We start from the raw sequence: 72,089 nt of genomic DNA, 5'->3' as shown, positions 1-72,089 counted from the left end.
AAGAAGGCTCACTTCCTTGAATTTGATCTTGACAAGTCATATAATATAATTAAGTGAGGATTTATTGTAAGTATGCCACATGGGTTAGATTTTGTTTAGCAAAGCAATCAACACCCTTTTCTTTGATTTTTGGTAGACTACTCCCTTTGGCCCGAAAGCCAACCCCTATTACATTGAAAATGATCAACTTTACAGAGAAATAAAGCTACTAGCTTTAAGGAATGAAATCCAAACAATAAACTAAAAATAAAACAATCTCTGGCATGTTACAGGAAACCTGGAAATGATGAAATGGAATGCTTCAAATTTGAATTAGATCCACAGTTGATTGCTGACCCAATGCCTTGAAATCTGATATATACTCCACAGTTGCTGATTCTTCTCCATAAAATCTGAGACATGAAGCTGTTCCCTGAAAATCTGTCAGATATCCTTTAAACAACGCAAATTTTGCCACCTATCTGTTGTCACACAACACTTTTTTCTTTTACCAGGAGGAGTATTCTCCCTTGAGGAAGAGTAACTCAAATTAAATCTCGAGCATTTTGCTTGTTTAAAGCATCGGGTGGTTTTGAAACATGAACTACAAAATGAGTGCCCAAAGGAGCAGATTCAAAATACATAGAGGCGCCACTGGTTTGTGTGTCTAGCTTTCGACGGCTCCCCTCTGGCTCACATAGCTTTGCTTTTCACTTAATACATTCCAAAACACCGTTGGTTCATCCGCAGACTTTATCAAATCCTTTGACAGTCTATTACCCATTACAACACTGTTTGTTCCTCTGAAGATTCATTTGCAGATTTCAAGAATCTGTTCACTTCCATTCCTGCCCTTCCAGAGATGTAGTGTATAGATACAAAAGGAAGTTACAAATTTACAACATACACTTTTTAAGCTTGAAATGAAGCCATAGAAAATGGATGCACCGTTAGAATTATTATTCAAAATTTCTCATTTTGTGACCAAATCACTCTCTTTGTTTAATGCTTTACAAAAGCAAATAACTGTATTCTATTACCGTGCCACAACTAAATGATATACAGACAAAATCAATAAGAGCCATGCTAAATATGAGGTATAACTCATTCATATAGTTGAATTACCAATGTCAAGCCATTCATAGGCAAATATAAAAGAGATCAATGCTGGTCCATAAGGCAAAGTAGAAAAGAAAAGAAAAGGTACCTTAGATCACTAATTCACTCACTGAATGCTAAAAGGGACTAAAACAAGTATATAAGCAATGGGTGAAACTGTACACAGAATTGAACATCTTCATTTAATCTCAATCTAGTTCTCACATTTAGGTTTCTAAAATATGTGAACATGTCTTTGATCAACCAGAGTTTGTTCATGGAGAGGCAAATCACTTCAACAATTTCATAAAGGTGACTTAGACACTATAACCTTGATATGAGATTCAATCAATATTTAACAAAATATATTTTCTATATTTCCCAATCATTTGTGTCATGAGATGATATAAAACTATGATGATGTCAACATTGTAGTATGTTACTATGCCAAGAAATTTGAGGCTGGAGGCCTATAACCCTCCTCAATGTCTCCCACAAGGTTATTACAAACATTTTAAGAAAATGATTCAAGTCGCAAGCTTCCAAAATCATAAGAAATAATATTATCACATTGCAGAGCATCAAATCGGCCAGGGAGATGAGTAAGAAGGCTCACTTCCTTGAATTTGATCTTGACAAGTCATATAATATAATTGAGGATTTATATAAGCATGCTACATGGGTTAGATATTGTTTAGCAAAGCAATCAACACCCTTTTCTTTGATTTTTGGTAGACTACTCCCTTTGGCCCGAAAGCCAACCCCTATTACATTGAAAATGATCAACTTTACAGAGAAATAAAGCTACTAGCTTTAAGGAATGAAATCCTAACAATAAACTAAAATAAAACAATCTTTGGCATGTTACAGGAAATCTGGAAATGATGAAATGGAATGCTTCAAATTTGAATTAGATCCATGGTTGATTGCTGACCCAATGCCTTGAAATCTGATATATACTCCACAGTTGCTAATTCTTCTCCATAAAATCTGAGACATGAAGCTGTTCCCTGAAAATCTGTCAGATATCCTTTAAACAACGCAAATTTTGCCACCTATCTGTTGTCACACAACACTTTTTTCTTTTACCAGGAGGAGTATTCTCCCTTGAGGAAGAGTAACTCAAATTAAATCTCGAGCATTTTGCTTGTTTAAAGCATCAGGTGGTTTTGAAACATGAACTACAAAATGAGTGCCCAAAGGAGCAGATTCAAAATACATAGAGGCGCCACTGGTTTGTGTGTCTAGCTTTCGACGGCTCCCCTCTGGCTCACATAGCTTTGCTTTTCACTTAATACATTCCAAAACACCGTTGGTTCATCCGCAGACTTTATCAAATCCTTTAACAATCTATTACCCACTACAACATTGTTTGTTCCTCTGAAGATTCATTTGCAGATTTCAAGAATCTGTTCACTTCCATTCCTGCCCTTCCATACTGTATACACTGTCAATTGTTTGCTTAACCCATCCCCACAACCTAATCTGGCTTTGAATGCTCTTCTTAGTTGCTTGGTATGTCTCGTTAACCTTTCAAGGATTTATACTCACTGCAGACTACTTTTATTTACAAATCGGTTTTTGTTAAGTTGTCACCAGATTTCAGATCATTGAATGATTGCCCACAAGGATACTTCTGCAACCGTATATACATAGAGCTCGGTATCTTCGAATTTTGCTTTGGTTATGCATGCTGGAATTGTGATTTTTCCTACAGACTCTATATCAGTTCATTGCCACGCATGGTATCACTGAAATATACTCCAATTCGATTTTCTGAGTGTATTAAACCCCAGTTATGTTCAACCATAGCTCCATCCTTTTTACCCCTTATCAAGTAACATGAATAGTTTCTTGAACTCGAGATAGATTTACAGACATCTTAAAACATCTACTAGATCAGTGTAACGTTATGATTAAAGCATGGATCACAGTGCATCATATATACCTTTTATTTATCCCCAAGACTATGATATGATATGACTGAGAAAATAGATTTACAGACATCTTAAAACATCTACTAGATCAGTGTAACGTTATGATTAAAGCATGGATCACAGTGCATCATATATACCTTTTATTTATCCCCAAGACTATGATATGATATGACTGAGAAAATAGAATAGAAACTATTTGTTTTTTATTATTAGAACTTACAGCAAAATTTTTCTTCCCTAAAATTGTTTTTTGTCATTTGTTTGTAGCATAAGTTATAAAGCCACTAATGCCCTAAACTCTGCATATACAGTGCTTGTATACATCAATTCCTCATTTTCCGAAGAAGTTAGATAAAAATGTCATAGTGCACAATGAAGCAGTGTCAAGTTAATGGTTCAAGTCATTAATTGACAAGAGGATGGATCATCTACAGCACAAATGACAGGAGGAATGCATCGAAAGCATGGACATCACCATGATTTCTTATGATTTCTTATGATTTTACTTCAATTTCTTTATTAGCCCAAGGAAATAATGTTGAGGATTGCTTGAAACATTGGATGGAAGACAAGTCTGTTAGGGCACCACCTTGTGTGGTCTCTTGGGCCAAATGGCTAGCTAGGAATGCTATGCTATTGCAAAACAAATGAGTCCCAACTTTTCAGGTGACCCACTAAATCAGGTACACATAATAATAATAATCTATTTTTAAAGTCACAACCTAAACTGTCACCAAATTGATATGGAGGGTTGTGATCAGCTGGTCAGAGAAGAAAAGAAAAACAAACACCAAAAAAGCAACCTAGAATAATGGCAGAAGTAAAAATTAACAAATTCAAAGATGGGTGGTTTTCGTGGGGCCTGTCAAGGAAAACTTGGAGTATGTGGGAGCAGGAGGCATACTATTTATTCAGGAAAACCATATAGATTGATTTGAAGACTGCACTGGGTGAAGGTACCATTAACTGTGGAGAGATGAACTGTCTATGGTTCTTGTTAAGGGTTGCTATTGAAAGAGGGGTAACACAATTGCAGATTTCTTAAGAGCTGCAAAACATCACATTTTTGTACCAGGTAAAAGAAGATAGATAAGGTTCACACTTCTTTCACTAATGCTAGCAAGAGACCACAATCTCTAAAAATTCCAAATTTCAATGGAATTCTTTTTATTTGTGGGTTTCTTATTTAGTTTTCTTCTGTTGTGTATTTAGCTTTTATCATCACTGCCATAAGCAGTTTTCAGAACTTGGATTTGCTTTGCTACTTTGTCTCATGATGCTGCCTTCCTTGTGTGATTTAATTTATAAAGTTTTTCCATGCATTTTTCCACAATTTGTTCTTCTAGAATTAGGAGTGTAAGATTCTGTCCCACTACAATTTTCCCCTGTTGATGAGCAGCATAATTATAATTGCTCAATCTGGCCGACTCTGAACAAAGAGCAGCATTATCATTTTTCATTCTTGTCGGCAAATATCACAAGGCTTTTCAATGCCTTAGTTACATGACTTGGACTTTGGAATGACTTGACAAAGGCAAAGAGTAAGAGGCTCTAGAAAATTTCAGGGAAAACACCACATATGACTCCAGTTATAAAAAGACAAAATAATACTAGTCTTATCTATCAAAATGATAAACGTGGTCAAACTCGTTGAGTAATTCTGTCAAGCTTGATCAAATTCATGGAGTCCTGGTCAGAGTCTCCAAGCCTAGGTCAAATTTTCTCAGTGTTGGCAAGTTTGATCAGGTTTAACCAAGTTTGGAGCAGACTCAGGTTTATACCACTGTCTTGATCTATCTTTGTTCTTGGCTTTTACCTTTTCTATTGTTTTCCATCAGCGAGAATATTTTGTAAGACCAATTTGGACTGAACTGTTGCATCAATTGAAATGGTGACATGCATAGCTTTCATAAGAACACTGATGCATGAGTTATGACATTTCCAGTTAAATTTTTATTTGTTATTATCTCTATACATCAATGGTAGCCATATCAATGTGGAATGAAATCCTCAATGAAGGAATATGCCACTGGGATTCATTAACCTTCTTGCATTTAAGACGGCATCATAAAAACAACCACCACAGGCAAGGGGAGTCCACATGACACTCGGGCAATGTTCCACCAAGACTCTGGTAAATGTAGTAGGACTTTTATTGTAATTTATCTTGAATATGTATATGTAGGGCTTAAATCGATGAACAATTATTTTTTAGGGTGGATACATTGGAGATCCATAGTTGGTTTGACGTTAGACTTAGACATAGTGCAGATGTTGAGTGCTGCCATACACATGCTTATGTGTATTTTCATTTTTCCTTGAAACAGAACTGATTGAATTTCTAGGTTTTCATACATGGTGTCATTATACCAAGGTATCCTTTTTTGGCCTCTAAATCAGACCTTGTATGCTTGAGGTATATTCCAAATTGCAGAATCTATAACCTTCTTCGAATAATCCAGAATTTTTACCCTCTTTGAATAATCAGGTCGTACGTTAATTTACTTTTAATTAAAAGCAGATGTCTATGACAAAACCCTTGTGTTGATGGAATCAATGTAATTGATTGTGCCATGAATCATGACTAATAGTAATGGGAAATAGATAATCGACAACTGATATTTGACAAAACTCAGGGATATAAGTTGGAGGATCTGTTTTGAAAATTACTTTTTACTTTTAGGTGATCAAAGCTTTTGTTAGGTTCTTTTGCATTTCAATGAATGAAATGCACAAGTCTAGGTGCACACACTTGAACACACACATCATGTTGTGCTCTTGTTATTATGTCACGGCTCATAATGCTTCTAATTTTTTTACTTTAACAAACTGAAAATCCTGCATTGCTAACAAAGTTAAATGCCCAGCATACTATTGACTTTGAGCTGTTATAGTTGATCTCCACTTTATTTCACTTTATATTTCCTTCTATCTTCTATTTTTTCCTGGTAGGGGAAAATTGGAAATGCTTCCCTGCATTAACATGGGCATAGTACACTGTCAATGGCCCTAATAGACGCACTCTGAGTAAAACTGAAGATGAAAGTTGAGTCGGAAACCATGGACAACACCATGATTTCTTATGTAAAGGAGACAAATGTGTTGGTTGGTATGGACATATTTTTTATTTGTGTACTTTATAAAACTACAAACTTGTATTTATGTAAGCATTGAAGGTTATAGAGTATGGACAGGATGTAACCTCTGCTCACTATTTTTCTAAAGGCATATGAGGTTGCTTGTGCTTGTGTGATGCATTACCCTTCTGGTTACTTGCTTATGGTGGCCAGCAACTCTTTTCTATGTTCAGGTCTAGTTTCAAGACTTCACTGATTTGAGTGCTATGAAAACCAAGGCCAGTTCTCGACAATGGAGCACCCCACTCATCAAAACAGTTCTAAGCATATCCAGTTCTGTTTCTAGTGGTTCAATTTGTTGGCTTTGAGATGCCAAGACAATGCTCTGTACATGAATGGCTACAACCAGCCTCTGTAGGTGATGTCCACTAGCAACAAATCTACAACCTGGTCAATGCCCCTGGATTCCTTGCATGTGTTCAAGCCCAGTGGGAACAATGCACCAGTTTAAACAATTTCCGAGTTGGGAAACAAGGCATGAAGGTGAGAATGTTCACATTCTGAATTGAGGGACCCAATGATCATCAATATTCAAAGTCGGTTACCTCCCAAATCTTAAACCTCTCCCACAACAGCCCAGCATGCATCTTACTATCTTGGATGGAAAGACACTTTAAAGCCAATTCTCTGTCACCCAACAATATTAAATGAATCCGCAAAGGATGATTCCCAACATTCAAGAAAACATTCAGTGCTTCTTGTATAAGATCCTCTAGTTTATTCACAAAAGGTTACTTGTCAAACTGATAGGTGTACAATCCAAATGTATAAAACTTAGAAGCAGTCTTCTAGAATCAATATGACTCGTGTTCATTAACTGACGATGTTCAACAAACAATGAACATGTGAAACAAATTCATCAGATAGGTTCAACATCGCAGATAGCACCATCCTTTGAAATATAGCTGTCGAGCTTCAATGTTTTTTGAAAATGCTTGCTAGAAGAACAGAGTCCTGAAATTCCACACAAGAATAAATCCCCCCAAATGTGAACCATTAGCGCACATATTTCCCTTGACCCAGCCCAGGTGATGATAGAAATTCACTCAGGCAATGAAACGACCGGACAGCAAGGAAATCGACAAGGGAAAAATAGAAGTTGTTTCAGGAACGCAACCAGGCCGGGATGTCCTCGGATTTTGCACAGAATAAAGAAAACACGAGACCTACTTGCAGGATCAAAGGCAAACAGGCTTTTCAGTCTGATAGCGAAGGGTACCTGCGAGCTGAAGAGTACCTGGCCTCCAAGCTGCAGAGCGGTAAGCCAGCACAGCAGAATCGCAGAGCAGAGTGGGAAGTGAGCTGCAGAGCGGAATCGCGCGCGGGTGACCATTTCGAACCGGCCATAATACTCCCCCACATGAATTCCAGCTCGTCCCCGATCGGTCAGGGGATGTCAGGCGCTCTAACTGCATTTGGATTTTTTTGGCAGGGAATGGCAGGGAATGTCAGGACTGTCAGGGAGGGTGGCGGAGCTAGGAGATGGTGGCGGAGGATGGAGAGATTACTAGTAGCCGGAGCCGGACGATTTTCCGGTTGGTGCCAGAAAACGGGCCATTCTACAGCGTAGGTAGACTACTCCGATTAATATAGAAAACCGGGCACAATTTTCAAAACACAATTATAAATTTTCATTTACCCGTGCGAATCATTTATTCTTCTCTTCACTGCTCATAAATGATAACATTGGTTGATTTTTTATGGAGTAGGTTATATAGTAGATATTTGTAAAATAAAGTAATCTTTTATGTTTTATTTTATTATATTTAAATAAAAAATTGCCGTAAAAAATTTAACAACTTTTTTTAAATTTTATTTTAAGCAAGTATAAATTTATGAATTAAATTTTATTTTAAACAAGTATAAATTTATGAATTAAATTTTATTTTAAACCAGTATAAATTTATGAATTAAATTTTATTTTAAGCAAGTATAAATTTATAAATTTTAACCTAGGTTATTATATAGAATAATAGATGCGGTTTTTTTATCTAGAGTTTGGCTTTTTTTGTTTATAAGTAATTAGAAATTGGTATAATATATGAATTTATTTCGAATATAAAATGTTGTTAAGGTGGAATTTATATAGAAATTTTGTTTATATTGAATATCATATAATTTATGGTGTAGTTGGGTATATGGATGAATACAAAAATTGTCACAATCTTCTATTCTAAATGTAAAACTACATGCTTTGGTCCAATATAATTGTATTTGTAACATTTATAATTAAAAACAATTTTAAAAGAGTTTTTGGAGTTTTCAATGTTATTTTTTTCCAAGGAAAAATTCAAAGTTTCTATTAAAACAATAAAAAATTACATTTGTAGACGCATTTAAGGATTCATAATACTTTATGTGCACAAAATAAACATAGATTAAGTCATCTCTGGGTGGTAACGTAAATCTGTGTACTACTCAAACACACAAAAAAAAAAAAACCAGAAAAAACGAGCCAAGTCCAGTTCCCGAACCTCCTCTTTATTGAGGAAAACGACCCAAACAAGAACATAGTAACTGTGCATAAATACAAAAATTTAATGTTTCAAAATATAATATGTTCTTATCCCTTGTAAAAACAAACAGTATCAAAAAAGAGACCAAGAGACCATAGCTTTTGCAGAGAAGAAAAAACATTTTGAAATAGGCCTTCCCCGAGACCAAGAGACCATAGCTTTTGCAGAGAAGAAAAAACATCTTGAAATAGGCCTTCCCCTCTGGATAAGGAGGTGAAAGGTTGTTGATCCGACACACATATCCAATCCTTATCAACTTTTGTTATGCGCCAGTTTCCCATAGCCAGTTGCAAAACCTCCTTAGAAAGGAGGCAAGTGGCTGAGTTTCACTCCCTGTAAATATGACAAACAGTTATAAAGTTAAAATTTTGTTTTAGATGTAAGGCTTCTTCTAGTAACGGAATCAAAATATAATTTTGACATCTTTGTTCTCCATTGAACCATTTAACAACATTCTGTGAGTCTCCAAAAATCTAGACCGATCGCATCCTCATGTGAGTAAGCCAACATAGTAAAAGTTTTAGGGATTGAAATTATGCATAATTATTTGTTCTCGTGCCAAGGCCCACCGAAGCTTTTAAACTTTTTTGGTTGTTGATGTGAATGACAAGGCCCACACCACAGATGTCATGTGGATCAGACACACCATCAAAATAGGTCCATGGTGTATCACCCCTAATTTGTTCTTCTCTTGGTCACCTAGAGATTTTTACAAGATTTGGTAAGGGGATAAGAGCATAGATTGAGGCACTTTCTACAACAATACGAACGTGAGCAGGGACCAAATCCTTAAAGATGCTCCTATTCTGAGCCAGCCAAATGCCCCATGAAATTATTAAAGGGACATTTGTCATATTTTCCTCCTGAACTTCATCCCACCATCTTTGCCAGGCATCACACATGTTTTCCACATTCCAAGTCTAAGTCTTCCCCAATAATCTCAAAGTTTCTTCCCATGTTCTAATACTGAAAGGGCACTTTAAAAAAAGGTGTTGTACGGGTTCCTCCTTACTTTTGTAGAGGGTGCACCAACCTAGACCTTCTTTGTTTCTTTTCTATAGGTTATCCCATGTAGGGATTTTGTTCCCGAAGATACACCAGAGAAAAAAGAAAAAGTGTTTTAATTTTATGGGACATTTTAATTTCCATAGAGGTTTAAACCACCATTTCAATGCTCCCCATGCCCTTCTTACCATTAGGTAAGAGTAGCCAGACTTTGGAGAATATTTTCCTATGGGAGCATGGACCCATCTCGGCACATCTAGACGATCCCTGAGACGAACATTTGTTCTTTGGAGCTCTCTAATAAAATTCCGCCATTCCTCTTTCCATTGAGGTTCCAAATGCACTTCTTTCGCTGCTTTCCATCCTTGTTGCCATATTGTCGTTTGACCTTCCCTTGCAATCGGATTCAAGTAAATTAGGCCTTGTGTATGTAAACATGTCATGACCTCTCTTGATAGGGTATATCCCTCGTTGCATCCTACTCACCGGTCTATTCCTAATCTAAGATTCTCTCCATTTCCAATGTGTTAGCCCAATCCGTCTTCAATGATCCTAAAGGATTCCATAGTTTCCTTCCATACTACCAAAGCACGTGGAGACTTCTTTTCAAGGTTTCTCAACCATTCATCCATGGGAGTCGGATCTATATATTTCCTTTTGATGATTTCGTCCACCGATTGTGCATTGATATAAGTCTCCACCCCAATTTTGCTGCTAGTGAAGATGCAAAGGTTGGTAGGTCTTTAATGCCCCATCCACCCCATTCCTTTAGTCTAGCTACTTTACCCCAGGCCACCAATGGCAACACTGAATCCTCCTTTGTTCTAGCCACATGAACCTACTACATATTTTCCTTATTCTTGAGAGTATTCCTTTTGAGATCCATGTCAACGCAGTCTGGTACACAGGGATGGCCTCAAGAACCAATTTATTCAAAACCAACCTCCCCGCTCTCGACAACCATTTATAACTCCAATGTTTAATTCGGTTTTCAATTTTAGTGACAAGCTAGTACCAATCTTGTTTCGCGTAAGAGTCCAGTTTTAGATGAAATCCCAGGTACTTAAAGCTTTCCTTCATCGACTTAGCCTCAAAAGGGAGGGTCGATGCAATCCTCATGATTTTAGTGCCTTAAAAACCTTCAAGAATCAAAGATGATTTTTGAGCATTGATACACATACCTATAACTACTAAGAACAGATCAATGTATAATCATACATGTGATTGTTTCAAAATATTGGAAAAATAATATATTTCAATAACTGTAAAAAGTATACTTCCTAATTTTTTCAATATTAAATTTTAAATGACGGAATTTTGAATTAAACTCGAATTCTAATTTGGTAACTATGCATTAACTACCCTTTATATCCAGTGGTCTTCCCATGTTTACGTTTAAAATTAGAAACAAACCCTAATCCTAAATGTTTTCGTTGTGATATTTAATTTAATAAATTCAATTTTAATATCATTCTTTCTTCCTCACAAACGACAAGAGCTAACGAGCCTGCCATAGGGCATTAAATGCCCGCTTCGCTGCAAGCTCAATAGCCATATAACTTTCGGTGGGGACGAAGTGTTCGGAAAGTCACCGCGCGCGTGTGTGTTATATGGCTAACGAGCTTGCAGCTAAGCGGGCATTTAATGCCCTATGGCAAGCTCGTTAGCTCTTGCCCTCACAAACCGTCCCCTTCAACCATTTTACCTCCTCCCTTTTAATCGTTCTCCCTCAGCTTCTTTAATTGTTTCAATTACTTTGGCTTGCAGCTTCTTACAACCCCACTTCTCTGCGTCCCAAATACGGGATGTACTTATGGCGTGTACATATATTACGAAAGAGGAGATGATAAGAACTCTTACACAGTTAGAACCATGGTATCAGAATAGTGTATATAATAAATTAAATCTTATCTAACAATTCTTTGTGATTTCGGCTTTAGGTTTTGATCTAAAATATGGCTTTTAAATTAAGCAACTAGATGCCCACTGAAAATGTTGTCAATCATTAGCATGGATTGACAACATTGTGATTGTCATGTATTGATCATTTCTTTGGCCACCATATACGTTCTAATTGAAATGCTCATGTGCTTCAAATCGAAACTCCGTGGAGCAATGTAACTGCATCCATGTATGAGTGTGCAATCCTACTGGAAAAGACATTTATCTTTTGACAAAATATGTTTAACATATATTCTTTTCAATAATTACATTTGAACATGGTTTTCTTGCGTTGGTATTATGTGAGAAGACACTTACCTAATGTTAAATATGTATGCAGTCTATGAAATATTTAATTAACACAATTTGAATGTGCAGTGAGATGGAAATGAGGCAGGGTAAATAATAAAGGATTATAACAATCATAAATGACCATGAGAACCTGGAGATTAGAAGGTACATGTTTATCTAAGAAAGCTTAATCCACTCATGGGAAGAGCAAGATGGGATCAGTCAGATCAATAGCCACAACCATTTCCATGCCCAAATTTGACAGAAGAGGCGAACTAGTGTCTACCCTGGTATTCCCCACGATTGGATAAGCAATGGCACAAGGACATTAACAAGGTTTAAACCATAAAAGTTTAATAATATTTAGTAATAAAAAAAGTTGTTTTAATAATAATAAATTATTAATAAAATTTATTAATAATATAAATCTCTACACGATGAATCACACTAGATGGTTTGAAACGCATTGTCAACAAATTTCTCATGTGATTTTCACCAAAAAATAGCTTAACAATTATAATATGGATCACATAAACTTAAATTTAGAAATAATAATATTGTTAATAGTTAACTATATTAGCAATTGGGCTTCAGGAAATTTAAATTTTTAAATTATCAATAGCCAAGATCTGATAATATGTGAATATGTTTCACTAATACATAATCCAATAGATAGCATACATGATTATGAACCCAACGGAATAATATTAAACCCAAGGGACTAACATTATTATCCCAAGATATATAAACCCTAAGATAAATATTATAAACACTAAAATAAACATGGTTCACCATGGTTCATCATGGTTGATTTTCATATTGAGACAATCCTTGTCACAATATGACGTTGGACCATTGTTGACCATGATTACCATGGTTGATTTTCATATCAACACAATCTTTGTGACAATGTGATGTTCGACCATGGTTGACCAAGATTGACCATGGATGAGCATGTTTGATTTTATAAAACATGGTTGACCAAGGTTGACCATGACTGACCATGGTTTAGCAACGGTGATTATCATATTCAGACAATATTTGTCATAATACGACATTGGACCATGGTTGAGACAATGATTGAATTTATAAAACATGGTTGACCATGATTTATATTACAAACCCAAGGGAAAATAAACCCTATGGATTAATGCTAAAAACTCAAGGGACTATAAATCTGAGTGAATAATATTAAACCCTAGGAATATGAACCCTTAGATTAATAAACCCAAGTAACTGATATTATAAACCTAAGGGAATAATAAACCCAAGGGATAAAAATTATAAACCCAATTTATATAAACCTTAAAATAAATATTTCAAACCCTAAAATAAATATTGTTGACCATGGTTGCTTTCCATATTGAGACAATCCTTGTCAAAATGCAATGTTGGACCATGGTTGGCCATGATTGATTTATATATTGAGACAATATTTGTCACAATGCGACGTTGGACCATGGTTGACCATCGTTAGCCATGATTGATCATGGTTGATTTTCGTATCGAGACAATCTTTGTCACAGTGTGACATTCGACCGTGGTTGATCATGGCTGATTTTATAAAACTGGTTGACCATGGTTGATCATGGCTGACCATGTTTGATTTTATAAAACATGGTTGACCATGGTCAAGACCATCATAATTTATCTTGATGAAAGAGATTTTAATCAAGGTTGATCATGATTGATGAAATTCAACCATGGTTAATCATCGTTGACCATCACTGACAATTGTTGACTATGGTTGACTATAAAGACATTGACCATAGTCAACCATATTCAAGCATTATTAGCCATCGTTGATCATGGTTCACTACAGAGACATTGATTAACCACTATGACCATGGTTGATGATGGTGGAGCATGCTTGACTGTAGAAGATCATCGTTGAATACGATTGATCATGATCAAAGATGGTTGACATTGATTGACAATGGTTGAACATGGTTGAACATATTTGACCAGATTCAACTACAGTTAACCATATTCAATTTTATTCATAAATTAATAAAAAAAAAAAATTGTATATTTATTTAAAGTCATTTATTTATAATAATTAATATTAATACTAATATTATATATATATATATATATATATATATATATATATATATATATATAACCATTTTATTTACACATTTATATAATTAATATTTTATGTGTTTATATATATATTAAAAAAAAAATAGTTTATTAAATAAAACTTAAATTTTCATTTTCAAAATAAACCTAAATAGATTTATTAAAAATATTAAACTCTTTAAACATATATTTCATATTAACAAATTTATTAAAAAATAAATAAATTTAGACTACCAATTTTACAAATTGATTTTAACTAAATTAATACTAAATTAGTGTTTACAAATAAGAATGGTTATACAATTCAATTTAAAAACCTTAAAACTTTTTATTACAGTAAAATTATACCATTTTTATAAAAGTTAATAATTATAATTACAATAAATAAAATTTAAAATTTTCCAAGTATCTATTTCATTGGAAAAAATTATTCAAATTATTAAATTCATAATTTAACCTTTTATATTTTTTTACAATTAAACTAACTTCCAACCAATTCAAAATTCTTACCCTGCCTTACCCTCCCATATATATCTCCAATGGAAATGTGTTTTCTTTGTCATTACGTTACTTGACAAAAGAGGCGTTGAAATTTTATTCGCCCAAAACTCACGAGTGGGGATGTATGCACGTGGTTCTGAAAACCCACGACCGACAATCAGGTCATGTGTACTTGAAAAAAGCATTGTGTCATATCTCTTGAACAAAATGAATTACCTCGATTAAAAAAAAAATTACACGTGCAGTTTAAATCATGGATACTTTTTATTTATTACTTATTTGTGTGTTGATACACTTGTCACACCTACATGGAGGACGGCAGGGGCTATTTCCACCCCTATAGATCCATTAATACACTTCAAGTACAGTACAGGGTGACAGTATGCCATCGCTGCCAACCCGTGTGCATCCTTTCCCCGACGAACAGATTCCGATTAATAAGAGAATGTGTCGATGTCTCTGTATGTATTCGCATTCATCCACCATGACTTATGCATCCATGATGGATCCCAGAAATTGCGTTGACAGTACGCCATGCTTTTGGAGGTTATGGCATGGAGCATACATGATTGTATATGCTCAAGTTTTTAAATTATGCGCGGGCTAATGAAATTCAAATTTGAAATCGTTCTGGAAAATCAACCCCGCCCTCATTTTCTTAAAAAACCCAAACCTCTATGCGAACCATGCCCATTATCGTTGATAGAAGAACTCTGGAATTGGTAAGACTTCGTCTAGACGTCAGTTGATCGGGGAGAGCTCCGACATGATGCCTTGTACACATAACAGGGTCTCCTCATCCCGCTTGTTTCCGAAGCACATACACAGAACAATGCATAAGAACGTGGTTCGAAACTGGTACACGATACTAACCGCTCCAACTGCTGCGGGTAGCTTCGTTACTCAATTTTTCCACCAGGCGACCTATGCTACATTCCCTCACCTTCCAAAAGGCAGATTGGAAATATTGGTTGTCGTGAACTAACATCTATTTTGTGGATGCTCTGCGCCTGCAGAATTCATTCCCATCATTGCGTGAAGGTCTTTAAGTTTCTGGGAGCCCTAGGATCGAATCTCGACGGCCAAAGTCAGTTCATTTTAAGTTTCGGGAGCCCTAGGATCGAGTCTCGTCGGCTTAAGTCTGTCCATTTTAAGTTTCAGGGACTCCCAGGATCAAATCTGGTCGGCCTAAATCGGTTCATATCGCTTTGTTCGCAGCTCGGGGCAGGTTGCCATGATGGCAGATCAACAGAGAATCTACCCGATGATTGCAGATATCAAGAAGGATGCAGGCGAATATGTAAACGAGAAGCCAAGCGCTCCATTGGCGCCCAATTCTAGCAATCTTTCATCTAAGAAGGGCGGAGTCATCCCACTGAGAGTTAAAGATTCCAAAGGACCAAGTTATCTCCAGAAGAGAGCATCCCAGATACTTGTCACCGCCTCCCAAGCGCCAGTGCTCCTGTTGCCGCTGCTTGTGCTGCACCATTTGATTTTTAATCACACTCGCCTGTGGCGTTCTGTACTTGGTCTTCCGGCCCAAGATCCCCAAATACTCTCGACAGCGTCCATATTACTAATTTCACCATCAACCCCGTCGATTTCAGTACAAATTGTCAATTCGATGTGAAAATAAAGGCCTAGAATCTCAACAAGAGGATCGGTATATATTATCTCGACAACAGCCCTCTGTAGTGGCCAATCTAGGGTGCTAGATTAGACTAGATTTAATATCAACCAAGGTAGGTAAACTTAGAGGCATGTGTCTAAAGTCTATAGACCTAAAAGGATCTCATCTACCTAACTAAGTGTTTACTCTGACAGGCTACAACACTCATTTACAGGAGATTGAAATATGTTTCCTCTCACACTTTAACACTCAGGTCATCTAATTTATCTAACTGTTCTAAAGAAACAACGTGTTGCTAGACTGAGTTTTCAACCCTCTTACAAAGATATTATCCACAAAAGCTCTTTCCAGCTAACACACTAAGCATTCATAAAAATCAAAAGCTCTTTTAAGCACACCGAAATTTTAAATGCATGAAAATAGAGTCCACAGAGATACTTCGAAATCTAATGATCGATCAAATATTTTACAAGATATTGTTCAATGAGCTAGCAATCGAATTCTCAAGCTATCACCATGAATATTATTTGCAAGAACTTCTAATCAAATCAATAAACTCACAGGCAAGAAAATAACATTAAACACTATTCACACTATTCAGATCCGAAAACGCTATGGAAATGAAAATAAAAATATACCAACCTCCACGTAGGGCCCGTCCATGCTCCAATGACACACTTAAGAAACTTCAAGCGATGAGAATGTTAACGCATAAGCACTGTAAGGGTAAAGCGATGACTGTAATTAAGTTCTGGAAGTCGAAATCACATGCAAGAGCAATGTTCTAGAAACAATACACAGGAATAATAATCGTTCTGGACAATACAATATGCAGTCTTTTATCTGCTTGTCTCCTATCCTATATTCACTAACTTTTCCTCTAAATCGAATGTACATACATTATGCAGATGTTTCTGCTTTTACAAAAGAGTGATTTTTGTCTTTTCTAATCTTAACTGATTTCCAAAGCAAAACGAAATGAGTTTGGCAAACTCTGGCTTTTTGCTGCCTTTGTGACCAAAAAAGCTGGGTTTGACTAGCATTGACCATGTATCCAGAAGCTTTAGATTCGCTGTTGAATAGATCTTTCACCATGTATGTACATTCCAGATCACGTTCCTATCCTTTGTTTTGATTTTGCTGCCATGCCACGTGTCACATCATAAACCATTTACAGAAAGTCATGACATCTTGTAATTTTTGTTGAAAATTCCTAATTTTTAACATAAAAATTCACAAATTAAATTTAATGTAAGTTAACAACTATAATGCTTTGATTAATCAATTTCAATGGACTATGAGGGGTTTATGGGAGAAAAAGATAGACAAATGATGGATTTCTAGAAGAAAAGGATGGCAATGAAATGGTACCAACATCTGCCCCAAGCTCAATGATTTAGCATGTCCTCATGCTAATCCTGATGTGCTCCCTTTATACTCTGTTCCTGCTTGTGCCTCTGCCGCTTGTAACAATGCATCTATATTCTTCTGAGCTTGGGAATTCTTCTGAACGTGGAGCTCATGTTTCAAATTCTTGTATTTCTCTTTGAGAGCTTTCTTTTGAGTATACCATTTGGTTGCCCATTTGCAAATGTTGGTTTGTTCAGTCTTAAGTCTTTGATTTGCTCCTTCAACTTCTCATTTTTCTGCTGAGTCTCCTTGCTCTGAGCTCTCAACATTTCATTCTCCTTCTTGATGACCTTCTCTAGCATGTTGGCCTCCATCAATTCTTCTTTTAGCTTTTCAATTTGTTTTTCTAACCTCCTTTGTTTCTTGTTTGCAGGTGTTGGCTCTTTCCCTTGTACATTGTTACTCTCGACTTCCATTTCGGCTTCTGGTCCTGGCAGTGAATGAGCACTGCTCTCAATGTCCATCGGTGCATGTGCATTTGACTCTGGTTGATCTTCTTGTGTTTGGGTCTTTTGCATTCTCCTTGATCTTCTTGTATATGTAGTGAAAATTTTGTCTCGCTCAATTTTCTGGGCAGCTTCTTGCCTCATCTTTCTTGTCCTTACACTACTACTGTGTGGAGGAACATTGCTTGACTTGCTCACAGGGATTTCCTCATCAATATCAAGCATAAATTCTGAGCGCTCTTGCTGTTCCTGTTCATCTTCTCCATCTTTGATTTGATTAGCAACCAAAAATTCCTTCCATGTTTTTCCCCTCCTCTGCACTTCAAATTCAATTAGAATTTTAATCAACCCAAAATGACATAAACTCTTATCTTCATTACCCTTTCGTTTCTGAATGGTCTTTGCCATTTTAGTCAAACTTTGTAAGAGGAAGTAAGGTAAACTGATGGTGCATTGCCCTTTTAAGTGCAACAGGAGTTTAATGTGATATAGATAGACTATGTTGTAACGACCTTCACACGTAATAAATTTCTGAATAATGTACACCATTTCATCCCATGGCTGCATCAGCCAGCTTCTAGGGACACCCTTTTTCCAGTTGATAGAGGAAACCCTTGACCTAGACATGAATTGAGTCCATGATTTTTCCTTAAATTGTTTTGTTTTGAAATATTTTTCTTCTTCTGGACTGATTCCCAAGGTTTGTGCTATGGTATCCTCTGAAATCCTAAAAGAGAAGTTGCCTATCAATGCTTTCTCTCCATTAAATGTAAATGCAAATTGCTTGGTTAACTCTTCATTATTTCCATTAAACTTCTCTAGGAAGGATAACCATTGTTTTTCCCTTAAAATTGTAATACAGTCATCATGATATTGGGAACTATCAAATGTCGTAGGCTTTGCTCTATTGGTCATTTTGACAAAGAAACTCCTGTTCTAACCCTTTTTGTTTATGCTTAATAATTCAACAAGGGTCTCTTGATTTGTTACCTTTGTTTTGCGCTCCACTCAACCAACCTGGTAGCGCCCTCTGTTCTCGGGGTCTCCTTCTTCAATGACTTGGGTAGCGACTGGATTAATGTCCTCAGATTATGGCGGAGGTAGAAACTCGTGGTGAGCCCAATTACTATGCTCTCCCTTTGTAGCGCCTGTTGTTCTCAGCCTTTTTTTGAAATCACAGAGTTTGAATTACTAGTATGATAACGCCCTTTTTACGAACTGAGAATGAAATAAAACTTAACAACCGACCTTACCCAATTTACTATAATGATAATGCAGAGCACATTCATATCACTAAGACAGAGGAGCTGTACTGGTTTGCATAAGTACAATCATGAGAACGTCGTAGACATATAAGGAGTGTTGGACTAATGATAACGGATAGCTGTTGCATGAGTCGACTTGGGTCAAATGATCGTTTTATAACTTGGACGATTCAAAAAAATGAATGAAATCGTTTAACACTTGGCTCTCCAATGATTCACCACTTGTCCATTACTTGTTGGTACTTGGCCGATTAGGAAGATGATGGATCGATGATAAGGTTTGATGGCCGATTCAAGAATGAGGAGTTAATGACAAGGTTTGAAGGGTGGTGTAGGAGAAGATTTAAAAATCGTAGGAGGAATATGGCGATAGGCTAGAGTGTGTTCCGAAATGATAGTAGTTAGGAATGTTACAAGGGTGATGGGTATAAGAGTGTTTTTGAAATTGATCATAAGCAATCATAATCATCATATTTGACACTAAAATAATTCAAGAATTTTAAATGTTAAAAATAAAAATTACAACAATACATTACACTTTGATGGTTGACCAAGAGTTGAGTTGGCATGCATAGGTAGGACTGATCTTTATTGTCTAGATATGACTAATCTTCACTGTCCATAATAGGTCCCTTCTGAGATAAAATTGGATAGAACAGGTCCCTTTGAGATCTAAAGAATGTTGTGTGTGCAGCTTCTTTGAAATCTGAAGAACTATGTGTGTGCAGCTTCCTTGATCTTTGGTGTTGATGTAGCCTTGATGATAAGAAACCTTTGAAACTTTATTGAAGTACCCTGATGTAGCAGTCTTTAACAGGTCCATTTAATGTTTGTTGAACAGGTCCCTCTAATATTAGTGTTGGTAACATAGTCTTCTGAACAGGTCCCACTGCATATTTCTTGAACAGGTCCCTCTGATTAGAACAAATACAAAAACAACTTCTTTATTGAAATACTGAAGTGCTGAAACAAACTCTTTGAAAATTTACAATGAGGAGATGAGATAAGGAAAACAAAAATGTTGATGCTTCTCCCCCACTAAAGCTTTGACTTGTCCTCAAGTCATTATTGAAGTGATGAACCAAACAGTAAACAAATAGAACAAGGAATTCTTACCAGCCAAAGAATTGGTTTTCAAGTAAGAATTTTGGGTTAGAGTGTGCCAGAGTCTGGTTTTCACATCTAAACCACTATTAAATTTATTTATTTTTATTTTTTATTTTTTATAATTTTTATTTTTTTTAAATTGAAATGAAATGAACTAAGGTAGAAATATCACAACTGAAGGCTGCAATATCTCAACCTCCCTTTGTTGAGATACAGTTTGAAGAAAATCCTCCTTGCTGATGGGCTTATGGTAGAGTTTCAACCGATGGCCATTGACAAGAAAGGGGTGGCCTTCTCCATCAATGGTAATAAGCTTGACTGATCCATTTTCATAAACTTGAACTATTTCATATGGGCCCATCCAATGTGTGGTAAATTTGGCTTTATGATCTCTGAATTTAGAGTCAAAGAGTAAAGCCCAGTCTCCTTCTTTGAACTATTTCTTCTTGATGTGTGCATCATGCCACTGCTTCCTTTGTTTCTGCATTAGGAGTGTTGTCTCCTCTGCTTGCTGCCTCATTTCATCTAGCTGGTTCAATTGCTGAATCCTCTCTTGTTGGGCTTCATTGAGATCAATTCCTAAATCTGCAACCATCTTATAAGTGTGTATTTGAAATTCAATAGGAAGCATTACCTCTTTGCCATACACCAACTGATATGGTGTAAATCCTGTAGTGTTCTTCCACATGACTCTATAAGCCCAGAGTGCATCTTTGAGCTTCTCTTCCCAATTCTTTCTGTTCATTGCTACGGTCTTAGTGATAATTCATTCCAATATTTTATTTGTGGATTCCACCTGGCCATTGGCCTGTGGATGGTAAGGTGTACCTTTTCTGTGCTTGATTTGATATTTTTCTATGATGTCTTTAACTAGCTTTGAAATAAACTGAGTACCTTGATCTGTCACTATCTCCCTTGGTACTCCATACCTTACAAAAATTTCTTCAAAAAGGAAGTTTACCATTGTTTGTTCAGTTGCTCGGACTAGTGCTTTGGCTTCAGCCCATTTTTTCACGTAATCAGTACATACTAGGATGTACTTTTTACCTTTGGAAGTTGGATTGATGGGTCCTATGAAATCGAGAGCCCATTTTTCAAATGGCTCTAAGTGTACTTGAGGCTGAAGTGGCATTTCATCTGTAGCTGTTGGCCTATCCATTCTTTGACAGCTATCACAACTCTTCACATACTTCTTGGAATCCTTAAAAATAGATGGCCAGTAGTATCCAAGACTAAGAATCTTGAATGCTGTTCTTTTAGCTGCAAAATGCCCACCACACGGTTTATCATAGAAAGATTTTAAAATATCAAATATTTCATCATTTCTTACACATCGTCTAATAATCATATCATAACCAGTGTAAAATAAATCTCCATTAACCCATGAGTATCGAGCACTTTGTTTGATTAGCTTCTTCTTTTCCTTTGGAGTAAAATATGGAGGTGTTCTTCCTGTGGACAAATAGTTTGCCAAGTCAGCATACCAAGGATTCACTATTGAAATTGCAAATAAATTTTCATCTGGAAAAGAATCTTCAACCGGAACAACCTCACCTGGATTTTGCAGTCTAGAAAGAAAATCTGCGACCTGATTCTCCTTACCTAGTCTATCTAACACTGTGATATTAAATTCCTGTAATAATAACAGCCATCTGGTAACTCTGCCATTAGTTACTGGTTTATTCATTAAATACTTAATGGCAAAATGGTCAGTATGTACAAAAACCTCATAACCAGTTATATAATGTCGGAATTTATTCACAGCATGTATGATTGCAAGCATTTCTTTTTCAGTGACTGTGTAGTTTAATTCTGCAGGTGTTAGATTTTTACTAATGAAATAGATGGAATAATGAAAAGACTCCTCTTTTTGGCCTAATGATGCACCTACTGCAGTATCGGATGCATCTGTAAAGATGTGAAATGGTAGGTTCCAGTTAGGTCCTTTTAAGACTGGTGTGGTTGATAACTTTTCTTTGAGTGTTTCAAATGCTTGCTGACAATTCTCATTCCAGTTGAAAGGTGTATCTTTTGCTAGAAGTTTAAACAGAGGTGAAGCTATTTTACTAAAATGTTCAATAAACCTTCTGTAATAGCTTGCATACCCAAGGAAACTTCTTACCTCTTTTTGAGTCTTCGGAATTGGCAAATTGACAATGATCTGGATTTTTGATGGATCAACTTTAATGCCTTGAGAAGAAATATAGTGTCCTAATACTATCCCTTCATTTAACATCATAAAACACTTTTCATTGCTCAGGGACAGATTAGCTTCAATACATCTCTTCAAAACTTTTTCAAGATTCTCTAATGCATGCTTAAATGAATTACCATACACTGAAAAATCATCCATGTAAACTTCAACAGAATCATGAACTAAATCAGCAAAAATAGCTAATACAGCTCTCTGAAATGTAGCTGGAGCATTGCAAAGTCCAAATGGTAAAACATTATAAGCATAAGTGCCCCAAGGACAAGTAAAAGTGGTTTTGTCCTAGTCCTCTAAGGCTATCCTGATCTGGTTGTAGCCACTGAAACCATCAAGAAAAGAGAATGATGATTTCCCAGCTAATGTGTCTAGCACTTGGTCAATAAATGGTAGTGGAAAATAATCTTTGAGGGTTGCTTTGTTCAATTGTCTGTAATCAACACAAATTCTCCACTTGCCATTTTTCTTGGGCACTACTACCAATGGGGATACCCACTGACTGTCAGAGATAGGATAAATAAAATTGACTTTCAATAGTTTTTGTAATTCATCTCTAACAATATCCTGAACCATGGGATTCATTCGTCTCTGCGGTTGCCTCACTGGTTTGATGTTACTATCCGTATAAATATGGTGAGTACATGTTTCAGGGTGAATTCCGTGCATATCGGTGTAGTCCCAAGCAAATGCTTTCTGGTATTTTCTCAATAATTGAATCCATTTTTCCTCCTGAGATGAGTCTAGGTGAGTGCCAATATTCAAAGTGTTTCCTAGACTAATCTCTATGGTCTTGCTCTGTGTGTTTGTGATAGATTGGATAGGAAAAATATTCTGAAATGTTGTTTGCAAGGAATGAATGGTGCATGTTTCCTGAAAATTTTGTGCCAAAAGTTCATCTGCAGCATGGTATTGGTCATTTCTCAATTCTTCGGAAACATCAGGTTGAGAAAGGAACAATTCTACCAGAGCATCATTATTATGTTCTTGAAAATCATAGATTTGGTTGATGCTGAAAACAGATTGAACTTCTTCCTTGTCATTGTATTTATCGTCAAGCCATAAATTGTGTGCTACTGCTGGGGATTGTGCTGATGGGTAAAGAGTGAGTTGTTTTCTTTCAATTACTCGTGAAATGATCATATTACCCGATCGACATCCTATGAATGCATCAGCAGTTGCTAACCATGGTCTACCAAGGATGATAGGGTGTCCTCCTAAATTGGATTTTGGCTGAAGAACTAAAAAGTCCATTGGATACTGCCAAGATTCCAGTGAAATAATTATGTCCTCCAAAATCCCTTCAGGAATCACTTTAGACCTATCAGCGAGTTCTAGAACAATTGTTGTGTGCTGCAAGTTTGTGAGCTGGAGTGTTTTCATTGCTTCAAGGGTCATCACATTTATTGCGGCCCCAAGGTCAATTAAGGTGTTTGGAATATGTATGTTGTTAATGATTGTAGTGACTCTGGGAATACCAGGATCAACATACTTTTCCATTGAAATGGTGTTTGTCATAAGGCCAGCTAAATGTCCAATAACATGAATAGTTTGTGGATCAACTCTTTTCCTAGTAGGCTTTTTAAGGCACAGTTCTTTGATGGCTTTAGTATATATGGGAATGTCTTTTATGGCTTGTAGTAGTGGAATTTTTATATAGATATTCTTTAGCTCATCTAAAACATCAAACTGTGGTATTGACATGGGAAGTTTTGTTTGGACCAATCTGTCTGGAAAAGGTGGTGGATGCAACAATTGCATTTGTTTATTTTTTATGTCATCATTTTGTTTCCTTTGAATTGGAGTTTCATTTTCATTTTCTCCGTTTTCTTCTTGTTTATCAGCTGTTGGAGATTCTTTGTGAAGTATCTTACCAGACCTCAAATTGATATTTTGCAAGGGTAATGTGGGATATGATGGTCCCTCATCTACATTATAAGCTGGTCTCTCTGCTATGTTATTTGGATTTGGTACAGGTTGAGCAGGGATTTGAGTAGGTCTAGGAGGTTGTTGGTTAGATGGAAGTTGTAATTGTGGTGGATTTATTGGTGGAGGGGCAGGTAATGCTTGTTGAGTGAGTTGGGGTTGATGTGGGTAAACAACTTGCTGCTGAGGATATTGCTGATATGGTTGAGGATATGGCGAATATGGCTGATGATATTGTTGATATGGCTGCGAATATGGTTGGTATGGTTGAGGATATGGTTGATATTGTTGAGAGTATTGCTGAGATGGTCTCCGTTTTTGTTGTGGGTAATTTTGGTGCTGCCATGGCATGGGTACATTCCACGAATTCTGAGCATACATATGATCATGTGCAGGAAATTGCAAATTCTAGTTTGGGAACATACCTTGAGGTGGAGGTTTTCGCTGCCATGGTCTCTTTGCGCCCATGAAATACACATTTTCCATATCTGTGTTAGCTGCCACATTACAATTCTACAAAATCTTGACTTTAGAGCAATGAAATATATCATGATTTTCAGTACAAAAGGCACAAACTTGAATGTTTTCTAATGGGTCTTTTAAGGCATGTTTCTTCCGGCATTTTGGACAAAAGACAGCCATCATTTGATCTTCCTCTTCTTGTCTTTTCTTAGCTTTGAGAGTGTCAATTTGAGTTCCTAAGGTACTCAATAGATCTGTTTTGAATTCCTCTAACAAATTTCCTATTTCAGCTCTTGTGACACTTGCTGAAGGAGATTTTGTGGCTTTGGATGATATGGTTCTTTTTCCAATTTTGGCTTTTCTCCTAGAATACTTTTCACATAACTCAACAATTTCTTCAAAAGGTAAAGTGGAAATATCACCTTTTCCCATCAAATTAAGATCATCTAAGTATTCCTCTCGAATGCCCTTCAAAAATATTGTTCGAATCAGATCAAGAGGCATGGTTCTGTGTTTTGATTTTTGTAAATTGTAAACAAACCGCTCCAAGTACTCCTATAAATTTTCATCCTCTTGTTGATTCATCCTAAAGATATCATCTTTGGAATCTTTCGATCTACAATAAGGTTGGTATTTCTTTAGGAATATTCTTCTCATGTCATCCCAATCAGTTATTGCATGTTCACCAAGCCCCATGAACCATCTTAATGTTGATTCTTTTAATGTTGCTGGGAAGAGTCTAAGCCTATGGGCATCATCTGTGTAACCATATGTTTGACATACAATGTCAAACTCAAACAAGAATGAATCTGGGTCTTCTGAAGCCATGCCATAAAAGTTTGGTAGCACAGATGGAGGTATGTTTTTCATTTTTATTTCGTCATCCTCTTCTGGTTCTTGAATAGGAAATTTAAAGGTTGACTCTTCCTCCTCTCTTCGACCTTGATTTGGTGGTCCTCTTGCTGATCCATCTCCTTCCTCAGCCATTTTGATAGGTTCCTCTGTTGATTTAATTTCTTGTTCAGTGTCACTTGTTTCAAAGAGAAGTTCAAGGAAAGATTGTTGAGTTACTGTGCTACTTTCTCTTTTTATAGAGGATTCAGGGAAATGTTTCTTCTGTGATTCGTGTGCTAATAGAATTTGCCTCTCGATGAGTGTGAGTCTTTGCCCTGATTTCTATTTATCCTCTAATGTTTGTATGGTAACTTTCCCAGCTGGTGTTGTGTGTTCAACTTTTCCTAAAGGGTCTGCTCCTGATGGTAGGTTAGTTTTTGGATGGGGGGTTTTTATGAATCTACCTTTATTATCTCTAGATCTAGGCATAAGCAAACATGACTTCTAAAATGATAATTAAAATCAAATCTATGTTGTGTTTTTGTTTGTTTTTGTTTATTTTAATTTTTAATTTTTTTTATATTTTGTTTTTTTTCGAAATCCTCTAGCTGCGCCTCCCCAGCAACGGCGCCAAAATGTAGTGGCCAATCTAGGGTGCTAGATTAGACTAGATTTAATATCAACCAAGGTAGGTAAACTTAGAGGCACGTGTCTAAAGTCTATAGACCTAAAAGGATCTCATCTACCTAACTAAGTGTTTACTGTGACAAGCTACAACACTCCTTTATAGGAGATTGAAATATGTTTCCTCTCACACTTTAACACTCAGGTCATCTAATTTATCTAACTGTTCTAAAGAAACAGCGTGTTGCTAGACTGAGTTTTCAACCCTCTTACAAGGATATTATCCACAAAAGTTCTTTCCAGCTAACACACTAAGCATTCATGAAAATAAAAAGCTCTTTTAAGCACACCGAAATTTTAAATGCATGAACATAGAGTCCACAGAGATACTTCGAAATCTAATGATCGATCAAATCTTTTACAAGATATTGTTCAATGATCTAGCAATCGAATTCTCAAGCTATCACCATGAATATTATTTGCAAGAACTTCTAATCAAATCAATAAACTCACAGGCAATAAAATAACATTAAACGCTATTCACACTATTCAGATTCGAAAACGCTATGGAAATGAAAATAAAAGTATACCAATCTCCACGTAGCGCCCGTCCACGCTTCAATGGAACACTTAAGAAACTTCAAGCGATGAGAATGTTAACGCATAAGCACTGTAAGGGTAAAACGATGACTGTAATTAAGTTCTGGAAGTCGAAATCACATGCAAGAGCAATGTTCTGGAAACAATACACAGGAATAATAATCGTTCTGGACAATACAATACGCAGTCTTTTATCTGCTTGTCTCCTATCCTATATTCACTAACTTTCCCTCTAAATCGAATGTACATACATTATGCAGATGTTTCTGATTTTACAAAAGAGTGATTTTTGTCTTTTCTAATCTTAACTGATTTCCAAAGCAAAACGAAATTAGTTTGGGAAACTCTGGTTTTTTGCTGCCTTTGTGACCAAAAAGGCTGGGTTTGACCAGCATTGACCATGTATCCAGGAGCTTTAGATTCGCTGTGGAATATATCTTTCACCATGTATGTACATTCCAAATCACGTTCCTATCCTTTGTTTTGATTTTCCTGCCATGCCATGTGTCACATCATAAACCATTTATAGGAAGTCATGACATCCTGTAATTAATTCACAAATTAAATTTAATGTAAATTAACAACTATAATGCTTTGATTAATCAATTTCAATGGACTATGAGGGCTTTATGGGAGAAAAAGATAGACAAATGATGGATTTCTAGAAGAAAATGATGGCAATGAAATGGTACCAACACCCTCTCATAGTTTTGTATTCAGGTTCGGAGCCTTGCACAGACTTCCTGCTGGTATTCTACCAGGGCCACAAGAACACTGGTGCTAAGCTCACCAATGCCATGAAGTCTACGCTCAATGCACAGATAAATTAGGCGGGCATTCCCCTGAAATTGAAGGCGATGTTCCCTTGAAGATAAAGGTTGGGAAGTTGAAGTTATGGAAGATAACACTTCGTGCGCGATGGGACCTTATCGTCGACCAGCTCGATGCCAAGGCCACAGTGACTGTTAAGAATTCCAAGGTGCGGGTGAAGCTGTGAGGATTGCGCGCGACTTAAGATGCATTGAATTCATGGTTATGGCAAGGTTAGGGTTAAGTGTTTTTGTGATAGGACCATATAGGTACTACGACTGCAGATATAATTTTTTTATATACAATTTGTTTTGTTCAGACTCCATATAAAATATTAACTGCAAACTTTCAGTTGGCAGACATGTTATTTTTAATAGCGTGGCCCTGTTTTTATGTAGATATGTTTTAGTATTTCCAAAATATAATTGGATTCTTTACTCTCTATTGTTCTTTCCTTGCTCTCACGGATGAGTAAGTATTTTGTGGGTATGTTGGTGAAATTTACAATTAAAGATGGTATATTTTAGGAATTTTTTAGAATGAGATTGGATGTAGAGTAATTGTTTGAGCCATTACTGTCAGTGTAAATATTTAAATTTGCCCATGGAAAGTTTGAGGGTTTGACTTTAGGATTTTGGGCTTCGTCGCACACAGTTTTTTCAAACCATGGTAGCTAGCATGAATGTATAGTATAAGGGAATTCCTCCGAATGAAGGCGTCCTCCAACTAACAGTGAAGCACCCACCAAACCCTGCTTAATGCAGCTATAAGCTACAATAACCAGACTGTACATAAACGAAAACTATGGAAGGAATTATGTTAATATGTACACAAATCACATAGCCTCAAACTCATAGGCTGCATACAAGAAGAAAAGAGGGTGCCATCAAGCTCATAGGTTGCGCACATTTAAAAACCAAAAAAAAAATTATTCAATAATATATGGTAAAGTCTATTTTGAAGAGGATCAAAAACCTTGAAATGCAAACAATTTTCATCTTAATATTGTAAACTTTAAAGAAGGATCAGATACTTTGAAATGTAAACTATTTTTATTTTAATATTGTAAAATTCGAAGGAAATAATTGTATTGGGAGGAATTGGATTCCTTAATGATTTTGAATTTTGTTTTGTTATTAAAATGTTGTTAATTTCTAAGAGAAAAGTTATTGTTTTAATAGTGGATTGGATCTATGGATCACAGAGTACATGCGCATATTTGACATTAAAAAGTTGGAAAAGAAAAATTTAAAGCAGTGAAAACTAAGCAAAAAAAATTAAATTTACACACTATGGATCACAGAATACATGCGCATCCTCAGTAAGGCAACATTTCAAGATTTCCGTTCCCTTTTTGCAAGTAAACTAAACTGCCTGAGTAAAGCAACAATTACAAGTTTCTATTCCCATTTTGCAAGAAAAGACGCTGAAAAATACTACACCTTCAATAGGATCCGGATTCCCTTGAACTAAGCCTCAAAATCTCCAGTTCCGCAACGGTTCTACAGGTTGTTGGCGTGTTCTGGTCCTCACCTGATTTTGACATAACCGCAAAGTTTTTATTGTTTTAATAGTGGATTGGATCTACAGATAACCTCAATTTTTTATAGTTATTTTAAAATGGGTTAAATTTTTCAAAAGTAATATATATAGAGATATATTTTCTTAAATCAAATGAATAGATTAAAATATAAAGTTTTTGTTTATTAAATAAAATTATAATTTTAAACAAAATTTTATTTATTTAGAAAATAAGGCTAATTCACTCACTTGAGTGACTTAATAAATGGCCAAGTACAAAGTTTTATTCTATTAAATGAAATTATAATTTTAAACAAAATTTTTACTTATTTAGAAAAGAATTTCCACTTCTCATTAAAGTCATTCATGGAGTAAGATAATAAATTGTCAAATTACTAAAATACAAAGTTTTTATCTATTAAAAGAAATTATAACTTTAAACAAAATTCTTATCCATTTAGAAAAGAATTTCCACTTCTCACTAGTTAATTCACTCTTTGGAGTGAGTTAATAAGTAGTCAAAATAGTTAAGTACAAAGTTTACATCTATTAAATGAAATTATGACTTTAAACAAAAATATTATTTAAACAAAATTCTTATTCATTTAGAAAAGAATTTCCACTTCTCACTAGTTAATTCACTCTTTGGAGTGAGTTTATAAGTTTTCAAAATAGTTAAGTACAAAGTTTACATCTATTAAATGAAATTATGACTTTAAACAAAAATATTATCCATTTAGAAAAGCATTTCCACTTCTCACTAGTTAGCTAAGTGGACAAACTCATCCTTTAAGTGGATCTATTTTTTTGTGGTGGAGGCAATGTCCCCCCTTTATCTACTCATTTTTTCAAAATTATGAGTGAGTATTTGGATTGTATAAAAATAAGATAAACTCTTGGGAGAAAATTTCTAACTTTAAAATTCCATCATTCAATATGCATGAGAAACTTTACTTTTAACTTATCAAAGAAGAAGTGCAAATATTTTTATTTTTATTTTTCTTAATGCATGTGAAGATTACATAGGAGATGGATGTTACAATCTCTTCTATGCTAGGTTGATAAGATTTTATTGTTATTTTTTAAATTATCAATGATGAAAGGAAATATTTTTATTTTTCTTCATGCAAGTGAACATTACATAGGAGATAGATATTACAATATCTTTTGTAATGGGTTATAAAATGAGTCTCTCTTTGCATCATAGAGAGTCAGGCCCATTTTGGGACACATAAAACTCATCCAAGTTAGAGATAAACCCATTTGAATAGATTCATCTTAACTATGGATTTACTAAGCAAGAAACAAAATCAAATATCTTAGCCTCTAGAGTAAGCCAGAGCCACTTTTCATAAGTTGACATGAGGGAGATTTGTAATCCTGTTGGGCTCTAAGTATAAATGACAAACAACATTTAAATTTCTTAAATAAAATATTACAATGTCAATCTTAATTTACAATAGTAGAAGGGCCCTTGGCCTTCCCATAGCCACTAATTCAATTTCATGCAGTCATAGTATAAATTTAGTTTTGAAAAATTGGGTTTGCTCTACTGGTTCAACAAAGTTGAGGTTTCTTCCATTGCACTATACTCGTCTAATTTCCATTAAGTTATCATAGAACCCTAACCCTACTAGTAAGATGTAGCCATTCCGAAAGTGAGGCCTTTAACAACCTGATTCATATTGGCATCTAGCTTATTTGTCAGTTTTTCAAGTTGCGATGCTCAAAAGTAATATGTTTGTGCGTTTCTTCCCCGAACAAAATCGCGTTCTATTTTCCATATTTGCCAAACTTTCTTGTCAAGATATTTGGTTTAAAGAAGCTCGTGTTGACCTCCCACGCTATGTTGAGAACGTGGGGCTAAATAAGCACCAAGAAATATTTGAGCCCTGATTTTCACTAGATCAAAATGAATAAAGCTCTTTTCTATGCCACTCTGAAGCAGGTTTAAAACATAATCCGCAAGTTTTTTCACTTTCTCTAGTAGCTGAAGTATGTAGGAATTGCATCAGCAAGTGTTCTAATGCTAAGGACTCAAGAATCCAAGGCCACCACCACCATAGAAGACAATTTTTCAAATATAAACATGGTGTGCTTGGCTTCATGATAAAGAAAGATATATTCTGGGAAATTCTATGCATCAAATGCTCATTCTGTTGATCCTGGTGGTGTTGCATCATTTCCATACACAACAATACATAATTTCTAATTCCAGAGAGGGATTCGCGTTAATAAAGAAATTGAGGGTATATGGGGAACTTGCTTAATGCAAGGGCTTATATAAAGGGTTTAGATGGGAAAAAGGTATTGACTAGTTTCTTTCAAATTTACAATTAGTGCAGTTAGACCATCATTGTTCATGCCTATGTTTGATATGATACATGAAGTTTCAACGGAACAAATGCATGCAGGATGAAGTTGAAGGATTCATAAAATTAGTATCTGGTAGGAATATGAAGGCCAATGTAAGCTGGAGTATGCTTGATATTTTTTTCTATGCCTAACAGCAAGGTAAGCCTGGGCCTACCCTGTCCTAAGTTTCAGAAAAGGTAAGCCTAGGCTTACCCTGTCCTAAGTTTCAGAGCAACAAGGAATGGGGAAGCAGGCTTTTGAACGCACTAGGAAGTTTCCTCTTTATTTACATCCCTATTTTTCAAATATGTGTCATCATGCATGCAGAGTCTCCTCTGTATATACCTTCATTTTTCTTTTGAGATTATTTTGTCTTCACTGTCATTGTTCATGAAACTGCAACAAATATAAATTGTTTTGCTTACTGTTATCTATGAAGTAATTTTGTAAGATTTCCATTATTAATGAAGATGAGTGATTAATAAATTCATCGCTGAAGGATTCTATCTTGATATGCAATTCAATATCCTTCTCACATTTTTCTCCCGTGATGTGCATAATAAAACAAAAAACTTTCTTCGTATTAAAATGAATCCTCGATCTTGCGTGAGGAGAGTATTGTCTATCACGCTATTTAGGTCCATGATTACTGAGATGTACTAGCAAAAAATTAGAGTTTTTCGCCATGTGAATTTTTTATGCCCGACATATGATTATATGAGAGCTAACGAAGTTGTTAAGATTAAAACATCCAATTTCGAAGAATGACAAAGACCATCGTAAAAGTCATTATCACATAACTACACGAGTCATTTTTCAGTTACTCAATATACGGTGATCCTTCATGGGATCATGTTGAACACCAAGATTGAACTGTCATTTATGATATTCCTCATTGAGGCTTTCATTATTTTGTTCATGTTGTTTCTCTCGAGAATTAAAGTGAACCGGAAGATATGAGTTCTATCTTAGGTTTCGGTGTATATGAGTTGTATGTTTCGATGTAGTTTTTTATAAATGAAATTAGTAAAAGGCAAGTTTAGGTTAAGGTCAATTTTAATGTTGGATGGAAAAATAATCTATGAATTTATCAAAATTTCATGAAAATCTGTTTTAAAATATTATTTATTAACTAATAATCACTCAATACGGAAATTATGGATTACATGCATTAATAATTATGCTGAGAATGGCTTAAAACTTCATCCACTATATTATTATTATTATTATTATTTTGATATTGATTTCTCCATCATATTATTATATTTTATTATTGCTTTGTTCGAAATACCACCATATTATTATTTTTTGTTATTGCTTTATTTCTTAACCTAATGTCAGTGCACATTCTAAATACTTCTTGCATATAGTTGCATATGTTGTTGGCAAGTTGAGAATTCACAAGCCTTGAACTGATGTGTTTTAGATGTTAGTGAGAAAAATAAAGCATAATCACTCAACTACAACCAACAACTTAGACTTTAGAGGAATTAATGACACAAACTAGCATATAGTTGCTTATGTTGTTGGCAAGTTGAGAAACGTCCGTCCCTTCCGGAAGAATTATTGAACGAAAAGCGCGAAGTGTGAGAGAATGTGTAACTTTTTACGTTCATAGCGTTGCGAGAATGATAAATTCATTGATTAAAGAGAGACCAATTATTTATGGTTATCAATGTTTTGTTTCTTTGAGAGTAGGGTCAACGCTGTGCCGTAAGGGGAGATATGGTGACAACTGACACACGATAAAGCTTTACTCCCATCTTCTTTAATTTAAATATTTTAATTCTAATTTATTAACCGTTATGATTTTTTTAAATAAGGAAATTCATTAACACAAAGTATTTTGTAAGAGTAAATAAACCAGTTTGACTATGCTATGTTTTTTAATTTTTTGGGATTTTAATACAGAAAATATAATTGTGATTTTTTATTATTCTTTACAAAATAAACCAGTTTGACTATGCTATGCTATTTTTTTGTATTTTAACCCAAAAAAATTATAATTGTGATTTTTTATTATTTTTTACAAAATACACCAGTTTGACTACGCTATGTTTTTTAATTTTTATGGGATTTTAATAAAAAAAAGTATACTTTTAATTTTTTATTATTCAAAATGAAGTTTAAAAAGTTTACGCTATGTTTTTTAATTTTTGTGGGATTTTAATAAAAAAAAGTATACTTTTAATTTTTTATTATTCAAAATGAAGTTTAAAAAGTTTAAACTTATTATTTTTAGAAGTATAAAATTTACATAAAAATATTATTGAAAAAATTAAAAAGATGTAATAATAAAATAACATAAAAAATTAAATAAATTATTAAATTATTTCATTTGATATGGTTTTTTTTTAAAGTGATGATCTTATATTTTCATTTTTAAATAGTACACAGTAATAACTATTTAATATTCATCTTTTTACTATTTAAAAATAAATTATAATAATTTTGTTATAATTTTTTTTTAAACTTATATTTTATGTAGAAATAAATTAAAATAAAGGAACAAAAATTATGAGGCAGCTATAAAGATTTTAATAAAAAAAAATTGGCTGTACTTTTATTTTGATATTGAGTTTAAAGTGAAAGTGGAGAAGATAGGGGAGGAATTTTATAAAGTTGTTTCCAATATTTTGGAATAGTATAATTTTTTTTAAAGATTATTCTATTTTGATATTGAGTTTAAAGTGAAAGTGGAGAAGATAGGGGAGAAATTTTATAAGGTTGTTTCCAATAATTTGGAATGGTATAATTAGTTTTTAAAGATTATTCTATTTTATTACATTGTACAATTGAGAAAAATATTATTTTTATTTTTTTTATTTTTTTGGAAAAATTAAGCATAATTTATATATTTTTAATTATTTATTAAATCAAATATTATATTATATATTTATTTTATTTTAAAAAAGAAAAGAAAAAATAAGTAAATATTATTTTTTATTATTAGATTTAATTAATTGATTTTTTTGTTATTATTAAAATCCTAAATTTTATTATATTTTAATAATCAATTAATAACAATAAATTTAAAAATTTTACATTATTATATGTTTTTAAATATTAAATAATTAATTGTGAATAAGAAATATTTTTAATTAGTTAAAAATAATATTAAATATTTTTCAAGAATAAAAATAAAAAATATTTTTATAATAAATTATACACATTTTATTTTTTTATAATAATAAAGATTATTTTAAACATTATAACATTACTTTAAAAAATAAAAATATAATATTAGTATTACACATTTTAATATTATATATAAAACTTTGTTAATATTTAAATAAGTTTTATGGTTAAATACGTGGGGATGTTAAAAGTTTAAATTCAAAGACAAATAGAATAGGTTTACTTTTACAAAAAAAAGTTTACTTTTACAAAAAAATCATCGTGCAGAGGGTCCTACGAATAATTCCGACCCTAGCAAAGCAAAGCAAATTATTTAAAAGCCCTTTTTTCTAAATTAAATAAGATTTGTTTTTATATAATAATAAAGCTGAACTGTGGTGCTCAAAAGACCTGAGGTAATATAATATAAGTAAGGCTCACTTGTCCAAGGACTTCGATTATATTCATTGCCCAAATTCTGCATTGAAGCGCTTGCCATACTGTCCCTTGGTATACAGTCTGAAAACAGGTTGCTAGTTGATGCAGACATTTAAAGAAGTAGAGGTGGACACTGTTATGGCGGAACCTGTTGCGTTTCGTAGTGAGTGGGTGGTTCAAATTAAAGCGATGCTCCATGACGATGATGATGGGAATTCTGAAGCAAATGGTAATGCGATTGGCCGAGCAAAGGCGGATGAGATCCTGCGAGTTCCCACGCCTCTCATGAAAACGGAACCAGAGGCTTATATTCCGCAGTTTCTGTCGATTGGGGCTTACCACCATTCCAGTCTGGAGAAAGATATTGAATCTTCATGTGCTGAACGTAAGATCTCAACGGCGGAGATGTACAAAGCCAAGTCCGCGGTCGGGCTGTCGCAGGAACTGCGCCAAGGTGCAGGTAAGGGTTTCAATTCTATAGTTGACATGATGGAAGAGATGCGGGCAGAGAGAGCGTTTCTATCACTTGCCACCCAGTGAGAGTAGAGACGCCGAGAATTCCCACAACTTCGCTCTGATGATGGCGATAGATCATCCTTTCTCTTACATTTCTTAATCTTCCTCTCGACTAAGACTTGTGATGAGAAAATGAAATGATCGAATCAGCTTCCAGTCTCATGAGGCTCAGTGCAAACAATGGCATGATGATCGAATTAGGTCCGCTTCAAGAGTGTATAAAGTGTGATATTTTGAAGCTGGAGAATCAAATTCTGTTGGCAGTCCTCAAAGTAGTTTTCGAGAACATCGATGGAAGTGATTTCGATCAACTGTTGCAGAAGACGACGATGGAACTGTCTCCTTTCTCGGCACACGTTTGTAATGATGGTGACAAAGCAATTAACGATGAAAAGCATTTACTGGGTTACATGCACGCATTCATTGCGCCAATTCTACAAATGCCAAGTGAGGATGAGAAGCAGAAGCCGCAAACTGCATTGCAAAGTTTACAGTTCATTCTGGATTTCCCTATTATAGCGCTCGCTTATTTTCTCCCCAATGCAACCTTTGAACGCAGGTATGAAATCGCACTGAACGCGGAGAAGTTGGCGAAAAGTAGGATTCAATTCAAACCCTTTCGCAAGTGGCCTAACAAGATTCGTTTCGACGAATACTCAGGTACGCTGTACCTTCCAGAGATAAATATATGGGAAACCCACATGGAAGTGTTGTTGAGGAACATGGTTGCCATGGAATTCAACGATCCCAATCGTGGAAATGCCGTGATGCGTTACGTGAGTTTGATGAACTGCCTCACCCAGAATCCTCAAGATGTTCGCGTCCTCCGGGATTGTGGTGTCATTCGTACCAACACAGATGTTGGCCTCATAATGAATTGTCGCACTGTTCGTACGAACATGTTAACAGACGAATGCATAGCCAAGATGTGGAACGAGTTGGGTCAGCCCTTCTTTACTGGTCACTTGGGACCTAATTCCGCCGACGTCGGTAGAGGACTGTTTACTGTGCTCTGGAAAAACGATCGTAAAACCAAAATCAAAAGATGATTTGTGGACTTTTCGACTACCTATCGAGCTGGAACTTTCTACTTCCTACCGCTGGGTTCTTGATTTTCGCCATGACTGTCATACAGACCTACTGTAACTTGTACCAAGTACACCATACTCCACATTCACCTCCTGCTCCTGCTCCTCCTCCTCCTTAGTTTGTAATCACCCATTTCAGCTTTTAAATTGACCACTCTGTTTGACATGCTAGATTGGCCACTGTGATACCCCGGAACATTGTAAATATTTGTTATAATTATTTTATTACTGTATTCAATTACAAACAAGGAAGGATGGTTATTTGAATTCAAGAATATTTTTCTTAGTTTTGACCATGGAAATATTTCTTTAAGTTTCTTTTTTTTTAAAAGGAACGACAACTGGCAACTTCGGAGGAGGGAAGTTGGAGCAAACAGGTGGTTGCTGGAAAGCAACCCTAACTGCCTCCCCCAACTGAAATCACCTCGAGGTAAGGAGGAGGGGGGAAGAGAATGCTAAGTCTGGAAAAAGAGACCAGATAGCATAGGCTAAGAGCAGAATATACTTGCAGAGGTAAATGACCTTGCAAGGAAGCTCGGGGGAGATAAAGTAGGGAAGGACATATCTCATGGTTGGGCAGATAACAGGCAAGTGATAATGAGCCTAATTGTTGCAATGACCACGGATTGACCTCGCAGGTGACAGGTAAGTGGTCTGTGCTGGAAATGCTTAGTCGTTTTACACAATAACGAGAGCTGATAAATTGGTAACAGTGAAGAACTGCAGTTTCTTTTAAATTATTAATTTGAGAAACTGTAGCCAAAAGTTAATGATAAATTGGTAACAGTGAAGAACTGTAATTTCATTTAGAATATTAATTTTAAGAAACTATCGCAGAAAAGTTAATGATGAATTAGTAACAGTGAAGAACTGTAGTGTCATTTAAATTGTCAATTTGAAACTGTAGCAGAGAGGAACCAACAAGATTAATTAAAATAAGGGAAGCGAGAATTAACAGAGACCTTGGGGTTAGGGTAGAAAAATAAATTCTGTCTGGGCAGTTCGTAAATTTCAATTGATTTCAGATATCAGATCCATGGCACCGTGGTGAGGATTTGGACAAATCAAGAACCATAGTTGTCCTGAACATACCCATAAGAGCAATTTATGGCTACAGGTAAACCAAGGTTGGCCCACTGCGTGACCACAAGAAAACAAGTCAAAGAGTAGAGGCTAGAACTGTAGCATCACATGAATTCGTAGAATCAGGGCAGCCGAGCCACTCAGTCGAAAGAATGACTGTAAGTAATAGAAGGTGCTGTGGGCTGAATATGGCAACATAAGACTCCTATTGGAATCCTGTTCCTTTCCACCACTTGGGTTACGAACATATCCTAAAGGGGGTGACAATAATTCCAGCGGCCGGGAGTCATCGACTCCGGTGTTTATTATAAAAGAAATAATAAACCCTTTGAATGGAAAGGTCCCTGAAGCATTAATGGTACCCGAGAGTAAACCTGTTAAGTTAAGAAAACTCTGTTTCATGGACCCCAACGGAAACAGATAATCCTAGTAGGAGTTATTCGTAGCCATGCCCAGGGGTAATAGAAGCCATGAGCGGTGGTTTGTAGAGGGTATTGGATGCAAATGCCAGGATAAGTGATGGTCTTGGAAGGCCCCCCACATCCCTCGCAATTTATCAAACCATAGAAGTAACGGAACAATAAATCACCGTTAAACTGTCAAACCTCCGAAAGACAAAAACGTCCTAACACGCAAAGATATAGCAGACAACTCATATGTAAGATACAGCAGCCAAATCATATGCAAAACACAATAGTCAACTCCTAGCTCCAAAGGAGAAATTAACCCTGTGTAAGCATGCCTAATCAGAGCTATTACAGTGAAGTTAATCGCAACAGGGGTCACGACAGAAAAAGCCATAACAATAACTAAACTCAGATCTGTAATAATCCATGAGCAGTGCAAACCATAAGCTTTTTTATATATATATATATATATATATATATATATATATAAATAGCTGTAACCACAGTAACGACTCCATTGATTAGAAGTTATCATACAAGCCATGGAAATAGCAAATCCCTGAAAGTTGCGGTTCACAGCTGGAACTATAACAATTACAAGCTCAAAGGTCACGAAGGAAACCCCCGTCGTGGTCTTAAGTTCAAGTCCACGAGGAGCCCTCGACCCTGTTATAACCCTAGCTAGCATTCAGCAAATTAATGCTGCAAAAATAAAGGAAATGGCAACAACTGTAGATAATTTCATTCTCAGAAAAAGAAAACTAACTGAAACCCTCGAGATGCTCTATGATATTCTGTTTCCACCAAAAAACTCCTGTAGGATGGTTTGCTTACCCGTGACTACAGTGCTAATCATGAACATATGGTTGTTATGGCAACCTTCAGCACCGCCACACCATCGCTCATAACCTGAAAGACATCAAGGTCCGTAGCATGTATTAGCACTCGCATGTGAGAACCCAACTGAAATAAAATACGATACTTTCCAAAAAGAAAGACTCCCATTCCATACCTGGTGCAGGGGTGCCTAGGAGTTCTCAGCCGTACCCCAAAACCTTGTAGGGAGCCTTCGTCTTCCCTGGGCATCGCCATTACAGAGGATCAAAGCGGTGGAAGTAGGGTTCGAAGGATGGAGCAAAGACAACCCTTTCCACAACAAGGCAGCGTAAGGAATGAACCATACCCCTGACAAGACGGTGGAATAGGCTCCCGAGGCAGATGCAGCCTTTGGATGAGTCTCGTGTCTTCTATGCCGTGGATGGGATGAGGTTCCCAAGGTCGCCGGCATCGAGGCTTTACCTGCTGCCCACGTCAATCCGGACCGTGAGCATTTAATGCTGGGCAGTAAACCATTTAAACATTGTAGTAAATGCAAAAATCCAGCTTAAAAAGAAACAAACAACTCAAACCATGGTTAAACCGTTAACTGGATGGTGTTAAACTTTAGCAACCTCGGTAATACAGCCAGCACACTGAGTTGGGATTCGTATTCCAAAGCTATGGTCCGATCCAGTACGCTAGCTATCACATAAATTGTAGTTAATGATTTAAGCAAGTATAGTACCAATTAAAATTTTAATTTTACCATGGTAGGTTGTTAGATGGGAAGTGTTACAAATTGGTATCAGAGCAGCCAAGTTTCCATACTGTGACCTCTGAGACAACACCAGAGCAAATCAAAAAAAAAATGGTGATAATACAGCAAACAAAAATTATTACAGTTGTTGCGATTGTAATTTATTTATGTCTTATAGGGAATTAGTTAATATTGCTAACCACTTTTCTGATTCCATTTTAGGACAGAACGGGATCAAGGAAAACAGTGGGTAAACAACAGACAGTAAGAATGCGAAGAGCTGGAAGCGCTCCGCATAGATCTATAGAAGGTCAAGGACCTGCAATAAATCCCGGAGATAACCCAGAGCTATGGGTACAACTCGGCAAGGAGACACGTAGCACGAACCTTGCAATATTAGAGACAGTATAGGAGCTGAAGAATGAGATGGCTTAGTTACGAGAGGATAATGCACGACTGACGGTGGAACAAGAGAGGATTTTAAAAAGTTTGTCTGACAGACAGAACCCACCACTAGCTAATCCCAGTGCAGAACAGCAGAGGATGTCAGAAGAGCAAAAACCTCGAACAGAGCCTGAAAGGTCAGAAGAGGGGGAGGACCATTCTGACAATGCATCTGAACAGCAGACCTCAAAACGTCAAAGGGTGGAGCTGCAGGGAGAATTTCGTAAGATTAAACCCCCACACTTTGACGGGGAACAGGAGGAAGCGGCTGAAGCATGGTTAATTAACATGAACAAATATTTTCAGTTGTATGATTATGACCACAACCTGAAGGCACGACTGGCCATCTTTCAATTACAAGGGAAAGCGACCCTGTGGTGGGAAGAAGTTAAGATCGTCAAGGGGGTAAGCGAACGAACCATAACATGGGAAAATTTTCAAAAGTACTTCAAAGAAAGATATCTGACCGAGCGCTTTTATGACGAAAAGGCAAGGGAATTCCATGACTTGCGGTTGGGACAGCAAACTATGGATGAATTTATCAACCGTTTCACTTCCCTGCTTCGCTATGTGCCTTACATTAAAGAAGAAAAAGCTAAGGTGCAAAGATTTGTCAGTAGTTTACCCCTGTATATACAAGAAAAGATTGAGTTTGATAATCCTAGGACGATGGATGAAGCTATCCGCAAAGCCAGAATCTGCTACCAGCAGAATAAACAGAAAGGAGACGCTCCAAATAAAAGATGGAATGAGAAAAGAGGCAGTAAGATGGCTGGAAATAGTAGAGGAAGTCGCAGTGGTGGAGGTAAGGGAATTAGCAAGGGACAGAATAGCAGAACTGTACAGAGAGGCCCATTCAAATCCAAGCCAAACAGTGAACCCAGAATGAGCAAACAGCCTGCCATATTGGATGGTGAAGGGGTAGCCAGACTCCTAGTACAATGTTGGGGTTGTGGAGGACCACACTACGTCAAGAATTGTACGCAGCAGAAGGGAACTGAACAGATATCACAAATCCATGAAGCATCGACCGTCGGCGATATGGGACGTAGTGTGCCAAGGATTAATGCAGCCTTAGACGATCGTCAGGCGGAGTACCAGCCGACCATGGTGGAATTCGAAGGTAAAATTTCAGACCTTTCTGTCGCTGTTTTAATTGATCCAGGAGCCACCCTGAGCTATGTTAGCCCTAAGGTGGTAGAGCATTGTAAGCTACAACCTGTAAAATTCAAGAATCCATGGCTAGTACAATTAGCTACGGGGGCCGAAAGACGAGTGTTGGCAAAAATTAATAACTGCCCTTTAACAATAGCAGGGCAGCCAGTAGTAGCAGATTTAAATGTGCTCCCTCTTGGTTCATATGATGTTTTGATCGGGATGGACTGGTTAGAGAAGCACTGGTGGTTAGTGAACTGTAAGACAAAGACCATTTGTTATAAGAATGAACTTGGTGAGAAGCAAGAGATGCAAGGAGTTAAACGGCCAGTGCAGATTCGGCCAATAACTGCATCCCAATTGGCAAAATGTCTCAAGAAGGAATGTTAAATCTATGCCATTCAAGTAGGCTATGCAGATTCAAAAGATAAAACAGTCACGCTAGATAACATCCCGGTAATACAAGAATTTGCGGATGTATTTCCAGAGGAGATACCCGGATTGCCACCTAAAAGGGATATAGACTTTACCATCGAATTGATACCAGGGGCAGCACCAGTATCGCGAGCACCTTATACAATGAGCGCACCTGAGTTAACAGAATTAAAGATGCAACTACAAGAACTGTTAGACAAAAATTATATTCGCCCTAGTGTATCTCCCTGGGGGGCCCTAGTATTATTTGTCAAGAAAAAAGACGGAACTCTACGAATGTGTATAGATTATCGTCAGCTGAACAAGCTAACAATCAAAAATAAATATCCTTTACCTCGGATCGATGAACTTTTCGATCAGGTGAAGGGTGCAACAGTGTTCTCCAAGATTGATTTGCGCTCAGGTTATCACCAAATTAGGGTTAAGGAGGAAGACATCGCTAAAACAGCTTTCAGGACCAGATATGGGCATTACGAGTTTGCGGTGCTACCTTTTGGGTTAACCAACGCCCCTGCCAAATTTGTGTTTAATGAACAGCGTGTTTCATCAATTTTTGGACAAATTTGTGTTGATATTTATCGACGATATACTGATATACTCCCGCTCTAGGGAAGAGCACAAGGAGCACCTCAGATTGGTACTACAAACCCTCCGAGAACACCAATTATATGGAAAATTTAGCAAGTGCGATTTCAAGGAGGAAATACAATATTTAGGCCATATAATCACCAAAGAGGGGATCACGGTGGACCTTGAAAAGATCAGGACCATAATGGAATGGCCCATACCAAAGGATGTAGCAGACATCAGATCCTTTATGGGGCTGGCAGGTTATTATAGACGATTCATGGAAGGTTTTTCAAAAGTAGCCTACCCTATTACCTCCTTGCAGAAAAAGGGAAGGGCATTCAAATGGACCCCAGAATGTAAAAAAAGCTTTGAGCCGCTTAAGCATCTGCTCACCACAGCACCCATTTTGAGTATCGCTGACCCTAATAAGGACTATGTGGTATGCACTGATGCAAGCAACGAGGGTGTGGGTGGTGTGTTGATGCAGGAAGGAAAAGTGATTGCTTATGAATCAAGGAAACTAAAGGAACATGAGCAAAAGTATTCTGCTTATGACTTGAGTTAGCAGCCGTCATACACGCATTGAAGATGTGGCGACATTATCTCATGGGGATGATATTTTTATTACTAACAGACCACCACAGTCTGACTAATTATTTCAGCCAGCCCACTTTAAATGCGAGGCAAGCACGCTGGGCAAATTTTCTAAGCGGATTTGATTTTGATATTAAGTATTTGAAAGGGAGAGAAAACCGAGTGGCCGACGCTTTAAGTCGGAAGGTGCAATGTATGTATGAAATCTCCTCCAGTAAATGGAAAAATCCTTTAAAGGAGATGATTAAAAGAGCAACAGACCAAGATGCTGAATATCAGCAAATCAAACAGCAGGTACAACAGTTTTCCAGCGAGAGAGATCAGCAAGGGTATGAAGTAGATGATGATGGAATGCTGCATTTTAAAAAGAGGTTGTACGTACCTGATCAAAACAGCGTTAAAAATCTGATTTTGGATGAATTTCACATCAGCCACTATGTTGGACATCCAGGGTATCAAAAAATGATCACCGCACTCCGAAAAGAGTACCACTGGCCAGGGATGAAAAAGAATGTAGCAGAGTATTTAGCGCGGTGTTTGGAATGTCAAAAAATTAAAGCAGAGAATCAGCACCCCGCAGGGTTATTACAACCCTTACCCATTCCGGAATGGAAATGGGAAACCATTTCGATGGATTTCATAACCGGGCTTCCTCGGACAAAGAAGAACAATGATTCTATTATGGTGGTGGTAGACAAACTGAGTAAGGTAGCACATTTTATACCTGTGCAATCTTCCTACAGGGCTGTACAAATTGCCCACATCTTCATGCAGAATGTGTTTAAACTGCATGGACTTCCAAAGGCAATAATTTCTGATCGTGACGTAAAATTTACGTCAACCTTTTGGAGGACATTATTTGCCGAACTAGGAACACAGCTGAATTTTAGTACAGCTTATCATCCCCAGACCGACGGTCAAACAGAGTGAGTGAATCAAGTGATAAAAGACATGTTGAGAGCCTATGTAATGCAGAAACCAACGCAGTGGGAGGAGTATTTACATTTGGTTGAATTCGTGTACAACAATGGGTATCATACTTCGTTACAAATGAGTCCCTTTGAGGTTCTATACGGTCGAAAATGCCGGACACCCTCAAGCTGGGGTGGACCTGAGGACAAAATAAGGACCGAAGATGCTCAAAGAAATGGAAGATATGGTAAAAGAGTACGCGTTAATTTAAAAGCTGCACAGGATAGGCAAAAGAGTTTTGCTGACTGGAGGAGGAGACTCAAAGAATACCAAGTTGGTGACCATGTTTTTGTAAGGATTCAGGTCAGGAAAAGTACCATGCAATGGCGCGGGTGTGCGAAGTTGGCACCCCGATATTATGGACCATTTCAGATCTTGGCAAGGATAGGGCCAGTGGCTTACCGACTTGCCCTACCAAGTCACATCCGGATCCATAATGTCTTCCATGTCTCCGTGCTAAAAAAATACGTTTATGACCCTAAACATGTGATTAGGTGGCAGGACATACAGGTAAGGATTAATTTTCAGTAGACCAGACTAAAAGAATTCATTAGAAGAAACTGATTGGAAATGTTGCTGGATGCGGGTCGAACCGGAAGGAGGAACCTTGGTCGAGCCGCTGAGCATCCTCGACCGGAGAGAAGTACAGCTGCGGAAGCGAGCTGTTACCCAAATTAAGGTGCAGTGGCAGCACTATGGGCCCGACGAGGCCACTTGGGAGGATGAAGAGCTTATAAAAGAAGCTTACTCGGAACTGTTCGTAACAAAAGGACATCGGGACGATGTCCAACCTCAGGAGGGGGAGATGTGATACCCCGGAACATTTTAAATATTTGTTGTAATTATTTTATTACTGTATTCAATTACAAACAAGGAAGGATGGTTATTTGAATTCAAGAATATTTTTCTTAGTTTTGACCATGGAAATATTTCTTTAAGTTTCTTTTTTTTTAAAAGGAACGGCAGCTGGCAACTTCCGAGGAGGGAAGTTGGAGCAAACAGGTTCCAGCAACCCTAACTGCCTCCCCAACTGAAATCACCTCGAGGCAAGGAGGAGGGGGGGGGAAGAGAATGCTAAGTTTGGAAAAAGAGACTAGATAGCATAGGCTCAGAGCAGAATATACTTGCAGAGGTAAATGACCTTGCAAGGGAGCTCGGGGGGAGATAAAGTCGGGAAGGACATATCTCATGGTCGGGGGGATAACAGGCAAGTGATAATGAGCCTAATTCTTGCAATGACCACGGATTGACCTCGCAGGTGACAGGTAAGTGGTCTGTTATGGAAATGCTTAGTCGTTTTACACAATAACGAGAGCTGATAAATTGGTAACAGTGAAGAACTGCAGTTTCTTTTAAATTATTAATTTGAGAAACTGTAGCCGAAAGTTAATGATAAATTGGTAACAGTGAAGAACTATAATTTCATTTAGAATATTAATTTTAAGAAACTGTAGCAGAAAAGTTAATGATGAATTAGTAACAGTGAAGAACTGTAGTGTCATTTAAATTGTCAATTTGAAACTGTAGCAAAGAGGAACAAACAAGATTAATTAAAATAAGGGAAGCGAGAATTAACAGACACCTTGGGGTTAGGGTAGAACAATAAATTCTGCCTGGGCAGTTCGTAAATTTCAATTGATTTCAGATATCAAATCCATGGCACCGTGGTGAGGATTTGGACAAATCAAGAACCATAGTTGTCTTGAACATACCCATAAGAGCAATTTATGGCTACAGGTAAACCAAGGTTGGCCCACTGCGTGACCACAAGAAAACAAGAAAATATATACAGAAGTCAAAGAGTAGAGGCTAGAACTGTAGCATCACATGAATCCGTAGAATCAGGGTAGTCGAGCCACTCAGTCGGAAGAATGACTGTAAGTAATAGAAGGTGCTGTGGGCCGAATATGGCAACATAAGACTCCTATTGGAATCCTGTTCCTTTCCACCACTTGGGTTACGAACATATCCTAAAGGGGGTGACAATAATTCCAGCGGCCGGGAGTCATCGACTCCGGTGTTTATTATAAAAAAAGTAATAAACCCTTTGAATGGCAAGGTCCTTGAAGCATTAATGGTACCTCGAGAGTAAACCTGTTAAGTTAAGGAAACTCTGTTTCATGGACCCCAACGGAAACAGATAATCCTAGCAGGAGTTATTCGTAGCCGTGCCCAGGGGTAATAGAAGCCATGAGCAGTGGTTTGTAGAGGGTATTGGATGCAAATGCCAGGATAAGTGATGGTCTTGGAAGGCCCCCCACATCCCTCGCAATTTATCAAACCATAGAAGTAACGGAACAATAAATCACCGTTAAACTGTCAAACCTCCGAAAGACAAAAACCGTCCTAACACGCAAAGATATAGCAGACAACTCATATGTAAGATACAACAACCAAATCATATGCGAAACACAATAGTCAACTCCTAGCTCCAAAGGAGAAATTAACCCTGTGTAAGCATGCCTAATTAGAGCTATTACAGTGAAGTTAATCGCAACAGGGGTCACGACAGAAAAAGTCATAACAATAACTAAACTCAGATCTGTAATAATCCACTCGAGCAGTGCAAACCATAAGCTTATATATATATAAACAGCTGTAACCACAGTAACAACTTCATTGATTAGATGTTATCATACAAGCCATGGAAATAGCAAATCCCTGAAAGTTGCGGTCCATAGCTGGAACTATAACAATTACAAGCTCAAGGGTCACAAAGGAAACCCCCGTCGTGGTCTTAAGTTCAAGTCCACGAGGAGCCCTCGGCCCTGTTACAACCCTAGCTAGCTTTCAGCAAACTAATGCTGCAAAAATAAGGAAATGGAAACTACTGTAGATAATTTCATTCTCAGAAAAAGAAAAAAAACTAAAACCCTCGAGATGCTCTATGATATTCTATTTCCACCAAAAAACTCCTGTAGGATGGTTTGCTTACCCGTGACTACAGTGCTAATCATGAACAGATGATTGTTATGGCAACCTTCAGCACCGCCACACCATCGCTCATAACCTGAAAGACATCAAGGTCCGTAGCATGTATTAGCACTCGCCTGTGAGAACCCAACTGAAATAAAATACGATACTTTCCAAAAAGAAAGACTCCCATTCCATACCTGGTGCAGAGGTGCCTAGGAGTTCTCAGCCGTACCCCAAAACCTTGTAGGGAGCCTTCGTCTTCCCTGGGCATCGCCATTACAGAGGATCAGAGCAGTGGAAGTAGGGTTCGAAGGACGGAGCAAAGACTGAACACTTTCCACGACAAGGCAGCATAAGGAATGAACCATACCCCTGACAAGGCGGTGGAATAGGGCGAGCCATATTTCCCATGCTATCGGGTCATAAATGAACGGCGGGTGTATATGCCCACCGTTCAATTTCGGCCTTAGAAAAATCGAACGGTGGGCATATACACCCGCCATTCATTTATGGCCCGATAGCATGGGATTTATTGGATCCTATGGATTGACGTGGGCAGCAGGTAAAGCCTCGATGCCGACGACCTTGGGAACCTCATCCCATCCACGGCATAGAATACACGAGACTCATCCAACGGCTGCATCTGCCTCGGGAGCCTATTCCACGGGATCCAATAAATCCCATGCTACCGGGCCATAAATGAATGGCGGGTGTATATGTCCACCGTTCGATTTTGCTAAGGCTGAAATTGAATGGTGGGCATATACACCCACCGTTCATTTATGACCCGATAGCATGGGAAATATGGCTCGCCTCAATCCAGACTGTGAGCGTTTAATGTTGGGCAGTAAACCATTTAACATTGTAGTAAATGCAAAAATCCAGCTTAATAAGAAACAAACAACTCAAACCATGGTTAAACCGTTAACTGGATGGCGCTAAACTTAGCAACCTCGGTAATATAGCCAGCACGCTGAGTTGGGATTCGTATTCCAAAGCTATGGTCCGATCCAGTACGCTAGCTATCACATAAATTGTAGTTAATGATTTAAGCAAGTATAGTACCAATTAAAATTTTAATTTTACCACGGTAGGTTGTTAGATGGGAAGTGTTACAGCCACTCTGTCTATCTTTTCTATTATCCACCATATATATATATATATATTTCAGGTATGTTTTGTAATGCCCGAGGTCAAGGTTGAGCATCTTCATTTCCTTTACCTTTGTTGTAACACAGGTATATAGCTATTTCCATTATTATAGGGAAGCTTTTAATTTGTCATAGATTTCTGTCTCACATATTATTATGTGATGCGAAGGTTTATATACTTATTTTCGTTATTGTATAATTTGTTTTAAATTTCCCGGTGCACAGCTTCATCCTTTATTTTATTATTCATGCTTTTTAATTCGCCTATAAGAGTCGACACCTATATTGGAATCGCTCTTAATTTTGCTTATAAATCCCAAAAAAATATTGACCTTAGTGTTATAGAAATTGTAGAAAAAAGTAAAACAATTAGGAAAATTAACAGTTTCGATTTTTCATGGGCTGAAATTATACTAATTCACATAGAAATATAGTTTTTAGTCATGTTTTTTATACAATAGTTTTTATTCATGTTTTTTATACAAGTTAAATATTTTGAAGGTTGATGTAGTTTATATAATCTTAATAGATAAAATAATATTTTCTTGGTCAATTTTATTTAAAATTGGGTACATATTTTTAAAAAGGGTTAGTTTAATTTGCAAAAATTAAATGCCTCAAAGATTTTTTAGTGTGCTGAATCATTTATGCATTCAAAAGTATATTTTCAACAGCAAAAAAATCACCATCTCATAACAAATTGTATTGTTTGATTCCTATCAAGAAAATCATTTCATCTATTTGTTTTTTTTGTAAGCTTGGCAGGACTACATCTTCATCATGTCCAATATGTCATCCAGATCAAAGAATTGAACTGACTTCATATCAAAGAGTGCCTTAACAGAGACCCCATAAACCATTTCATCTATTTGTTAACCTACACCATTAAAATTATTTACGTAACTAAAAATACAATTTAAACAATAAAACATATAATCTCACACATAATTATATCATAATTTTTATAATAAAAAATAATCAAAATATAAATCACTTAAGCTAAAACATTACAAAAATCATAAACCAAAATTAATTAAAATAGGTATATATCTTATTTTACCAAATTAAATAATTTCGCTGACACAAACCTTACCATATCTCACCACATCCTTATTATATTTATATTTTCTTCAATGTCCACGTCATTGCAACTTGCAATGTATCATTTAAAAGGCGAAAAAAAATTAATTTATGCAACAGATAACATCACCATCCTTCAGTGTGTTTTTTTTTTAACTATGGTAAATAAAATATTTACAATATTCTAGGGATATGACACTGCTGCTACTTACGGGATGAGATTTCGGTGCAATGGCCCGCACATTCCAAGGTCATTTCTGAGGTGATTTCTGGGAATGTGGTGCCGTAAGCTCAGACTCCCGAAATCATCAGTATACTCATAAATATCTCACGGGATCTTCGTGGGTCCCGAAAGAGGACGGGAATATGGTGTGAATAATGATTGGATGGACTATCAGTTGTCAACCCCCTTCTAGCTTCAAACTCTGCATCAATGAAATCGTTGGAGGCCCCACCATCAATTAACAAATTCACCTTTTCCCCATGTATGATACCCTTGATCCAAAGAGTGTGATACCTCATAACTCCTGTAAGTGAGGAAATAACTCCTTCATGGGTCTCCTTTGGTAGCTGTTGTACCCCCATTCCTTGCGATTCTCCCTAATCCTCCTCTGGTACTTCTCCCTCATCCTCGCTATTAGAAAATACTTCAATATAGTGGGATTTCCCTTTGAGACATCGATGCCTTGGCACCCAAGGTTCCTAAGAGGAGAAGCATAGTCTCCTCCTTCTGATGTCTTGCCTGGTCTCATCATCCATCTAGTTCTTCCCTAACCATTCCTTTTGTGACTATCTAATATCTTCATCCTTCTGAGAAAAGGTTGTTTTGGGAGTGGACCTGGTCTTTGGTACTGCATCCTACATATCCTTTGCCCTGCTAATTTCACCTTGTAAGTTTTTGGGCTTATAAAATCTTACCCGTCCATGCAAGGGTTCTGAGAGACCTTCTATGAATAACATAATTTTCTGGCCCATTAAAATATCAATGACCATTACAACCAATCTCTAAAAATTAGTGATATAGGCTTTGACACTTCCTATCTGCCGAAGCTGAGTTGAACCCCTAAAGTCCAACTCAAGGTCCTTCCTATTGAATCTCTCTATCCTCTTGTTGATGGTGTTGGACCCAACAACATTCAAGGGGATCTCCCTGGTAAGAAGTTCCAACTAAACCTTGGACCGTTTCCAGTAGGAGTCCCAGCAGTGGGTGTAATGTAGTGCCTTGACCGTGGTAGTGCGTAGAGATAAGTATGATGACTTTCGTCAGAAGCAAGTGTGTGACCTTGTAGCGAGTCAACTGAGATGCATGGGGGTTCTAACACATGAAGGTGAAAAGGAAGTGTGCCCCTTAGAAGCCTGTAATAGTACGCAACCTGAAAGGAACACACGAGCGAAATGACATAGCAAACTGAAATGCAGAATAGTCCACAAAAGAAAGTGACAGGTTAATCCAATAACACGCATTTCAATAAGATTCATACAATTTCATACAAAGTAGTCCATAAGAAAAATCGTAAGTTAAACAACGTACATTGTTAAAGAAACCAGAATAGTCAAACTACAATCAAAACATATGCATTAAAGTGTGTTGGATCAGTTATTATTCTTATAAGTGAAAGTTCCATCCATACATACACCATTGACAGCTACTGGCCCCAATAGTAAGATTACAATCAAGAACACCTACTCCTCCAAAGAGGTATACTTGCTCTATGTTGTGGAGAATCCAAGGCTCGTCACAATACTCCCAACCCTTCTCTAAGCCTAATCCTAGCCAAAATTTTGACTCCCAAAATCCAATTCTATGAGTTATGAGGTTCTATTTATAACAAAGGGTGGGGTGACCCTTGAGATTCCCAATGTGACTCTTTGACTACCCTCATGACTCTTCAACTTCTTTACAAATAACTCATTACATTACATAGCGATTGTTCAGATTCAATTAATTTTACAAATAATATACATTTTCCACATGTACCCATGTGAGACAAAATAGGCTAGAGAAAACCTAACAAGACAAAACATTATGACTCAAAAGTTTGGGGAAATACCATCTTGGCAATATCCATTTGATGACTTTCAGTGACATATTGATACCAAGCTTGGTAATGTGCTATGGTGTCCCCATACTGCTTGATAATGTTTTTATGATAACAGACTCTTACCTCCATAGCTTCTGGGTATATAGTCTTGGAAACCTTATCCAACTCATCCTGAAGCATGCACAACATGGTCTTGACTACAACAAGACCACAAATGTACTTCTACATGTTTTCTGCTCTCAAATCCAAGTCATTGTTGGTGGCCTCTCGCTTTAGTTGCTCCATGTACCTATCAATCTCTAGCCAGACTTGGTTCTTCTCCTTAGCATCGGTGAGGGAACCGATTGACAGGATCTTGTGTGTTCTCACCATGACATCCAAACTCTTATACAACCGTGCATATGAAGCTTGTATGCTATTGAAGAACGGAGCAAGTTGCTCATAATTTTGGATCAACATCCAGATCCTTGCTTTGTCTAGCTTTGCCTGCAACATCATCATCTTTGACAAGTGAAGTGCGGCTCTCCTATACTTCACTGTCCATTCTTGCACATAGGCAATGGCAGCATGTATATCCCTAAGAGTCTGGACAATATTTTTACACTGCCACTGGAATATGAATTACACTATGTTTGTATTCAATTTACCTTTACCCCTTTGAACCATTACTAATAATAAATATCTTCTATTATAACTTTTAATTTCAACCAAAATGTAGTTAACACTAACACATCCCGTGGGACATCAAATTCCAGGCAAACATGAAAATATCTAAAGACAGTTATTCGTTTTTAAAGGTTGGTGAAACGTCCGTCCCTTCCGGAAGAATCGTTGAACGAAAAGCGCGAAGCGTGAGAGAATATTTAATAAATAAATGTGTAACTTTTACGTTCATGGCATTGGGAGAATGATAAATTGATTGATTAAAGAGAGAGCAATTATTACCTTCTCTTCATCATCACGGGAGGAGAAGCATAGAAAGAGTCTCTGCTTTGCTTTCTTTTCTTTTTACCATCTATGGTTTTGTTTCTTTGAGAGTAGAGTCAATGCTGTGCCGTAAGGGGAGATAGGGTGACCACCGACACAAGATAAAGCTTTATTTAGATATTCTTTAATTTAAATATTTTATTCTAATTTATTTATAGCTATGATTTTTTCTTAAGACAAAGTACTTTGTAAAAGTAAATAAACGAGTTTGACTAAATATTTTATTCTAATTTATTTATAGCTATGATTTTTTCTTAAGACAAAGTACTTTGTAAAAGTAAATAAACCAGTTTGACTATGCTATGTTTATGTTTATTAACTTTTTTGGGATTTTAATTTGATCTCTTATTATTCTTTATAAAATAAAGCAGTTTGACTCTGCTATGTTTTTTAATTTTTTTAGGATTTTAATCCAAACAAAAATTATAATCATGATTTTTTATTATTTTTACAAAATACACCAGTTTGATTACGCCATATTTTTTAATTTTTATGAGATTTTAATAAAAAAATATATACCTGTGATTTTTTATTATTCAAAATGAGGTTTGGACTGATTAAAAAGTTTAAATACAAAATTTACATAAAAATATTGTTGAAAAATTTTAAAAATGTAATAATTAAATAACATAAAAATAAATTATTTCATTTGATATAGGATTTTTTTAATAGTGGTGATCTTATTTTTTATTTTTAAATAATACAGTAATAATTATTTAATATTCATCTTTCTACTATTTAAAAATAAATTATAATAATTTTTTAAAATATTTTTCATATCTTAATTTAAAATTTATATTCTATATAGAAATAAATTAAAATAAAGGAACAAAAACTATGAGGCCGCTATAAAGATTTTAATAATTTTTTTGAGGCTTTATTTTTATTTTGATATTGAGTTTAAAGTGAAAATGGAAAAGATAAGGGAAAAATTTTATAAAGTTGTTTCCATTATTTTGGAATAGTATAATTTTTTTTTTGAGAATTTTTTTTCAAATAAATATAATTTATATATTTTTAACTATTTATTTAATCAAATATTATATTATATATTTATTTTATTTAAAAAATAAATAAATATTTTATTATTATTATTATTAAATTTAATTGATTGATGTTTTTTAATTATTAAAATCTTAAATTTATTATATTTTAATAATCAATTAATAACAATAAATTTTAAAAATTACATTATTGATAATGATGGTGGTATGTGGTGGTTTGGTTTATCGGACCTTAAAAAACAAATTATTTAATTTGATTTAAGATTTTATTCCTATACTCAAAAAGCCTAAAGAGAAACCTCTCGAAAAAATCCAACATTTATATAACTATTTTTATTATTACATATTTTGTTTTAAATTTCTCAGTGCACAGGTTCACCCTTTATTTTATTTTTCCTAGTTTTTAATTTGCTTATAAGCGTGGACGGATATATTGGAATAGCTTTTTAATTTTGCTTATAATTTTTTTTTGTAGAAGGTCGATATTTAGCTTTTTAATTTTGCTTATGAACAAAAATTGGAAAGTGGATATTTAAGCTCTATAGAATTGTATTTTTTTATTTTTCTTTATTATTAAATTATAGTTATTAGATTTAATAGTATTAGTAGTATTATGGAAAAGTTTGAAAATTAGATAGTTTGATTTGGTTTGTGAATTAACAAATACTACATAGTAGTTAGTCCATGCCACTTAATTTAAATATAGCTAAATTAAAATAGAAAGCAATAAAAATACAAAGATTTAAAATTTTAAAATGTTATAATTAGATTAATTTTAAATTGTAATTAATGCATTATTAAATTTTGTAAATTAACATTATTTGTATTGTAACATAGAAATAATTATTAATAGTTTACATTTGGCTTTTTATAGTTTTTTTTCTAGAAAGAAAATCATGATATTATATTGAGAATATATAAACAAAATGTTCAGATAGTTCTGAAAGAGTTTGATGAACTCATGTATACTACCGATAAACAACATCTCAAACCTAGTTGAGCAGATTACCATCATGTAATATGAACATGTTCACAACATTTTCAGAAAGAAACAAAATCCATTGCACCATTCAGCTGATTGGAAGATAAAGAGCAATGATGGAAGATAGAACAGATTTGGCAGATCAAGAAGAGCCCTCAAAAAAATTTTGATTCCGCCACCTCCAAAGTGACCATATGGTGATGGGAAGAATGGGCCGGAGAGTCTTTTGGCGCCCCCACCAGGCAAATGCTGCATCCACAGAGATGAAGTTAAGATGTTGAAAAGAAAAAAACTGAGCAAGGTCATACCAGATTTGTTGAGAGACAGAGCATTTGAAGAAGAGGTGGTAGTTTGTCTCCTCCTCCATATTGCAGAGAGCACATCTACTGGGGCCGTGCCATGATCGCCTCCTCAAGGAGTCCCAAGTTAAATTCTTGTTGAAAAGCACCAACCAGGAGAATAAGATAACCTTGAGGGGGCATCCAAGCTTCCACCAGAAGACCGGAAAGCGCTGTTTGGAGGAAATGTTTGTAGAAATGAGATCAGAATAAATATCCTTTACATTTGCATGTGAGACAGAGAATGGAAGGGACCAGATCAGGGGGTCATCATTATAGGATCGCTGAATGCCTCCCTACTGGAGAGAGGAAGATAGATCGGTCCAAAGAGGGAGGAGGTCTATTGGAAGACCAATATCATTAGCATCCCGAAGCATGGGCATTTGGCTTTTTATAGTTTGTGGATAGGTCTTATGAAAATCTTATTATTAGACTTGAGTATAGAGGTCCTATCATAAATTTCTATTATACTTTGGTTTGTAAATATGAGAAATTTTATATTTATTTATATTACAAACATCTTATTATTTTGAGTATCATTCATTCATTAATAGGGTAAAATCTATCATATGTGGTTAAGTTCCCATAAAAACTTAAGTGACTTCTACCCTTTAAAAATATAATGCAAAAATAAAAATATATCTCTCACATACCATTAATAAATCTTTTTAAATTATATATGTGATTTTAAATAATCATTTTCAATTATATACGTAATTTTAAATAATATATTTTTTAATAGATTATATTAATCATTAGCCATTTTTATAAAAAAGAATATAAAATGATTACACTTATTAACAATAATTTTAAAACTTTTTCAAAATAAATTATGTCATAAATATCTATCCTACATCTTAATATGATTTATGTACTTTTAATTAATTAATAAAAGCAAAAAACAATAACATGTTTAATTTAAATATAAATAAATTAAATTACTTTTAAAAAATTATATATTTTAATGTGTAATATATACTATAAATTTTTTACCAAAAACCTATTGTAATATCCACTAAGAATATTAAGTCCACTCTAAATTTGATACGATGCGCAATATATTGGGTTAACGGATTAATATAGCAAGCCGGGCACAATTTTCAAAACACAATTATAAATTTTCATTTACCGGTGCGAACCATTTATTCTTCTCTTCACTGCTCATAAATGATAACATTGGTTGATTTTTTATGGAGTAGGTTATATAGTAGATCTTTGTAAAATAAAGTAACCTTTGATGTTTTATTTTATTATATTTAAATAAAAAGTTGCAGTAAAAAATTTAACAACTTTTTTTCAAATTAAATTTTATTTTAAGCAAGTATAAATTTATAAATTTTAACATAGGTTATTATATAGAATAATAGATAAGGTTTTTATATCTAGGGTTTGGTTTTTTTTTTATAAGTAATTAGAAATTCGTATAATATATGAATTTATTTCGAATATAAAAGGTTGTTAAGGTAGAATTTATATAGAAATTTTGTTTATATTGAATATCATATAATTTATAGTGTAGTTGGGTATATGGATGAATATAAAAATTGTCACAATCTTCTATTTTTAAATGTAAAACTACATGCTTTGGTCCAATATAATTGTATTTGTAACATTTATAATTAAAAACAATTTTAAAAGAGTTTTTGGAGTTTTCAATGTTATTTTTTTCCAAGGAAAAATTCAAACTTTCTATTAAGGCAATAAAAAATTACATTTGTAGACGCATTTAAGGATTCATAATACTTTATGTGCCCAAAATAAACATAGAGTAAGTCATCTCTGGGTGGTAACGTAAATCTGTGTACTACTCAAACGCAAAAAAAAAAAAAACAGAAAAAACAAGCCAAGTCCAGTGCCGGGACCTCCTCTTTATTGAGAAAAACGACCCAAACAAGAACATAGTAACTGTGCATAAATACAAAAATTTAATGTTTCAAAATATAACATGTTCTTATCCCTTGTAAAAACAAACAGTATCAAAAAAGAGACCAAGAGACCATAGCTTTTGCAGAGAAGAAAAAACATTTTGAAATAGGCCTTCCCCGAGACCAAGAGACCATAGCTTTTGCAGAGAAGAAAAAACATTTTGAAATAGGCCTTCCCCTCTCGATAAGGAGGCCAAAGGTTGTTGAACCGACACACGGATCCAATCCTTATCAACTTTCGTTATGCGCCAGTTTCCCATAGCCAGTTGTAGACCCTCCTTAGAAAGGAGGAAAGTGGCTGAGTTTCACTCCCTGTAAATATGGCAAACAGTTATAAAGTCAAAATTTTGTTTTAGATGTAAGGCTTCTTCTAATAACGGAATCAAAATATAATTTTGACATCTTTGTTCTCCATTGAACCATTTAACAACATTCTGTGAGTCTCCAAAAATCTAGACCAATCACATCCTCATGTGAGTAAGCCAACATAGTAAAAGTTTTAAGGATTGAAATTTTGCTCAATTATTTGTTCCCGTGCCAAGGCCCACCGAAGCTTTTAAACTTTTTTGTTTGTTGATGTGAATACAAGGCCCACACCACAGATGTCATGTGGATCAGACGCACCATCAAAATAGGTCCATGGTGTATCACCCCTAATTTGTTCTTCTCTTGGCCGCCTAGAGATTTTTATAGGATTTGGTAAGGGGATAAGAGCATAGATTGAGGCACTTTCTACAACAATACGAACGTGAGCAGGGACCAAATCCTTAAAGATGCTCCTATTCTGAGCCAGCCAAATGCCCCATGAAATTATTAAAGGGAGATTTGTCATATTTTCCTCCTGAACTTCATCCCACCATCTTTACCAGGCATCACACATGTTTTCCACATTCCAAGTCTGAGTCTTCCCCAATAATCTCAAAGTTTCTTCCCATGTTCTAATACTGAAAGGGCACTTTAAAAAAAGGTGTTGTACGGATTCCTCCTTACTTTTGTAGAGGGTGCACCAACCTGGACCTTCTTTGTTTCTTTTCTATAGGTTATCCCATGTAGGGATTTTGTTCCTGAAGATACACCAGAGAAAAAGAAGAAGAAGAAGTCTTAATTTTGCAGGACATTTTAATTTCCATAGAGGTTTAAACCACCATTTCAATGCTCCCATGCCCTTCTTACCATTAGGTAAGAGTAGCCAGACTTTGGAAAATATTTTACTGTGGGAGCATGGACCCATCTCAGCACATCTAGATGATCCCTGAGACGAACATTTGTTCTTTGGAGCTCTCTAATAAAATTCCGCCATTCCTCTTTCCATTGAGGTTCCAAATGCACTTCTTTCATTGCTTTCCATCCTTGTTGCCATATTGTCGTTTGACCTTCCCTTGCAATCTGATTCAAGTAAACTAGGCCCTGTGTATGTAAACATGTCATGACCTCTCTTGATAGGGTATATCCCTCGTTGCATCCTACTCACGGGTCTATTCCTAATCTAAGATTCTTTCCATTTCCAATGTGTTAGCTCAATCCATCTTCAATGATCCTAAAGGATTCCAAAGTTTCCTTCCATACTACTGAAGCATGTGGAGACTTCTTTTCAGGGTTTCTCAACCATTCATCCATGGGGGTCAGATCTATATATTTCCTTTTGATGATTTTCGTCCACAAATTGTCCATTGATATAAGTCTCCACCCCATTTTTGCTGCTAGTGAAGATGTGAAGGTTGGTAGGTCTTTAATGCCCCATCCACCCCATTCCTTTAGTCTAGCTACTTTACCCCAAGCCACTAATGACAACACTGAATCCTCCTTTGTTCCAGCCACATGAACCTACTACATATTTTCCTTATTCTTGAGAGTATTCCTTTTGAGATCCATGTCAATGCAATTTGGTACACAGGGACGGCCACAAGAACCGATTTATTCAAAACCAACCTCCCCGCTCTCGACAACCATTTATAACTCCAATGTTTAATTCGGTTTTCAATTTTAGTGACAAGCTAGTACCAATCTTGTTTCGTGTAAGAGTCCAGTTTTAGATGAAATCCCAGGTGCTTAAAGCTTTCCTTCATCGACTTAGCCTCAAAAGGGAGGGTCGATGCAATCCTCATGATTTTAGTGCCTTAAAAACCTTCAAGAATCAAAGATGATTTTTGAGCATTGATACACATACTTAGAACTACTAAGAACAGATCAATGTTATAATCATCCATGTGATTGTTTCAAAATATTGGAAAAATAATATATTTCAATAACTGTAAAAAGTATACTTCCTAATTTTTTCAATATTAAAGTTTAAATGACGGAATTTTCGAATTAAACTCAAATTCTAATTTGGTAACCATGCATGGACCGCCCTTTATATCCAGTGGTCTTCCCATGTTTAAGTTTAAAATTAGAAACAAACCCTAATCTTGAATGTTTTCGTTGTGATATTTAATTTAATAAATTCAATTTTAATATCTTTCTTTCTTCCTCACAAACTGTCCCCTTCAACCATTCTACCTCCTCCCTTTTAATCGTTCTCCCTCAGCTTCTTTAATTGTTTCAATTACTTTGGCTTGCGGCATCTTACAACCCCACTTCTTTGCCTCCCAAATACGGGGTGTACTTATGGCGTGTACATATATTACGAAAGAGGAGATGATAAGAACTCTTACACAGTTAGAACCATGGTATCAGAATAGTGTATATAATAAATTAAATCTTATCTAACAATTCTTTGTGATTTCGGCTTTAGGTTTTGATCTAAAATATGGCTTTTAAATTAAGCAACTAGATGCCCACTGAAAATGTTGTCAATCATTGGCATGGATTGGCAACATTGTGATTGTCATGGATTGATCCTTTCTTTAGCCACCATATACGTTCTGATTGAAATGCTCATGTGCTTCAAATTGAGACTCCGTGCAGCAATGTAAGTGCATCCATGTATGAGTGTGCAATCTACTGGGAAAGACATTTATCTTTTGATAGAATATGTTTAACATATATTCTTTTCAATAATTGCATCTGAACATGGTTTTCTTGCGTTGGTATTATGTGAGAAGACACTTACCTAATATTAAATATGTATGCAGTCTACGAAATATTTAATTAACACAATTTGAATGTGCAGTGAGACAGAAATGAGGCAGGGTAAATAATAAAGGATTATATCAATCATAAATGACCATGAGAACCTGGAGATTAGAAGGTAAATGTTTATCTGAGGAAGCTTAATCCACTCATGGGATCAACAGCCACAACCATTTCCACGCCCAAATTTGACAGAAGACGCGAACTAGTGTCTACCCTGGTATTCCCCACGATTGGATAAGCAATGGCACAAGGACATTAACAAGGTTTAAACAATAAAAATTTAATAATATTTAGTAATAAAAAAAGTTGTTTTAATAATAATAAATTATTAATAAAATTTATTAATAATCTAAATCTTTATACGATAAATCACACAAGATGGTTTGAAATGCATTGTCAACAAATTTTTCATGTGATTTTCACCAAAATATAGCTTAACAATTATAATATGGATCATAGAAACTTAAATTCAGAAATAATAATATTATTAATAGTTAACTATATTAGCAATTGGGCTTAAGGAAATTTAAGTTTTTAAATTATCAATAGCCAAGATCTGATAATATGTGAATATTTTTCGCTAATACATGATCCAATAGATAGTATACATGATTATGAACCCAAGGGAATAATATTAAACCCAAGGGACTAACATTATTATCCCAAGATATATAAACCCTGAGATAAATATTATAAACACTAAAATAAACATGGTTCATCATGGTTGATTTTCATATTGAGACAATCTTTGTCACAATATGACGTTGGACCATGGTTGACCATGATTACCATGGTTGATTTTCATATCAACACAATCTTTGTGACAATGCGACGTTCGACCATGGTTGACCAAGATTGACCATGGATGAGCATGTTTGGTTTTATAAAACATGGTTGACTAAGGTTGACCATGATTGACCATGGTTTAGCAACGGTGATTATCATATTGAGACAATCTTTGTCATAATACGAGATTGGACCATGGTTGAGACAATGATTGAATTTATAAAAACATGGTTGACCATGTTTGACCATGTTTAACCATGATTGATATTACAAACCCAGGGGAAAATAAATCCTATGGATTAATGCTAAAAACTCAAGGGACTATAACTCTAAGTGAATAATATTAAACCTTAGGAATACGAACCCTTAGATTAATAAACCCAAGTAACTGATATTATAAACCTAAGGGAATAATAAACCCAAGGGATAAAAATTATAAACCCAATTTATATAAAACTTAAAATAAATATTTTAAACCCTAAAATAGTTATTGTTGACCATGGTTGCTTTCCATATTGAGACAATCCTTGGCAAAATGCAATGTTGGACCATGGTTGGCCATGATTGATTTTGATATTGAGACAATATTTGTCACAATGTGATGTTGGACCATGGTTGACCATCCTTAACCATGATTGATCATGGTTGATTTTCGTATCGAGACATTCTTTGTCACAATGTGACATTCGACCATGGTTGATCATGGTTGACCATGTTAAATTTTATAAAACATGGTTGACCATGGTTGATCATGGTTGACCATGTTTGATTTTATAAAACATGGTTGACCATGGTCAAGAGCATCATAGTTGATCATGATGAAAGAGATTTTAATCAAGGTTGATCATGGTTGATGAAATTCAACCATGGTTAATCATCGTTGACCATCGTTGACAATTGTTGACTATGGTTGACTATAAAAACATTTACCATAGTCAACCATATTCAAGCATTATTAACCATCGTTGATCATGGTTCACCACAGTGACAAATTGATTAACCACTATAACCATGGTTGATGATAGTGGAGCATGCTTGACTACCAAGTTTACAAATTAATTTTAACTAAATTAATACTAAACCGGTGTTTACAAATAAAAATGATTATACAATTCAATTTAAAAACCTTCAAACTTTTTATTGCTATAAAATTATAAAATTTTAAAAGTTAATAATTATAATTACCATAAATAAAATTTAAAATTTTCCAAGTATCTATTTCATTGGAAAAAATTATTCAAATTATTAAATTCATAATTTAACCTGTCATATTTTTTTACAATTAAACTAAGTTTCAACAAATTCAAAATACTTACCCTCCCTTACCCTCCCATATATATATCTCTAATGGAAATGTATATTTACCGAATTTCCAGTGTTTTATTTGTCATTATGTTACTAGACAAAAGAGGCATTATTCGCCGAAAACTCACGAGTGAGGATGTATGCACGTCGTTCTGAAAACCCATGACCGACAATCGGGCACGTTTACTTGAAAAAAGCATTGTGTCATATCTCTTGAACAAAATGAATTACCTCGATACAAAAAATTACGCATGCAGTCTTAAATCATGGATACCTTTTATTTATTACTTATTTGTGTGTTGATACACTTGTCGCACCTACATGGAGGACCATACATCGAATCTTATATTAACATACGAAATTTTGGTTAGCACATTAAGGTACAAAGCATAATGAGATCCTAATTAATGGTCCTGGCTACCCATGAGTTGGCGAGAGCAGGCCTAGAATTTGAGGTCTTCTTTTGCATTCCCAGACGTATTTGACGGTTATTGAAAAATTTTCCAGTTTGAGGTGGTCTATATAGCTGCAACCTGTCATTTTTTTTCGTATAATTTCAAAGTTAAACCGTCAAAAACTATAATACTTATATTGGGAGTAGGGGCTTGGTATGAGTACACAAGATAGTTCGAATTTAATGTTATTTAAATGCTCCATGCTCCAGCGTCTGATTGCCTCCTAGCATGGTATGTAATAGTAGTAACTCTCTCATTTACAATATGCGAGTACCTAGGAATGTAATAGTAGTAACTCTCTCATTTACAATATGCTAGTACCTAATAGGAGTAACTCTTTCAGCACCACCATCTGTAGCTCTGCCCAAATGAATGATATGTGTAAATTTAATCTAGCACTACCATTACCATTTGCTACTGGTTACGTTCATGTGTCATCACTGAGGTAATACACTTTCATCCTTGCCTTGGCCATTACTCGAAGGCTTATTTTTGCAAGTTGTTGTCATAATCTCACATAAGCGAAATCCTTGTATTCTGATTAGCTTGGATGTTTCTTTTTGGACATGCGGCTCTGGTGCTCCCTGGCAGATTGAAGATCTTAGGTTGTAATTTGATAGTAGGCATGGATGCTCAATAGGTTAATTTATTGGCCAGTAACCCAACTCGCCACTTCAACTAGCTTTATCAAAAATAATTTGATAAGTTTCTCAAGTCAGATGATAATACTAAATTGTTTTCTAAGTAGAGTTTAATTCGAGTGTTTGATTATTGCGTAAAGAACTTTATAATGATGTATAAATTTTATTACCTCACCAAAATCTTGCCTGATCAGAAATATATAACATAGACTTGCAATCACATCTCTACAACAACCTAGAACCTGGGAACATGCTTCAGCGCTGTGAGACAATTTAATACTTTGAGGTAGAGCTGAGTGAAAGGTTTATGTATCGATCCTTAACCCTTAGTAAATCTTCAACGAAATCACACCCATTTTCTATGAATAGCAGGGATGTACAAGAATACCACTTAAAACATTTGGGTGGTTTTGAGAGAATAGGTTTCTCTCATCCAATGTTTCGCAAGCCTCGTTTATAAAACCATGGGTGATTTTTTTAAGTCTAGAGTTTGTTAAAAGGTCCACTTGGTTTATTATTTTATTCTCAACTCATTGAAAGGATCCCTATAATATAGTTGCATGCCACAAAGTGATCCACAACTCTTTAAGTCGCAGTAATTGTATTTAGCATGGTTTTATCTTTGACTGTAATGTAATGTTCTGAGCAAAAAAATCAATACATAAATTAGAGAGACTTGTGTTGAGCAAATAAATGTAAACCGTGTAATTTTTTTATTACAATCACATGAGTGGATTCTACCTGGTTTTCTTGATATGGTACAGAGTAAAAGTAAAATGAATAATAGTTTCTGTTTATATTTAGATTTGTTGTAGCCTTTTTGAGAAAGTATCTTAAGCGTAAGAACAACCTGCAACGTGAACTCTTTTGACTGAATTGCAATTATTATTCGGCTTTGCTAATTGACGAATGAAGAGTTTCACGAAACCAGTTGTTTCTTTTAACCTACATATTTCAAAAATGGAAAATGTATGTACAATTTTTCATTATAATTGATTATGGAGAAAATTATCATCACCTCTCCAAGTTACGAAAACTCTGCCAACTCTTTCATCGTAAAGGATTATAATTGGTTTTCTTGATAAAATTGTAGATCTTCTCACATAACAACAACAATTAAATACAGAGGTTAGCTACTTGAGCAAGGACCGAGTTTCAACAAACTAGTTTTTGTTTTCCATTAAACTACATATATTTTTCAAAAATAGAAAACCTTTGTACAATCGTTGAATATAAACTTTGACTCAGAGGGAAGTTGTCATCAGTTTTCCAGCTGAAGAAAATTCTGCCAACCTTTCCAAATCATTATTATACTCCAGTAAATGTATAACAACCAATGGAATGGATGGCAATGAAAATATCGTCAATGACTTGCTTGGTAGACTGTCATGGTTGACTTTGCCAGAATCTCAATGAACATAATGATTCCAATGCTAACTTTCTAACCTAATGGATGCTTGTCTTATTAGAGAAACAGTGGGTTTAAAATCCTTAAATATGGGAAAACTTTGAAATGAATAGAGTCTAAGAATACTATATATTCATAGTTTAAATATTAGATTGTAGTGATAATAATATATTTCAATGAAAAAAAATTGTGATATTGCTTAATTACAGTTTGGAAAATAAATAAATAAAAAGTTAATTCATTTTTAAATTATTAATCACTTAAATTTTATTAAAAATTTATAATAAATATAAAAGAAATTTCAAATATTTATTTTGTTTTGTTTAATTTAATGAGATTGATTTCATCTTTTTAATTAATAATATAATTTTTCACAAAAATACAATTTCAAATCAGCCAGAGAGCAGTGTATTGGGAGTCCCATAAAATATGGTTATTTCCACATTCATTTCGAGCAGTGAACTACTATGGTGATTGTAGTTGTGGATAGATATTGGGAGTCCCATAAAATATGGTTATTTCCACATTCATTTCGAGCAGTGAACTACTATGGTGATTGTAGTTGTGGATAGAAATCCTGCCTTTTTGGATACGATACAAAAATTGCACCGTAAAAAGGGGTTATTTTCACATTCAGCTCTTCATCCATTCGAGCAATGAAATATGGTGATTGTAGGTGTGGATAGCAATAATTGTGTTGAGAAAATGTGAGAAAGTGTACATAAAAATATTATAAAGAGATAAGTTATAATCTCCATTAGGGTGTGAATGTTTTCATGTAGCATGAGATAGATTAGTGTTTTATTCCTATGTTGTTATATTTCTTTTTGTAAAAGAGGAGTTTTTATTCTAAGTATCTCAATTTCATGGAGTGATGGTTGTTGACCTTTAATTCATTCCACTTTAATTTTTGCACCCATCCCTTAGATTTTTCTCCTCATATATTGTACTTTTCAATTGTGAACAAACAAAATACACATTTTCAATTTTGAACAATCAAATACATATTTTCCTAGTTATTGATATCTAGCATGTAGAATTTGGCAAGGCCTTTGTTAAAATAAGAGTCTTCTTGTGTCACACAGATGGAATTTTAAGATGGAGTCTGACAACCGTCATTTCCTAAAGAGGCTGCAAAAGTGTACTAAGGTATACATGGTGGATAGGGATTAGCTTCCTATCCTTCATCGAATTATTATGCATCAACAAATATAATCCTTTCTTTTTGAGTATAATATAAATCCAATATTAAGATATGAATAATATCTCGAAACCCATGTTAATTTAGGAAAAAAATAAAGCACCATTTTTGGAGGGAGATTAATGAAACTAGAGATGCAAAAGTAGTAGAAAAAGAGTTTGTAGATAAGGGGAGGTTGACACTCACAATTTTGAATAGAACGTAAAATGAAGGGCATGAAAAATGTAAAAACGTCATAAAATTTTCATTTGACAGGCAAAGAATATTTGAAATTCCAGGCCTGGGCAGGAGTAGGGCTCTGGATCCTTCACTGTTCCTTCCAGCTGTTAGCTTTGCCTCGAATGCAACACTCCCTCATCGACGGTATACTATTGCAGAGCCTTATCCAAAGGCGACGGGGGTTTCTTTATGCTTTTGGTTTGCTTGAGAGTTGTTTTTCCGTCATTTGCTATATCTCTGGTATTGTTCCCCGACTCCAAACTTCGGCTCTTGTGCACAGGTAACTTCGCTCGTCAGCTTCCCGTTTCTTTGCACTATTACTCAGGTATCTCTGTCATGTTTATGCTTTCATTCACCTTACTTGCCAGACTTGCAAGGAGGGTTTCCAAAGGCACCACTTCATGGTTTCAACCCCCAGTCCATGTATACAGTTTTTTTCGTAACTTTAATCTTGCATCCATTTCTATAATTTGTACTTGTGATTATATTAATGATTTTGTGGGCTTTGCTAGGTTCCGTGAAAGGCTTCAACCTACATGCAAATGGGTGTTCGAGGGTGAGGCTCCCTTATGGAAACTGACTCCAAGGTTGCACACCAGACCTTCTTCCAGCTTTCGGGTAACGTGGACACTGTGTTCGAAATTACTTCCGATACCTGGGTCTATGGCATCTAGTTGTATTGAGCTAAGAGAGTTAAGGAATTTCTATCGAAATTAGTTACCCTTGTTGAATAGAATTTTTGAATCGAATTTTTCTGGTCATAGGCCTTCCTCGTCGGTTCTTTCGATTTTTGGATGTATAATTGTTAAACTGGATTTTTGTACAATGTTATACACATATTATTATCCTTGTTGATTTTATGAACTGTTATGAGGGTTATTACCTCAGATTTGAAGTACTTGACTGTACGAACGTTTTTCTTATTTTTAAATATTAGAAACTCTGCCTTAAGGTTCTTTGTTGGAAATGGTCGATGTTTTTCTAGGTTTTTCCCTCAGAACGATGGTATTATGCTTAGTACAATTTGATGACTATTATGCATGTTTATTCAGGAAGTATAAGTAGTTTCCTCCCTATCATTTTCGTTTGAAATGCGAGTTTCGACTCCTTCTTGCTCAATCGGTCTGTAGTGTACCAAATCCTCTTTGGTTTACTGGTCACAAGGAGGAAATTTGACCTTTACCCTGCAAGCTCGAAATGTTTCTTTACAACGACGATTTGCATGCAAAGTTTAGGAATTCTGGTTTGATTTCTTCCCAAATTTATTCATCGTATTCTTTAAATTCCTTTCTGGTTTATTTAGTTTAGCGGACGAGGTCGGCCTCTGAGTCCTGTATGTTTCCAAGGCTTGTTTATCTAATAGCAAGGGTCCGGCATGGAGTACCCTAATTAGTTCATTCATCAATGAATGTTAATAATTTGCATCGAGTACTCTTTCGAGTAGTAATTTTACCATTGGTGAAATAATTCCTATAGTTATTTGTTTTCCTTGTTTCTTGAGGGTTTACTCACAACAACCCTAGTGGAATAATTCCTCTCAACAAACTTTGTTTTCTCTATTGAGAAGAATGTATAAATTAATTTCCAGGTTATAAAATTCTTGGGCGTGATTTTGGATTCTAATTTACTGGTTTATTTAATTCTTTCTTTCAGCATGCCATTTCGAGTTCAGTTTACACTTGTTCTATAGTTAAATACTTATGTTTCAAGCATACGCTTAGTCTTTTCTCATTCTAAAGTTCAACTAATTAATAGCATGATTAATTATGTTTCATTTATATTTGTTTACCAACATACATATTCTATTCCTGTATACCTACAATCATTAACTTAAACATTTTTGTTTCAAGCATACAATCATTCGTCAACATGCATATTCTATTCAAGAATAACTTTAATCAATAGCATAAATACTTCTGTTTTTTCAAGGATGCATTTAACCTTCGGGAAGAGATATATACTTATCTCACTTTGGAAGTTAATCGTTGTCGACTTATTTGGACTAGAACAATTATATGTTACCGAATTTTCCTCCCAACCTTAAGACTCACTTCCAAGCCTTAGTCTCCTTCGAGTTGTTGCTCAACTGTAGTAGGACTAGCAATCCTTATCACAGCTATCTGGTCTTAGTCAGACATAACTTATCAATTTCGTCTGACATCTTAGCACATAAATCTTTTTCCTCTTTCTTTATCTCTCTCTCTTCTCTTTTCTTATCTCAGGTACCTCCACCCTCTTGATCTTTTTGAAAATAAATCGCCTAGGGGGTAGTTAGGGATAGGTAACTGCCTACCCTAACTACCTACCATGTGAGAGTTTCATGTTTGTCTTAAAAACATTTAATTCTCACACAAATAATCAAAATAATAAATATTTAAACTTAAATAGTAATATTCAGTTTGTTTTACTGCAGTAATTAAACATTTACAATTTCTAGAATCACACATTGAACTTTTATTCGCCTAAAACTCACCATTGGGTGATGTCTCGTCATGGTTCCGAAAACCCATGACCAACGATCGGCCACGAGAAGCCACAATTGACCGCATGGGGAAAATGCAGAGATATGGAAACAAAGGGACGAAAGATGCGTTGTCTTTTTGCTCGCAGTAGATAATGCTTTAGACGAAGCATATTCGTAGAATATCAAATCCTCGCCATTGAATAAAAGTCAAAGTGGGTTCATCCTCCGACGAATGAGTGTTTGTGGTTGCATTGCGAGACAACTAAGTAATTGGTAGCTTGATTGGTGTTCATGATAAAAATTTTACACTTAATTAAATTTCATATATTAAAATTTTTGAATAATTAAATTGTTGTAACTCTTTTTATATATATTTATTTATTAATGGATTTAGTTGTGTTAATAAAATAAAACCATTTTCTTTAATCTAAAAACCTACTTAACCATTTTTATCCTCTACCTTCCTCTATATTTCATATTAATAGATATCTTCTATTATGACTTTTAAGTTCAGCCAAAATGTCTAGAACACATCCCCTGGGACATCAAATTCCAGGCGAAGCCAAAAACATCTAAACAGAGTTATTCGTTTTTAATGGTGGGTGAAATTTAGAAAGTTTTATTTTCTAAATTATATCAAAATTTCTTTTATATAATAATAAAGCTGAACTATTTCAGCAACTGTGGTGTTCAAATTACATGATGTAATATAATATAAGGTTGGCTCACTTGTCCAGGGACTTCAATTATATTCATTGGGAAAATTCTGCAGTGAAGCGCTTGCCACCTCGTCGCTAGTTCTATCCCACGCGATACACAATTTGAAAACTTATGTCCTAACTAGGTTTAAGTTTCATATGAAGATTTAAACAATAATCATTTAATAAATTTGATTTCTAATAGTAAGACATGATGATAATAATAATAATATTTAAACAATATATTTTAATAATATTTAATAATAATAATAATATAATACAGCTTGAGTGGGCCTAATGGTTAAGAGCATGTGTTTCCTCCTAAGAGGTCACAGGTTCAAAACTAGAGGGGGGTAGAGTATGTATGCCTTCGTAGATCAAGTGGATTTACAATGAATGCTTGGTCCTCTCTGTTGTTGGATGATGGGCTAACATATGGTGTGTCTTGCTAAATATAAACAATGGGTGCATCCGTGGATGAATACACACATGCGAAATCATGGATGGAAGGTTCACCAACGATGTTAGGAAAGAACGGAGGGGGCTCGAATGGAAGGGAGTCATCCTTCGCCGAATGTTGATGCTCAAGCTCCCACTCATACTCTTCATGAATGACAGTGCATGTTGGTTATGCAACACCAACTCTGTCAGTGAGTTGTTCCTCATTCACAACAATTGAAGAGTCTGGAATGGACGAACACAAGACAACATCATTCGAAGGAACACCCGGGTGTGAAGACAAAGGTCGTAGAAAAGAATGCATATGAGAACTTGAAGGACTCACAACCAAATCTGCGCGAAAATTGAGTGAAGTGATGTTGGGAGGGTGTGAAGGATGAACAAGTGTGTGAGCATGATCCTCAACATCATTGGGCAGTGGTGGAGATGTTGAATAAGAGGAAGGTGGACAGTCAAGTGAGACAATGCCCACTTCCACATGAGATTTAGCAGCTCCATCAACAAAGAATGTTGAGTGAGGCGTGATCTAAAACTTTCTCTTGGGACGGGCATATTTCTTAAGGCAGTACTTGAACCAGTCCCAAAGATAATAAAATTTCATCTGGTTCCTTGGAGGTTGAAACTGCAAGTCACGGAAGTGCTACCAAAAATCAATAATGGATTCATGCAAAGCCCTCCGTTGCTGTAATAGTTTCCGGTCAAGATAGTCTGGATCAAATTGATAGAACATGTCTTCAATAAGATCACAGAAGTGCTCAAATGAGTGCACGGTGTTAGCCGATAAGCTGAGCACCCAACGAAATGGAGATTCATGAAGTGTGTATGCAAGCAGAAAACCAGCCTGTTCGTTAGAAAACTCATCTTCCTCATGAACCATGGAAATAAAGTTATGTAAGTGCTCAGACCAGGCCACTTCGCCTTCACCATCATACTTGTGAGTGGACATGAAATCGAAAAGCTTCCCCAAGATGGAGACATCTTCACGATTTGGAAAACACCTCGGGGGAAGAAGAGCGCAAGAATCCATGAAAGATATGTAAAGGTTCAAAATTGGATGAGAGGACATAGCTTGTCATCAGGCCCTCCGTCTAGTGCTAGAAATGTTGACGGTGCTCGACCCACCAACATGTCAAGGGGATCTCCCCGGTAAGAAGTCGCAATTAGCCCTCAGATCGTTTGGTTTAGGAGTCCCAACAATGGGTCGTCACGTAATGCCTTGACCGCGATGTCACACAGAGGCAAGTAAGATAACTCTGTAAATAGCAAGGGTGTGATTGATGCAGTGAGTCAAAGAAGGTGTATGAGAGGTTCTAACACATAAAGGGGAGATGAGGGTGAAGGTGAGTTCCAGGTTGAAAGAGATCAGTCCCAACTCGGCTAGGAACACACAACAAAAAAGGACATGCACAGCTTCCGGCGAAGAAGTCCACTCGGATGCGGCAGTCACAACATACAAGGTAAGATAACACGTACAACACTCACGAATCAGTACAAGACGAGTGCAATGGTTGCTACAACACGATTCACGTGAAAGATCTGTCTGTTGTCCAGCAGAGCAATCAACACAGACGAGACAACATTAACAGCATATACAACACATTAACAACAAGATTCATATAATTGCGTGCCAATCAGTTCATGCATAAATACGTAAGTTAAACAACATATAACATTAAGGCAACCGGAGCTGTCCAACTACAATAACAACATATGCATGAAAATGTGTTGGCTCTTATTATATAAAGAAGTGTAAGTCACAATCATACAATACGTCCACGTAAACCTGCTAGCCCCAACAGTGGAACGTTACAACCACATCTACCTGCTCCTCCAAAGAGATGAACTAGCTCCGTGCAGTGGAGAAGCCAAGGCACGTTACAATACTGTCCAAGTTTTATCCAAGATAGTTTTATCAGAAGCTTAGCTGACCAAAAGCCTATACAATGAGTTATGAGGGACTATTTATAGCAAAGGGTGGGGTGACCCTTGGCATTCCTCTTTGTGACACTTCAACTACCCTCATGACTTTTCGCCTACTCTATGATTGTTACATCCAACTATCGACACTTGACTTACACTTGACATGACTCGACGTTACACCGCACATGTACTCATTTGAGACAACATGGCTTGAGCAAGCCAAGCAAGACATCACTGACACTCGGTTCGTTGTGGTGAGACCAGCTCTTTGACATGCTTGTGATGATGAAGGTGGTAAGTTGATGCCAAGCTTGGTTGTCCGTGATGGTGTGCATGCACCTCATGGTGAGGTCTTGCTGAAGAGAACTCTTGCCTCTGTTGCAACTGGTGCACTGGTTCGACCCCTTCATCCAACTCATCTACTAACATGCACATGGTCTTCTTGGGTACGGTTGAAACGGAAACACACTGATGCATAGTGTCCGTGTTGATCTTCAAGTGTGTGCTAGTGGTCATGCGCATCAGCTTGCCTAAGTACATGTTCAGCCCCAGTTGGACTTGCTTCTTGTCTTCACCTTGGTGAGTGTGTTGAATGGGTTGGATTACATGCATGCGCTCAAAGAAATGCATGATGTTGAATCCCTTGCATATGATCAACAAAACTGCTCACCATGTCTGCTCTATGTCAGCTGTTGGGATAGATCCTTAACTTGTATGGGTGCAGTTTCATTCGTGAGTGCATGTTGCGCCCACTATTTTTCCTGTTCCTGTTGTAACTCTTTTGTTTGTCTGTGCAGCGTCATGTTCTTCTTGAGTTGGTGCTTCAACATATGCAACTTCTTCTTTGTTCCATCTTCCACCTTCGCGCAATCTTCATGTCGCGTTGTCACTTCATAGCCAGAGTCTCCAAAGTTGCATTCATCATCAATGGACCTACTTGAGCTTGCAACCT

At 35.8% G+C, this 72,089-nt stretch overlaps 1 long non-coding RNA gene and 1 pseudogene across 1 annotated transcript; one reads left to right on the top strand and one right to left on the bottom strand.

The window, feature by feature from the left end:
• The first annotated feature begins 15,727 nt into the window (after nt 1–15,727).
• LOC149229662 (NDR1/HIN1-like protein 6) lies at nt 15,728–28,219 on the top strand (annotated as a pseudogene).
• A 10,611-nt stretch (nt 28,220–38,830) lies between these two features.
• On the bottom strand, nt 38,831–39,565 carry LOC149229661 (uncharacterized). The gene is made up of 2 exons (XR_016247310.1): nt 39,348–39,565; nt 38,831–39,244 (listed from the first exon to the last, which is right to left on the bottom strand). It is a non-coding gene; the product is annotated as an uncharacterized LOC149229661 (long non-coding RNA).
• Nucleotides 39,566–72,089: the final 32,524 nt, after the last annotated feature.

The sequence above is a fragment of the Pinus tabuliformis genome, chromosome J, assembly GCF_031772625.1.
Source record: "Pinus tabuliformis cultivar Carrire ecotype Pingquan chromosome J, CPIR1, whole genome shotgun sequence".
NCBI classification, from domain to species: domain Eukaryota; kingdom Viridiplantae; phylum Streptophyta; class Pinopsida; order Pinales; family Pinaceae; genus Pinus; species Pinus tabuliformis.
Note: the sequence above shows the minus strand (reverse complement) of the source record. Positions and strands in the feature narration are given on the sequence as shown.